The sequence below is a fragment of the Canis lupus genome, chromosome 5, assembly GCF_011100685.1.
Source record: "Canis lupus familiaris isolate Mischka breed German Shepherd chromosome 5, alternate assembly UU_Cfam_GSD_1.0, whole genome shotgun sequence".
Classification (NCBI taxonomy): Eukaryota; Metazoa; Chordata; class Mammalia; order Carnivora; family Canidae; genus Canis; species Canis lupus.
Window position 1 is genome coordinate 6,322,367 of NC_049226.1, and position 72,089 is coordinate 6,394,455.

Consider the following 72,089-nt stretch of genomic DNA (forward strand, 5'->3'; position numbering starts at 1 on the left):
GCTTCAGGGTTGGCCTTCCACCGTCTCTAACACACAGACTTGACATTTCTTCGGGGGTGTGTGGTCCCTTCATCCTCTCCCTCGGTGCCTTTATAAAAAGTAAGTGTTCTTCCCAGAACACTGCAAATACTGAAATTCTAGTCACATTTCTCTGATTCTCCTCTTCCTACCTATGGTTCGACTTTTGTCTTCTTTCGATTGGGAAAATATTTTTAGTTCATAATGCCTTCTTTTCTGTTTTCTTTTTTTCCCCTGCTTCTCACAACTTTGGTTTATGTATTTGAAAGCTTTGACTTTTGGTACCATTATCACTGATAGGAGATTTAAGGGCAGATTTTTCAAATTTGACCTCTTGAATTTGAGTCTTGGATTTTACCTGAATCAACTTCTCTCTACAGGATAATATATAAAGTTATTACTACTGGCAGAATTGAAGACAATGGCAGTTGGAGAGAGTCATGGGTATGAGGGACCAATGGCAAACAGCTTGTGGTAATAGCTCAAAATTTTCTCTTATTTTACAATCCACAGCATCTTTCTGGCTTCTATTTATTCCTATTTGATTTACTCCTATGTTAACCTGGATGTAGTCATTGGGAAGGGGAAAGGAGGAAAACAATTCTTCACAAATGGTTTTGCAATGGAAAAATAAAGAAGGTTGGAATGAATTCAGATCTGAACCGGGTAAATGACTTTACTAATAATCTAGATCCGGGAGTGCCTGGGTGGCTCGGTCAGTTAATAACTGCCTTCGGCTCAGGTCATGATCACGGTCAGGTTCCCTGCTCAGGGGGTAGGTCTGCTTCTCCTTCTCCTTCTGCCCCTCTCCTATCTCATAGTCTTTCTTTTGCTCTCTCTGCCTCTTAAGTAAATAAATAAATAAATAAATAAATAAATAAATAAATACATACATACATAAATAAATACATAAATAAATATTCTTTTAAAAAATAACCTACATCCTCTGTATTATGTGTATTGGTTTTCCCTCAAAAACATTTATTCCTTTGACTTCAGCTGAATTGATTGAAGAGAAGAAGAGGTGTATGCAGTTTTTTTCAGTATTCAATTGTCCGGAAAATTTTTTTGTTGTTGTTCAGAAGATGAATGCCTTTCATTGCCACAAATAACTTAAAAATAGAATGGACAAGAGGTTCCTAATTATACCTACTGCCCATTTTTTATTCCATGAACTTTTGTTGTTGTAGTTGAAAACCAGAGAGCACATGGTTGAGAGCTTATTTTCATGGGCTTTTCTATTTATTCCCGAACACTAAAACAGGATTGTACTTAAACTATGGGATTGTTATGATATTTAAAGGAATAAATGGATATGAAAATGCATCAAAAGCCCTAATGAACTATGTTAGTGGGAGAAAAAAAACTGCGATTATTTTTAATAAAACTGATAATAAAAATGACGTGAGGTGTACCTCCCTATATTAGGAGATCCCACAATGTTACCTACCGTTACCTAACTGATTCCAGCTCACACAGCAATTCAGTGTCTTGGTGTTGTTTTGCAAATTAATGTAAATTATTTTTGCTTCTGCATGAATATAAGCTTCCTTTATGGCCCATGATCATGCAATTTTTTTTATTTTGTTGAAAAATGACATACATCACCATGTAAGTTTAAGGTATACAACGCGATGGTTTGATTTACATATATTGTGAAATAAGTACCACAAAAGGTGTAGTTAAGATCCACCACCTCATATAAATACAATAAAATGAAAAGAAAAAAATAGTTCCCTCATGATGGAACTTAGGATCTACCTCTTAACACTTTCCCTATATATCTATAGCAATGTTAGCTAGAGTCGTCATGGTATATATTGTATCTCTAGTACTTAATTATCTTATAAATTTAATTTGTACCTTTTGACCACTGTCACCCAATCCCCCGTCCTCTCCTCATGTTGCCTTAGGATTACAGGAGCCATTCACACTTCTTCCTGCTATGGATATCCATTCACTTGAAATGCAGTTACCCAACACATGAAATGTTGCAGACAGTATGTATGTTTCAAGGAAGATATAGAGATACCTAAAATACAATTCTTATCTTCAAGTTTCTTACAAATCCAATGATAAGAAACAGACATAGAAAAAGCCAAATCCATTATAAGGTATAACCTAGAGTGCTTTGAAGCAGCATCCTGTATATGGTGCCACTTCTCTGAGAGAGTCAGGATTCACTCATTCAGGAACTGAAGAGTGGAAATAGAAAGGGTGCCATTTACTATTATCCTTAGTGAACTACTAGCCAAATGTTTGCTTCTTGTTCTTATGACTTTGTGCCCTGCTAGCCTAGAAGTCTTAACTCCAGAGGGCAGATTGCTTCCACTAGGAGATATAACAATGATTCCAGTGAACTGGAAGTTAAGGCTGCCACCTGGCCATTTAGGGTTCCTCGTGACTGAATCAACAGGCAAAAAAGGGAGTTACACTTTTGGCTGGGGTGACTGTTCCTGACTACCAAGGGAAAATTGGACTACAGTTCATTCCACAGTGGGGATAAGAAAGAGTATGTCTGGAATGCAAGAGATTTCTTAGGGCTTCACCATGCTCTGTGATTAAGGCCAATGGAAAATTACAGCAATCCAATCCAGGTAGGAATACTAATGGCCCAGACCCTTCAGAAATGAAGGTTTGGGTCACCCTACTAGTTAAGAACCACAACCAGCTGAGGTGCTTGCTAAAGGCAAAGAGAATACAGAATGGGTAGTAGAAGATAGTCATAAATACCAGCTATAAACAGGATATTAGTTAATGGAAATAAAGACTGTAATTGTCATGAATGTTTCCTTCTTATTTAGTTGTGAATATGTGTTTGTGTGTTTATATACACACATATTGAGCACATATCTTTGTTTTCTTTCCTCTTTTATTTCTCTATCATGTTACATAGGTGTATTGACTTTATAGTAGTATTTAAGTCCTGTTAATTTTACATCATGGTACTTAATTATGGAATATCAGGAAAGAGGTAAACACCATTCAAGAACTTTACCTCCTCATCTGAGAAAGGAATTAATGTGCCTTTGGTTGTACACAGGATAGTTGTGTCACCTTAGGCAGAACTGTGAACTTGTTATTGTCTTTATTTGGAGAGTAAGTATGATTTCAGGAGATGTCTATGGGTGCCAAGCTGACCAGGGTGGATTCATGATGGTTACTTTTGTGTCAACTTGAATGGGCCAAGGGATACCCAGATAGCTGGCAAAACACTATTTCTGGATGTGTCGATGAGGGGGTTGCCAGGAAAGTTTATCATTTAAAATGGTAGACTGTGTAAAGATCACCTTCACTAATGTAGGTGGCTATGAAACAGTCACTTTAGGGCCTGAATAGAGTAAAAAAGGTGAAGGAAAGAATAATTTTGTCTCTGCTTTAGTTGTTACATCTATCTTCTCCTACCCTTGAATATTGGTGTTCCTTATTCTTGGGTCTTTACACCCTGAGTGGGATTTATGCTACTGGCTACTCTGGTTCTCAGGCCTTTAAATTTGGATTGAATTATATCACTCACTTTCTAGCCTCTCCAGCCTGCATATGGCAGACTATGGGGCTTTTCAGCCTTCATAATTGTGTGATATTCCTATAATAAATATTTTATTTTTATTATTTATTTATTTGCTTGTTTATATTTTAATTCCAGTATAATTAACTTACAGTGTTATATTACTTAACAAGTGTACAATATAGTGATTCAACAATTAGCTACTCATTACTCAGTGCTCATCATTGTAAACATACTCTTAATTCCTTCACCTATTTCACCCATCCCTCCACCCATCTCATGAATGGTGGAAACTCAGCCCTGCTCCCAGTGATGCCACAGGAATAAAAGGGAACCATTATCTTGAACTCAAAGCACTCTCTATGGATCAAACACAAGAGGAAGTCAAAGAGCAGGTGAGCATTTGGTGTTGTGTGCATGGTTCAGCTTTCCAGGACACAGAATAGGATGGAGAAGGGTAAAGAGCACCTTTTAAAGGGAAAGAAAAAAATTGTCGATTCTCATTATGGCTGGGGATGGGGTTTCCTATCCTTGAAAAGTAGTTTGGCAGAGATATTTAGAGCTCCTTGAATTTCCATGTACTTCCCAAATTTTTCCATGTGCCAAGTGAGGCCATGTGACTACTTCGGAAAACTGGGTTGTTTTGCATAGTTAGAAATAAAACTCTACTATTTTTTGTTGTTGTGTTAGTGAGATTTTTAGAGTCAATTTCTTCCTACAGCATAACCTAATCATCCTGACTAATACAGCTAAGAAATGACCAGCTACAAGCATTAAACTCTTAAAAGTGTATTGACTATCATATTCCTGAAGACGAGTTTGCCACCCTAGGAGTCCATGTGATATCTTTAGGAATGAATACCAGCCACTGTCAGCTGGAGATCTTCTTTCTGTAAGACTGTGGTTAGAGGTTTACTGATCCTGGCATCCTTATTGCCCAATTTATTTGACTGTTTTATTTCTGAATGTATTTTTCCCCAAATTTCACCTCTCCACACTTCCCATCCAGATGTAACTGAATTAGCTACTTCTTCAGAATCACTGCCTCTTGAAAGATAGAGGCCAACTGAGTTTCTTAATGCGACTTGGGACAGAGGTTAACAATTTGGAATCATAGCTTCTCCCTATGAACTGTGAGAGAGCTTAAACTTTGCCGCAAAGGTTTCATTTCAGCTACTCATTTCAGTTGCTCTGTGACCTTGTGCCTATTACTTATCTAAGCTTCAATTTTTTCTCACCTATTAAATGGTAGTACATACTTTACAGGTTGTTGTAGGCATTTAAAAAAAGATATACGTTAGGGGCACCTGGGTGGTTCAGTCGGTTAAGCATCTGCCTTTGGCTCAGGTCCTGATCTTAGGGTCCTGGGATTTGCCCCTGGGCAAGCCTCCCTGCTCAGTGGGGAGTCTGCTTCTCCCTCTCCCTCTGCCTTTCCCCCCACTTGTGCTCACACTCTCTCTCTTCTCAAATAAATAAAATTAATTTAATAAAGACATACCTTAAGAAAATAGCACAGTGGCTTCCTGATGCATTTTAGGAACAAAGTGATTCATATCTTCCTTATTTTCAGCCTGTGAGAATTCAGGTAAGTGTGTGGCTAACAGTAGTTGAGTTAACCATAACAGTCTTGAGTCTTTATTTCATGTATGGTTATGTTGGCAGGGCCCTATTCTCATAGAGCTTTGTGGGCCTTTTGTGAAGGTAAACACAGATATTTTTGTTTGAAGAGCATTCTCTAAAGCATAATGTTCAATTAAAAATGTGGAATATTATTTCAGTGAGGCCGTTTGGAATGTTGGATCAGAAATGAGTCCAAGAATTAAAAACCATGGTTACTGGCCCTGTCTCTCATGATTTTTAGATATGCAGTCACTATTCAATCATTTACTCTCACCAGTTCCTAGTATCCTCATGACTGAGGTGGGAACAGGTATGTCTGACTTGCCTACACTCACAGTCTTATTGATAAGGCTCAAAGAAAATAGCACGTATGAGAGGCCATGGAGAATTATTAGTTGGCTACAAGTTACTACAGTAATTTCCATATCTATCATGGTACCTTGCATTTGACTGTATGTTTGCTGAGTGGAGATGACTGAATAAATAAAAAACAAATCAAAGGAAATGGAAGAGACACTTGGTTTCTTCCTGTTTCCCCTGAGTCTGGGGAAGTGAGACTGAATTTAAAATATTGGAAAATATTGGAACATGGAACATAGAATACTAGAGTCTTATTCATATGGCCAGACCTGGGGACTTCAAGCTACAAGAGTTCCATGTTAGAAAGAATTTTGAAAATTAACTAGTTTGATCTGCCCTAACCATAGGAAAGTGTGTACAGAAGGGGGAGATGGCTTGTGGAGAACAAGATTGAGAGTCCCAACCTTGTCTTCTGCATTCAAGACAAGTGCTATTTCTATCCTAACAGGCAGCATCCTGTCTGGCGGGCTGATGTCTCCCCCAGCCCTGACATTGTGTGGATTCTGGGGAGATAAGTCTGGCCCCTGTTATCACACACGTAGATGAGATCTGATTCATATGCTTTGCTTTAGATCCCCGAACTATATACTCATTAACTTATATACATTCTTTTCCCAAATAAGCCCTGAGGGTATTAATAGTTGTCTTCTGAGAATTCGAGAGTGACAGGTAGATTTTTCCATTCTCTCAGGCTCCACCCACACTTTCAAGGTTCTGAGGCTCCTCTTTGGTTGAGGCTTTTGCATGTTGAGGTAAACCTGTTCCATGTGGTCTGGTGTTTCCAGGCATAGGTAAAGGTTTAAGCACATGGGTGATGTCACATTCTGCCCCTGCTCTATCATAAATGCATTTTCCATGGTGAACTTTTCTTGCATTAAGAATCCTGAGATAACAATAGGGTGTGTTTCTGCCTCAGGCCAACTCTTGGTCTATAAGGCCCAAATGTCTGTGCTAATAAAAGTTGCTGAAGTCCTAAGAGCATCGTTCTTATTCACAGGTTGGCTGCAAAGTTATAGCTCCTGACTCACTCCTGAGAGTGAGAGTACATGTGGGTGGAGATATGTGATCATTTGTACTTTGACTGGAAGTGGAAAATGCATTGGGTAACCCTCTTTCTTGCCTTTTGCGGTTCCTTACCATAAACTGGAAGCAACCCAACATTGGATTTCAGGGTAGCTCTTGGGTATTTACCATGTAGGAATATAAGTTATGCCATGTGCATTCTTTATGTCTTTCCCTGAAGAACAATGGGAAGAACAATGGGAAAAATTCAAGTTTCTATTTATTTTAGGTTGGATCATTGATTGTGATCAAACAAGTTTTCATGACTCGATTATAGGAGGCTTCACTCCAAAGTATGGATTGAACCTGGGTCTCCAATGCAAAAATGCAGGTTGAAAGAATTTCAAACGTTCTTATGGAAAAACTTTCATTTACTCATAGGCATGGGTGTTGTGAATAAAACACGTCTTATGTTAAAAAAATAAGAGCAGTAAGTCTCAATTATATAATTATAATAACACTATAAATATATGAACTATCCCTTCTCTGAGTCAAAATTTCCCTTTAGTGAGAGTAGTTTTGACATGATAGATAGTTGGATAGATGGGTGTGTTTATGTGTGTGTGTATTTTCGAGGGAGCAAACGTAAAACATGAGTCCATTCTGATGAAAATTGGTCAGACATGAAGGACAGGGAATAGGGGCAAGCCATTCAGGCTGATTTCGTGCTCCTAATAAAGGAGGAGGAGTGGGTTTGTAAAAGTGTGGACATGTTGGTTAGACTGGTCCTTTATCCACCTGAATTCTGTGAAAACACAATAAACCCAATTTTACTTTTTCCATTTAGCCTAGTTTTAAAAATTCTCATTGTTATTATTTCTAACCCTTTAATTTAGTGCCTTACTGAAGCTGAGGATGATGAGGTGGTGGTCTTCTATTTTCTCATATTCCATGTTCCTGGGATTTAGTAGTTATGAATTTTACTTCCCACCATAGCTCTTCAGTTGCTGGGTGATCTTAGTTAAGACTTTTGATCTCACTTTGGATCTGAAAAATAAGACCAATGAAACTAATCTATATCTGCATGTTAGGTCCCAAGAAATAGCACATTTCAACATTTCCCCTGGCAGATAAGGCTGAGGTGAGGCATTTCATCATATGCTGGGAAACAGGAAATGTAAAGACAATAACAGAAAGAGGTAAAAAGATGAAATTAAATAGTGTGTTCAATTCTTTTTTAATAAATTTTTAAGTTTTCAGAAGTTTGATTTAGGATTAGGATTTAGAAGAATTAGGTGAGGGTGCAAGTTGATGCCTTTGCTGGGGACCGGCAAGAGATAAAAAGAACCAGTGTGTGGTGAATATCTTTTGATGAGAAAAAACAAATTCAGGTATCTGTGGTAACACTGTCTCCTTGTTTATCTCCTCAACCATCCCTCAATCTACACAGAACCACCAGAGAAAAACCACTGCAGAGTCATCATGTTGCCCCAAATATATCTTAGAGAGCTGACCTGAAAATTAAGATGGAAATTCCGTGAGTGGTGTGCCACATGGCGCAGAGTGTGCTCTTGGCCATTGTTGGATATCCACCAATCTCAAGTGTACACACAATCTTCCCACTTAATTATCTTTGACTTGGGGAAAGCTGGCTGCAATCCTAGCTCAGAATCCATCCTCTTTAGTCTGTAAAGTAGGCCAAGCAATTCTTAGAAATGATTCCTGAGATAAAAGGGATTTAAAGAATATTAAATGCATCATCTAATAATTATCCTGCCATTTAGAACAATATCTAAAATTCTTCTGTAAGGAGTCTGACAGGATGTTTCTTCGCAGTACTGAAGCTGAGAATTCTGTCCCTGCTTCATGGATAGAACATGGGGGTGGGGAGTGCAACTTCTCTACCAGGCTAAGAGGACTGACATTCCAGAGTTGAAAATTGCCAAGAACAAGAACTTAGAGGAGAAATATCCCTACGAAGACCATTGATATTCAGTTCTGAGGTTTTGTGGCCTGGAAGCTCTTGTAACTCTGACTTTGGAAGCCATCACCATACGAGGAGATTCTAGATCTAATTTGGGTACTCCCAGTACTCTTTCTGGAAAGAAAAAAAAACACATTAGCTTAGTTTATCTATTAATATTTTGTACAGGGCAGAAGTCAAAGTTTTTCAGCCATCTAAACAGAGCATTTTTTTTCTAAATTGCCCTAAGTCTTTGGAGATTTATTCCTCCCACAGATAACCTATTTTATGCTATTTTGTACCGAGTTGAGGTCTACACATTATATATACATCAGGGAAATGTGACACTTTCAGGGAGCTTAAACCTATATTATTTTCCCTTCTACAATAAAAAAATCTACTGAAAATTATGTATCCATTTTCATGTGAATTTTGTATTTGTCTCTATTGTAACTGCCCCTACTATGTGGATGATGCTTGACATGTTTCCTAAGCTGTGGTCTAAGACCGTCAACTTTGTACTTTACACTTATATGAGCTTATATGTGCCTCAAGCTCATACTCTCTGAGACTACTTAAATAAAACTTCCCCTTTTCTCCACCAACCATATCATCCTCATAACTTCTTTCCCTTAATGGCATGATATTTCTTCAGCCCCTAGTTGGGGACTGTCCCCCTTCAGGGGCCCCTATAAGCAACACATCAACAGATCCTTCAGTTCAACTTCTCCTATGCATTCCTCATCAGCTCTAACTCTCTATGCCCACTGCCATCTCATTCTGGTCTAATTTGCCATTATCTCCTGCTTGCTCTGTGACGGACCCACCCAAGCACCCCTCATTTCTTCTACTTCTTCTCCTTCAGCTTGGTCATCACACGCACTGTGGATTACTCTTTCCAAAGCCCAGTTCTGTTGCATCGTTCTATTGTTCAAATACATATCCTCATAACTCCCTTGTACCCACAAATAAACCCTAAACTAAGTAATATTCATTCTCTGTCCACAACCTACCAATTTCCTCTGTAACACCAATGATTCCCCTCATACGTGTGTCATTCTTATCAATCTAGAAAGTTGCTATCTACAAACACGCCTTCTGGTGTGCTTTGCTTGAACATGTTCCTGTCAGAAATACTTCCTCTTTTGGCTTTATTTTCCTCGAAGTTCCAGTTTAAGTGGTGGGTTCTTTGTAAAGCCTATAATGGACCTTCCGGGGCAACCACTACTTCTGATGTGGATCTCACCTCTCCTCACAGTATTCTTAGTTGGGAGTGTGTTATACATGCTTACCTGTTATGAGGACCTTGTGTACATGTTTCAGACTGTTTTGTGCCCATTTTCATTTCTCACACAGTGTCTAGTCAAGTATCTTCTTATCTTATTGGGTATTCCAGAATATTTGGTGAATTAAAAAATAAAAGAAAGAGGGGCACTGGGGTGGCTCAGTTGGTTATGTGTCCAGCTCTTGATTTCGGCTCAGGTCATGATCTCAGGGTTCTGAGATGGAGCCCTGCTTCAGGCTCTGCACTGAGTATGGATCCTACTTAAGATTCTCTCTCTTCCTCTCCCTCTGCGCCTCCCCCATAGCTCGCACATGCACAGGCACTTTCTATCAAGGAAATTTAAAAATAATTAATTAATGGGAGAGAGTCAGTGACGGGGGTAGATTAGGGCTTTGAAGTCAGATGTCTGGTTTCAAATCCAGGCTTTGCCTCATACTAGCTGTGCAATCTTTAGCCACATTACTTAATCTCTTCATACATTGATGTCATTATTGATAAAGCAAAGATAATATTAGTACCTGTCTCCTGAGCTGGTTGTGAGGAGGAATTATGGTAACATGGCATGCTTAGGGTAATGCCTGATATAGAGAGGCCACTCAGCATTAGTAATCACTACTACTCTTGCTGTGACAAATGCTGTTGAAATTCAGAGAAGAGAGTTCTGGGTAAGCAGGAGTAACTGAAGGAAGTTTCAGGCAGGTGGGGCAGGAGCTGGGATCATGAATAGAGGACAAGAGGAGAGGACATAGTATGTTTTATTTTCCTCGAGATCTCAGAGCCAATCATCCAAATGGTACCACTCATCCTTGGCCATAAAGGTGGTACTTCCTTCCCAGCTCTAAGTCCTTTTGTTAATTAAAACAACAACAACTTTTTAGGATCTTGTACTTCGGGGCATTTTTATCTCCCCTGCACCTGGCCCACATTTTTCAGGAGGGCCATCACAACTCAGAGTTCAGGGCCGCCTCCTGTTGCCTCCTGCTGCCAAAATCTCTGCTCTCAGCCTTGCTCAGGCTCAGCCCAGGAAACATCTGCAAGGGCGGCTTTGCAGTGACACATTGTCAGCATCAGACTGCCTGGCCTGAGCAGCCTGCTGGGCTCACCTCCTCCAGAACGTGCGTGGGGAGGCCCAGGAAAGAACTGGGGGCCGAGCATGTCACCTGGACATGGAGGCCTCAGATGACATGATCCTATTGTCTAAAGGACAGCCGTCTATTGTTTTGTTCTTTTTAGTAAAATAAATAAAACCTCCTGTTGCCATGGTAATGTCTGAGCCGCCTGCCCAAGCGTGGCCTAATGGTCCCACCTGGACTCATCACCTGGGCTCTTGGCCTAGCGGGGTTATGGAGCAAGTAGGAGACTAATTATTTGCACAGCCCCAGCCTAATTAATAGCTTTGGATAGGGAACTTCCTGGACTTGGCTGGGGACTACTCCACCCATGAAGCTTGATTATAGCGGCTATTTTGAAGTTCATTTTTGTGACTCCCAAAGGGAAAGGCCACTTGATGGATGCAGATTTTCCTTGGAGGCCAGGCATGGCTTACTCACCTTACACCTCAACACATGGTGGCTGAGCCAGTGCTTCCCTCACCCCCCCAACGCGTTCTCCCAAAGAGAGCAGTGGCCAAAAGAGGCTACACGAGGCGCTTTCAATGGTTCTATTTCCCTGCTTCTCTTCCAACTTGTGCCTTCCTACTGGGAATAGGTTCATCTCAAGTTGGAGATGAGGAAAGATTTCTGAAGATTTCTATGTTCAGGAAACAGATCTTTTCTCCATTTCCAACTTCCCATGTGTGTATGAACAGCAGAGGTAAGGCTCTCTCTTTCTGGTGGTCTCGGAAGCCACTTCGCCTTTGAGACCTGAAAGGTAAAATACATCGACATTTTCTGAGATGTTTTACTTTAGCTATGCTCATGGACTATGCCAAGCAGTTCTGAAATGTATTTCTTCAGAGGGTAAACACAAGGTTGGGATGGCTTGATGGGATGGTCAATAGATGATTCATCACTGGAGATGAGAAAAACAAAGACCGAGCTGCTCCAGCTTAAAGCTATTTCTAAATGTGAGCCCAACGTCACTTTCTTCTCAGTTTGGATCTCTCATTGAAGACCTCTGCAGTCAGTGTGTTTTCCTTTGATATGGAAATGCACGCATTGATCCTGGCTGGAGGACCTGCCTGCCTGCCTAGGGATCCCACAGCTCTGGGAGGCTGTCTCAGGTTGAAAGTGGGAGAGCAGAATTCATCTGGTCTCTGTTTCCACTTCCTTCCTCCACCCTGTGTCTGAAGTTTTGTTTCCCTTCTGGTGTTCTCTTTCCTATCTCAAATTCTTTCTAGTGCTTAGGGAAATCTCTTTCCATTTTCAAAAGCAAAATAAACGAAGCTGCAGGACAGGCGTGTCCTGCTCCTAAAAATACATAGTGGGGTACAATTGTATACATCTTAAAACTGAAGTGCGATTTGGGAGATGGGTGCACTAGGCCCTGTCTATGAATAATTCAAAGTGATAAGGAGATTCTGTTTGCTTACCAAGTGGTTTTTAAACGAACAGAAAGAAGACATAGGACCGGTTTTCGGGCAATAGAGCCAAGGCCGAGGATGCTCAACCAAGACAATCACAGACAGATTGCTGCATTTCCTCAGAGTATGAGATATCATGCATCTGCATTTTGAAGCTTATAAATGATGAGGCTAAAAGTTGTTTTTCAACGTACAATATTCATTTGGGGAGACCATGTAATTATTCCAACTGAGGGATCTTAAATCTTTCTGGGGTCCTCCCATGGACAGAACTAGAGAGGTAGGTATTGCCCTCATTGTTCCCCTATAGTCTACAGATTTTTCAAGGCCCTAAGATAATATTTGAGACTAGAAAAAAAGTAACTGCGTCAAATTCAAAAGGAAGCTATAATAAAAATTAATAAATTTGTTTGTTATTATGTCCAATGGTCTATAACCATTCAACAGAGAGATAATCCATATTTGTGTAAGATGTAGGTACAATGTCATATGTTTGATATATTATAATGTAGGCTTCCACCAGTTAGAATGCTTAAGTTGTAGGAGGGTTATTCAATGGTCCTGTGCAGGTCTACATCATAAGGCATCATTTTAATTCAGTAATTAATTAATTACTTAATTAAAAATATTTATTTATTTATTTGAGAGAGAGAGGGGGAGAAAGAGAGAGAGCAAGCATGTGAGTGAGGGGAGGGACAGTGGGAGAGAATCTTCAAGCAGAAGCTTGAAGCTTGGTCTCACAACCCAGGAGATCATGATCTGAGCTGAAACTGAGTTGGACATTCAATTGACTGAGCCACCCAGGCACCCCAAAAGGTTATTTTATTATTTTTATTTGTTTCAGGCTGAAAATTTAGTGATTCATCAGTTGCATAGAACACCTGTTGCTCATTACATCAAGTGCCCTCCTTAATGCCCATCACTCAGTTACCCTATCCCCCACCCGCCTCCCTTCCAGCAACTCTCAGGTTGTTCCCTATAGTTAAGAGTCTCTTATGGTTTGCCTCCCTCTCTGTTTTTATCTTATTTTTCCTTCCATTCCCCTATGTTCATCTGTTTTGTTTTTAAATTCTATATATTAGTGAAATCATATGGTATTTGTCTTTCTCTGACTGACTTATTTTGCTTAAAATAATACCCTCTAGTTTACACACATTGTTGCACATGGCAAGATTTCATTCTTTTTGATGGCTGAATAATATATCATTGTAAATAGAGACCACATCTTTTTATCTATTTATCTGTTGATAGACAGATGGGCTCTTTTCATATATTGGTTATTGTAGACATTGCTGCTATGAATATTGGGGTGCAAGTGCCCCCTTTGCATCACTATTTTTGTATCTTTTGGATAAATACCTACTAGTGCAATTGCTGAGTCACAGGGTAGTTCAATTTTTAACTTTTTAATTTTTATTTTTCAGTAATCTGTACACCTGATGTGGGGCTTGAACTTACAACCCTGAAATCAAGAGTTGCACGCTTCACTGACTGAGCCAGCCAGGTGCCCCTATAAGGCATCATTTTAGAGTCTCGTGTTGCTGAGGAAAAAAAATGTCATAGTTGTTAAGAACTCAGATGATGGGTTTAGGCCTCATTTCAGTTCAGAATCTTTACATGATCTGGGGCAAGTTCTTTATGTCTTACAGCTTTTTTCCTCCTCATTAATAAAGTAGGAATAAGAGTTCTGTATTTACTACATATTTTTTTAAGTGGGAAAGCCATTTTGTACAGTACCTGGCATATAGAAAGCCTTCAGCAAACTTTTGATTGCAATTATTGTTCTGTTGGCCAATATTGTCCTGCATTATTGCTTTTAGTATTCTTCATGCCAGGCTCTAACTGGGATGTAGGCTGTCTCCAGAAATCAAATTCACACCTAAAAGAATAAAAATGAACCCCTAGTAAGGACATCTGGAACAATGGGCTTCAGGTTTTGAGGGCAGCTCTAAATGATTAGGTGTGCTATGTCATGTGAACACCACTGAACTATGTACAGAATGCCTCTCAGAGTGGAACCTTCTCACTTGACTGATTTATTCTGGCATTTTGGGTTCAAAGAACAAAGATACATATAAAAAATAAGCTACATTTCTCTCTTCATGGAAATATCACTTGGGATGACAGCTATTTCCATAGAGTATAAATGTCTTCCTGAAATTTCCCAGCTCCACCATGCTTTCCCATATCTCTCTCTTTATGCACACATCACAGCCTTTCTGCCCTCTTCTTGGACTGCTTGCCATTTCTTTTTATCTGACTTACTCCTCCTCATTCTTCCAAACCCTGCTCAGATGTATCTCCAAAAGCATCCCCCAACTCCACCAGTTTGCATCAGGTTGCTTTTAAACTTCTTGGGATAATATCTAATTGCAATTACATTAGCTTGAATCTGAGGTTAGTGCCCAATCCTAATTTATAAATGATTAATTAAATGCCTGTAAAGTGTGATATTATTTAGGCCTAGTCTACATCAATTTTAACTCATTTGGTTGTATTTGTAAAATATTCAATGTATGCTTTCGGGGCATTTTGATATGAAATGTAAGATGAGGTCTACAAAAGTAAAAGTGCCTAAGACCTGTGAGGGCCTTAAAAGATAAAGCTGTTTAATGCAAGAATTTGAGAGTGTCCTCTGAATAATAGAATGGAGTAGTGAATATCTCTGTGAATCCAAGGATTAGACTGTCTGGGGTTGAATTAATTTTTTAATAGTTGGGATCCCTGGGTGGCGCAGCGGTTTGGCGCCTGCCTTTGGCCCGGGGCGTGATCCTGGAGACCCAGGATTGAATCCCATGTCGGGCTCCCGGTGCATGGAGCCTGCTTCTCCCTCTGCCTATGTCTCTGCCTCTCTCTCTCTCTCTGTGTGTGACTATCATAAATAAATAAAAACATTTTAAAAAAAAGAAAAGGTTTAAAATAATAATAATAATTTTCTAATAGTTACGATTTGTGTGAATTAGGCAAGTCATTTAACTTCTCTAAGCCCTGATTTTCCCATCAGGAAAATTGGAAAAATAATAGTAACAAACATAGAGGTTTCTTTTGAGATTGACTGCCAGGGTACCTGTCATGTTATCCATAATGTGCCCTTTGGACGTATGGCGAGCTCTCAGGAAGCACTCTGTTGGGAAGACTGTCAGTCTGGTTGTTCCACAGTGCCTGGAAACTAGTTGCTTCTCATTAATATTTGTTGACAGATGCTGATTAGACGGTGTAAAGTGATAAGTTCAGTTTCTGACACTGATCAGTGTCAACAAATGGAAGCACTCGTCTAGGCTGTTCCAGAGCCTTCTTGCTGCTTGTTGCACCTCCCTTCAATTCATTTTCCACTTGAGCACCAGAGGTTTTCCTTATTGAAAGCATCATTCTCTTAGTCATCGTATTCAGTTAATTAATGGATCTCTGGTATCCTCAGAATAAAGCCCATCCTCTTTGGCATGACATTCCGGGATCTGGGATCTCCTGGGATGTGGGCCCTGCCCAAAGAATCATGTCATTTCCTGCTCCACTTATTCTGCACTCTCTGTGGCTCTCTGAGCAGCCTCAAGCCTCTCTTCTCTCTGCCTCCTTTGACAGGCTATTGCCGCTCCTATGCTCTCCCCATCCCCAGCCTGCAACTTAGCTCTACTATTATCTCTCTGTGAATACAATTATGATGTTCTCCTCATCCATCCCAGGCAATTTTATACTCCTCACACACATCTCTATTGTATGTGTATGAAAGATAAATATATACATACATATGGTTATATATGAATAGTATATGTGTGTATATCTACATCTATGTATCCATACGTATCTTCACATCAGGCTATACTATTTTTAATGCCTCTATTATCCCCACCAAACTGTAGTCTCCAACGTATCATTCCTCAGAATTACTCTGCTGCTTGTTTAGTGTCTGGCATAAAATATATAATAAATAAATGAAGACTGATATATATTGCGACATATCTCTTTGCCGAGTGAACAAGTGAGAGAATGACTGAATCCGTGGTTGTCTGATTGACTGAAGAATCTTATATGTCAGGGGCTGTGTCTATCTAGTTTGAGTTGAGTGGTGTTGGCATGACCACACAAGTCTGTACATATTTGTGGATTGAACAAGTGTTATTTGGTGATGAAATGCCAAATGCTGTCTTTGTGTATGTGTGTGTGTCCTTTTTTTTTCTTTCTAGTATTCATTGCTATGGCTCTGTGACTTCAGCTTCACACAAAGTAGGTCAGAGCAAGGCAGTGGAGGGGAAACTGGTCCTCCAGGGCAGGAGGCCATAGTCTCTTCTGTCTCCCCGCTACCTGCAAGGAAGGATGTGTCTTGGGCTGGAGAATTCATTCCTGGCATTTCATTCTTTGTCTTCTTTTGAAGTTAACCTGAGAAATAAGGATATCCTCTTATCTGTAACTCATATTTCCAACCTCCCCTCTTAACCCTGGGGAGGACTTTTCCAGACATGGCGGCATAATGTAGCTGAAGAGGTCACTGGGCTGGACAGGGGAGTTGGGTGTGGATTACAGCAGGTTACTTGAGCCCTGTGGACCTCTGTGCCTTCATTTATTAAAGGGGACTTTGCCATGCTCCCTCCAGTTTTAACATTCTAGTGTTATATAATGACTATGGTGCTGATAAGGGTGATTATGCGGTACTAGTAGCCTTAGGAGAGGGTCAGTGGTGAGTTCAAGTCCTCCAGGCAAGCTCTTGCCCCCTGTGGCATAAAATCAAAGAGGGCACATTTTGCTAATGTGCTTTATCTTGCCCATCAGCTCTGGAAACTAATTCCATGGGGTGATCACAGTCAGCCATCCTCTTCATCTGAGGAGATGCAATCCCAGGAGCAACTGCCCTCTGACCTGCTGGCTGGCCTGTGCATTACTCACCCTGTCACCAGTCCAGAGACTGGCCCAATGCCTGCCGGGAGCTTCTCAGGCTGGAGCAGCAGCAGAGCCAAGGATGAAACAGGATGCTTATTGGGAGAGGCGGCAGGGTGGGAGGATGATGCAGCCCAGACCAATAACACATGTTCAGTTTGAGTGCCCGAGGAAATGTAGATGTACTATGATTAGAGAAAAACAGAGTGGCTACATGGGCCCCTGGGAGAAAAATATCTGGTTTTGGTACCTGGACACAAGGAAAGGGTCATGGTTTTGCCAAACCAAACAATTGAGGTATGAGAAACAGGCCTGGCTAATATGCTGGTGGCTAAGTCACCTTTGTCTGTCTTTCCCATTCAATCCAGAGCTCTGGCTACAATCATAAAAAAGATCAGTTAAAAGGTCAGTTCCTGACAGGATCCATAGTGCACCACAAAAAGCCAGTCTGGGTTGGAGTCTGGTTTAACAAGTTGCTCATCCTGTGAATGGAGCCTGGAAAGTTCTTCTCTAGCAACGGTGGTTCTGGAGGACTCCACAGAGAATCCTTCTAAACGGAGTTCCTGAGTTTTAGTGGACATTACATCAGGTATCCCACCACGATCCTGGAGAGGAAATAAAGATAGGGGGAGATGGGGAGATGGTGGAAACTGGAACCCTGAGGAAGGAAAGGAGTGGGGTAACATCAAGAATGAGTACAGGATGAAATGTCCAGGGGATGCAATCTGTTGAGCCACCCGCTCTTGGTTTTGGCACACGTCATGATCTTAGGATTTCGAGATTAAGCCCCAAGTTGGGCTCCACACTTAGTGAGAATCTGCTTGTGATTCTCTCTCTCCCTCTGGCCCTCCTCCACTTGTGTGCGGGTACACACTAAGTAAATTTTAAAATAAATAAATACACTTTTTAAAATAAATGACTACATGACCAAAGCTATCAACCATAGTGCTTTTAGGTAGAAGCTGGGCTCTGCAACAGTTCATGACCGTGAACAAATTTCTTACTCACATTGACTGAGCTTTGGTTCTCTCATCATGGACACAGGAAATGGAAGGAGCTCCTTATCAAATTAAGTTTGAAAACAGACTAGGAATTGGACACTTTGAAGTATTATAATCACAGATGCACCAAAGTACTGCTCTTTCCCTTCACCAACATACATGATGTAATGCACTCATCCCACCATGGTCTTTGATTTTGCTTAATCCAAAGACTGGAACACCTTTCAAGGTTCCAGTCCATTATGAGGAAGTCCTTCATCCTTTGGGCTGTTTGATTCTAGGCAAACTGCTAGACTGGAATAGGAATACAGCCCATGCTGGTATAAATCAGTGCTGCTGGCCTCTGAGGAGTGGCCAGAGAGATGCTTGCAAAACATAGTAAACAGGACATGGAGGAAGTCAGGAGTTGGACTCAGGCTGTTAACAAGCTCCCCCCTCATTGTCAGGAAATGTGGGGAGCTGAGGGCCACTGAGCACACAATGATGCAGCGGGAAGTGGCCTTTATAAATACCCAGGGGTCAGGGCCGGCCCGACAAACAATAGGGGAAATGATGATGGAGGGCAGTGGGTGTGCGGGGTGGAGAAGGCCAAGATGATTCCATCAATGACAATAGCTGAGCAGGCAGTTGGTGGGGGTGGAGGTTGCAGAGGGAGGCCTGGGGATTGTGAACCAAACAATGCAAATTGCCAGGCAACTCAGTAGCCATAACACAAGGCAGTGAATTCTGTAAATAGTCCATGGTATGTCCCACTGTTCCTTCGAGAACTTCTCTTTGGCTCCTATGTTTGAAAATCTGTGTTTTGCTCCATTTAGCGGAAGCTACTTCAGCATTCAGAGGACACCATTCCTCACCAGTGGTAAGGGTGGCCTATTTGGCCAGTTTCTGCCTTGCATTCATAGTTTGAAGCAAATAGCCACCAAAGGAAGCTTGAGAAGCCTGGTGTGGATGGGACAGAGGACAATAGACAGTGCTCCTAGATCTGCACTTTGATCTAGATCCATATGATGTGACGGATGGGGATAGATAGATTGAAATATCACCATCCTTTGCCATGTAAGAAGATGCATCTATGGAATATAGTCTGTAATGAAACAAAACATGTGAAGGGCTATAGTAAAAGCAATAAACGGATGTAGGAGTTTTTTTTGTTTTTTGTTTTTTTGTTTTTTTGTTTTTTTGTTTTTTTTTTTTGGTCACTTTCTCAGCATGAACTGTTACTGGCTGGTCAAGTAGGTTGAGTGAATGAATGGCTATTTGTAAAACCAATTAGCCCATTTCTTTCATAGGGAAGTTCCTAGTTCTTTCCATGATAAGCTATAAATGGGATCGATCATTTAAATTCTTTGAGCCTTAATTTTCTTTACTACATGGAGTTTGTCACTGAGGGTCTCTGAGATGCTATATTCATGGAAAGAAAAATTTTAGCTAAACTCACTTTTTTCCCTCCATCTTTGCCAAGCCATTATCTGTTGAGCATTGGAAGTTCATCTTCTATTCCAACATGTAGACTGTTGTAGGGAGACAGCACCTATTCTATCTGTTCAAGGAGCATGCATGATTTCATGAAACTCCAAGAAGTATAAAGGAAAGAAATTGTCATCAAATGGCATTTTCAATCTTCCTGTGTGTTTACAAATAATAGGGTGATTTCCAAGCACCAAAATAGTTGTGACATATGACTATACCTCAAGCAGTAATTGTAAATTCATCAGATTGAATGTTCTGTATATCTGCTAATATATTTTCCCACACTTCATTGTAAATATGATTAAAGATCTAATTCAGTAGCCAATTGTTTAATATCATTCCTTTCTCTAAATTGTAAGTGTTGCAAATGCACATGCTAGGTCTCTCCTGTTAATGTGGTTTTCCTGGTGCTCAACATAGTTCCTCTCGTGAAATTGGCTCTTAGCTCACATTTATTGAATAACTAAGGGAAAGAACACTTTCTTGCTGAGGGGTTCCTTTTCTATATACAGACTCTACAAGCAGCCTGCTGGAACCTGTGACCAGGGTCTTGCTTCTTGCAGGGGACTTCCCATAATCCTCTGGGTCTAGGGATGGCTTCAGCATGAGGATATCTTCAGGGTACCATCCAGAATGATAGCTGCAGCCTTGATGGCAGAGGAGCTACTCCTTATTATGGCAGTCATAATTAACTAAAGTTGTCTAAACTGGAGTGAAATAAAGTATGAAATTAACATGAGGATTAAGCCACTTCATATCTCTTTTAATAGTTATTGTTTATAATGTACATTTAAAAAACATAAATTTGTGGGCCAAGTGGGCTAGGTGTTGCATGTAAGCGATGGGTATTGTATGTAAGCAATGAATCACTGAATTCTACTCCTGAAACCAACATTACACTATATGTTAACTAACTAGAATTTAATAGAAATTTGAAAAAAAAACAAACAAAAACCTACATAGGCTTTGACTTTCAATGAGAAAAGATGAAACAAAACATAAACTTAGAACTTGCTAAGGGTAACCTAATTCTGACTTCTTTAACCTTCACATAACACTGGTGAAAGCATAAATTGGTATATACTTTCTGGCAAACAATTTTGTATTAAGTTATATCAAAGCCTTAAAATATTTATATTCTTCAACCCAACAATTTTGTTCGGGGAATCTTTCATGAATGCGGACAAAAATTTATAACCAAAGACGTTTTCCTATTTAAAAAGTAGGAAATAATTTATCTAATAATAGACGATATTTAATTAAATGGTTGATATGAAAATAATAGAATATGATAATGCCATTGAATTAAATTATTGAATTAAAGATATTAAAACTACTTTCATATATAGTTTGGATGAGTGACTATTATTTGACAAAATGGGAAAAGACAGGCTACAAAATATATGCAGAATATATTCTCAACTATGAAGAATAATATAAATCTAAAAAAGTCTGTAAGCATTTTTTAAAAAAGATTATTTATTTATTTGAAAGAGAGATAGAGAGAGAGAGAGCACAAGCAGAACAGAGGAGCAAGCTCCCCACTGACCAGGGACGCTGATACAGAGCTCAATCCCAGGACCCTGGGATCATGACCTGAGCCAAAGGCAGATGCTTAACTGACCGAGCCACCCAGGTGCCCCTGTAAGCATTGTTATAAAATATTAATAGTGAAGGTTTCAGGATGTTAGAATGATGGTTTTCTATTTTTCTTCTTGATACTTCTTTTTCTAGAATTGTTCATTGTAATTATAGACATATATTCTATAATAAGTTTTTAAAAACTTTTCTTTGGTTGGTTTATCTTTATAATTCCAGGTGTAATTAATGTACTTCTATCAATCTCTGGAAGGAATGAAAATGTAGGCAAGAGTCTCCTCAAAAAGAAAGAGGAGAAAGAGAGGCAGACAGAGGCTCAGTGTTGTTGGAGGAAATATTCTTTTGGTTTTGGAAACGAACATGAGGGAATCACAATGATAACATACAAAGACATTCTAAGTACCTGTATTCTTTTTATCTTCCCTTCTTAACAAGTCATTGAATGGAAGAGGAGATAATTTATAAAGGGTATTTTCAGCAGAAGCTACGAAAAGTGACAGCTGTATGTCAACTTGAGATGAAGCTCTCATAGTCATAAAAGTTAGATGTTGGAATGGTCTTTGACATTAGAAAGTTTTCAGGTAGAGGTCCGTTTTCATGAATGAATGAGCTAAACAAACTACAAACAAAGACGCCACAGGATGATAGTGGTAAACTATGGGTAGGTTAAGCAATGAGAGCTGACATTGATTGTGAGCTCACCAAGTGCCAGGCCCTGTTCTTAGTGTTTGGTTTGTGCTAATTCCTTTAATTTTTGTGGTAAACCCATGAGTGAGATGATATAACTATGTTCACTTTATAGATTAGTAAATTGAGGCATAAAATATTAAGTAACTTGTCTGCCGTCACAGAACTCCTGGAGAAATTGCTTAGAGCCTTTACTTTTTATCATGATATAACTCCTCATTGAAAAGAGTTCTGAACAATAGAAAGGCATTACATTATTCCCAGGTGTTTGTATTCCCATAGCCATGAGTCTCATTCAGTAGGACAAGAAATTGCACTTTAACAGAAAATAATATTGTAAAAGGAAATAGCTTTATTTCCCTTAAGACCTAACGTCCCATTCAATATTCATTCATTCAATAAATATTTATTGAGGGCAGGATGCCCTGGCAAGAGAGATAAAAGACTTACTCTAGAAAGACAGACAGATAGACAAGTAAGCAAATGATAGGCTGAAGGGCACTGCGAGCCTTTGATGGACTTACTCAGGATTGATGTAATTACATGGACATTTTTAAAAAGACACTCTGACAATCTGAACAATGGCAAAAAGACTATAGGGAGATAGCTTTGGAAGTAACAGCAATCAGCTCTGAAGGCTTAAAATACAGTCATCTGAACTGGATGAAAAAGCTAGAAATTGGTGACTATAATAGTTGCAGTCCCATCAGGAAAAAGATGGTATACACTAGCTTTAATAAGTTTAATATAGGGATTATTTACAGAGTGTGTCAGTGAGGCTTAAGAAATGAAGTGGGGATTGAGCAGTGCCCTGGGGTTGCTAGCATCAGGGAGCAGGAGCCTTTATCACCTCCAAGCCTGATGGGCAGTAGAAGGATTGCTGGAACCCCGGGAGGGCTTTGTGGAAAGGGATGTGCGATGGAGTCTGCCCTTATGTCTAGAAAACAGCCAGACCATGGAGACTCTGCAGGGTGGGTGGGAGGGAAGCATACTCACTCTCCTGCCTTATTCCAGTCTCCACCAGTGCTCACCAAATTCAGACCCAACTGGCAGCCAAAGAGCAAGGAAGCTCTACTGTTTATGTCCTGTAAGTCAGTCTCCTTGGGTTTGTGCTTGGGAAAGGAATATGGTTCTGGTGGGGCATGTGGAAGGGTCTAGCTCAGTAAACACATGCACGTGGTAATAAAAGAGGGGCTGGAATCTGCCATGAGTCCCAGGTTTGGGAATGGGGTCATTATTCCCAGGTTCTGAGATAGGCAACCAAGGAACATTGAGGAACACATTTTTGAAGTGCATGTGAAAAATTTATGTAAAACCTCTAAGATATAGTTATTATATGAAGAGATGGTGAGAGTTACAGAAGGCTGGTAGTTACAATGGATTTATATAGATGAGAGTCATAACCATGGTAGCAGAAGAGGTAAATCTGGAGAATATATAGGGCAATTTGAAAACATGAGTAAGGGCGGAAGGCGGGGGATCACTAGTCTTTAAAGATGTGATGAATATAATTAAGGCAGTCAGAAGAACCAGTGCAGGAATTTCAAAGCCATCTAAACCTGGTCTCTTCCTATGGACCAGGATTCTTGGGTTTGTATTTGCTTTATATGGACTCCCACGGATCCAAAGGGAAAATGCACATTGATTGGGATTTTAAGCTGAGAAGTTAAAGACCAGGCCTCAGAATAGAACCTCAAACGATGACCTTTCCTCTCAAAGCCTTCCTTACCTTTCTGGAATAGTATTCGTTGACCACATCCTACCTCACAGGGTGTTTTTAAGGATAAATGAGATAACGTCTGTAAAGCCCCAGGAGAGGAAGCCCCGATGTAGATAAGCACATGCTCGGGTATTTTTAGCTGAGTGTTGGGTGTTCAGGACGTGCCATTTAGCAATTCCTGGAGCCTTGAAAAGGAAAGAGAAAGGGGTGGGGAGACAGGGAATCAGCGGCATACAACAAATGTTGTTTTTCGAGAAATCCCTCCCACCCTGAGTGTAAGAATCCACGTCAAAGGAAGCAAACACCATGTGTAGATAAAACAGGAAAGTGACAGGTTTGCTTGCTTGCAACCAAGATGGGGTGATGCCAAAGGGTTAGTCCTGGCTGCTTGTTCTCTGTAGGGGGCAGAGGTCCAATCGCCGGCTACTCTACTGATAATGAAACCAGGGTTAACTAACTCTGTCCTGTGTAGAATGGCAGGAAACATCTTCATCACCCATGACTCCTGGAGAGAGTGGTGGCGGCTCAGGGGGGAGGTTGCATTTCCTGTCAAGATTCCAGAAAGGGTGCTCACTCTCTACGGAGGCATGAGCACTAGCATGCTGACCCAACACAAGCAAGGCTGCAGAGTGACCACAGGGCCTGGCCCATCCTCCTCAGCCCATATCTGCTTCATAAGCACAAAGCCTTTGAGAAAGTAATAACAGGAACCTTGGAAAGATAACTTACTTGGAGAAAGGTCTTGGAAGAGTTCATCCAACTGCACCACCAATGCTCTTTTTCCTTTTTCTCCCCCGTTCTGTCATAAAAAATGTTTATTTCTAAATCCCATAGTGCAGATCTGTGTCTTCTTATATATGAAAAGGCAATAAAGTTTGAGTGCCTCTCATGCCACATTTTGTATATATCATGTCATTTAACCCTCTCTACAAAACCATGATTTGTTGATCTGTTTTTGGTCAATATATATATCGATATATTATTGATCCATTTTTGCAGGCAAGTCAACTGAAGCAGATACCTAAGATTGAATATCAAGAGTTAGATCTGGGTTCAAATTCTATTGCACTGTATGTAAGCAGCATGGTATTCGGGGAACAGTTTAACCTTTCCAAGCTCGGTTTCTCTATCTATGAAGTGGAGGGCATAATTGCCATCATAAGATTATTATGAGAGTTAAGTGAGATAGAGCAGATAAAATTTGAATTTAGTTGTATATTATGTCTCTGTTCTTTCCAAGACTCCTCTGGCAAACACAGAAGCCAAAAGAGACATGGATTAAAACTAGAATGTTTTTCTAGGCTGCTTGACCCCAAGTATTCAAACTTATTTCAGAGGAGAATTCGTGGGAGAGAGTAATTTTATTTTGACCTTGGTAATCTTGTTAGTTTTGCTTTCTTAAAACAGAAGGAGTATGCCCTCTATAGATACCTGAAGAGATATCTAGATGCGCCTTTTTGATTGTGTAAGATTATCCCTTGGTTTGTGAAGCAACGAGGGACAGAACCTATTTTGAGGGGTGATGAAGCTCATCTCACATCCCCTGGCCTCTCATGGTGAGTGGTTTAGTATCAAGCCGGCAATCACCTGCAAGATAAAGAATTGGGAGAAATGCAATTTCCTTAGAAGATAGGAAGGTTTTAATTACGTGAAGCCGTAAAACATTAGCTTCGCCAAGGACCCAATTCTCTTAATTGAGAGTAAGGAAATTAGGAGCCTGTTCAGTCAAGCTTAAATTCTCAGAGCCAGCTAAGGGTAGGGGCAGGATTAGACCTCAGTACCCCTAAACCCAAGGCTCTTCCCACTGCATCAGATTCAAATTTTTACATTTCTTATCTTCCACACGTCCTCTCAGTTGAGTATCTCTTACCCCTTTGCTGAGTATTCTCCTCCTAAAACAATGGATAGGGTTTGTAATAGTGCCTTCCCATGGGAAATGTTCATAAAATATTTGTAACATGAATAAACCATGGCATACCTGGAAGCACTTTACTAAATGGTTTCTCGAATCTCTGACTGGCTCTTCCTGTTACTAAGACTTGGATTTGGATCAGTTAGTTCAGATCGTGTAGATAGCAATTCACCTGTAGCTGGAGAATGAAGAACAATTGTCTCCCCTCCCCTTTTTAAAAATGTGTCATCCTTTCCTCTATTCTTGAGATTGTCCCTCATTTGAGGAATATTAAGTATTGCAATTGCCTTCAAGTAATCACACCCCCAATGACAGGTCAGTCTCTGGCAGTGAATACTTCTTACCGGTAGAGAATTAGACAAAGTGACAGGGTTAATTCCCAGCAGGACACAAGGGTGTTGGTAGTGTGAAGCAATCGTGCTCGGGGAGGCACATCAATTACTTCCCTGACAGTCCGAAACGAGGGGGGAAGGGCTTCATCTGTGCCTAGAATATTACCTCTTCTCATCATTTATCAAGGCTTTTGATGTTCTTCATGATGTGAGTGGGAGGAAGTCAAGGTGCTTTCTTCAAACCCGGGTTTGGAAATTCCATTTGTGTGAGGTTTGAAAATGATTGGGTAGAAAAGAACTCCTAACATGAAAGGGGAAGACATGCATTAGCATGCCCTGTGCAGCTTGAATCTGTTCTTTGGGCAAACCTCGCCAAGACTCATCAGGCACAGAGGGAATTATCAGCCTATCAAGTGGAAAGGTGAAATGAGTTTTATCATCTTCTCACTAAAATGACGATTCTAGTGTCAAGTTTCATTTGGTTGATAAATGTCATGTGGGAAGGGACAGTAGCAGACCTACAGCCGCTCTTGGCCGGCCCGCCAAGAGCCTGCAAGATGGCAGAGTGCAAAAACTTGAGGGGGAGGCGCTATGAGTTGTAAAGAAAGGCAGGTTGCACTCCATGCTCACCTTGGAGGTACTGAGAGATCATTGAGCCTAAAGCACAGCCTTGTTGGGTTCCAGAGCTACCTGTGGCATATAAATTTATGTCCATGTCAACTTATGTCTTCCATTGCAGTGAAATCATTGACAAATCCCAAAGAGGTATTGAGACTTGATGCTGCCTTTGACATCTTGGTTGGTTCATCCCAACTCAATGTAAATTAAGTATTTACACCAGATATATGGTTACTTAGATTGCAAACAACTGTGTACTGTTCGATCTCTAGTGTATGAACACCTTTTTAAAAAAAAATAGGGAAGGGCTTGTTAATGCTTAATATAAGCCAACCCCAGTTGGTAATCAGGAAACTTACGTTGAGTGAAAGAATGCTGAGTGAACACAGTGTTAGAGAATTTGATTCCTTTCTTTAAAGCCTTGCTACCCACAAGGTGGTCCATAGAACCAGCATTCTCATCATCAGCAAAATCGTTACAAAAATGCCAAATATAACTGGGCTCACTACAGACCAACTGATTCAGAGTCTGTATTTTGTAAAACCCTCCAGTGATTTGTATGCACATTAAAGCTTGAGAAACTCTGCTCTAAGACACTATGCCCATGAGTTGGATGGTTTATACCAGGTAGACAGAAATATGCTTTATGCCTTTGAATCTTAGTTATAAAGAATCTCACAGACCTGCATAGCTGAAAGGTGCAAATGTGTGTGTGTATATAGCACAAAGCATAATCACACTGTTTTCTAGAAAAAAAAAACCTGTTGCTTTTAATATAAGTTAATGAAAAATCATTTCTCCTTTCAGCTATTATTATTGATGTATCAACATGCCTGAATTCTTGAAAGGGTTTTTGCACTCCTGGAAGGCTAGGATCACATTTCAGGCATTTCTACATATCACTACAATTATGCACATAATAATTGCTTTAAAATGCTTATTGAATAGGCTCAAACTTCTGGGTAAAAGTGTTCTTTCTCATAGCACCACACGTTCTTTGTTTAAAACACTAATTACAATTTATAATTATGTATTTCTGTGCTTGTTTTTTTTTTTTATGTCTGCTCCCTCTGCTAGATAATAAACCGTATCGGAACAACACTAGATTTGTCTCATCCACTTTCTACTGTGTTTGCCAAATCAAGGAATGCATGGTGGTCACTGTGCACAAATTTAGATGCATCAAAGACCTACTTAATCAGATCATGATTTATCTTTCTACTCGGAGGGAAAAAAAAACCTTCTTTATACACAATCTTTATATAAAAATCATACTTATAGAAGAGTAACGGTAGGAATTATCAACAGTTGTGGGTTCTTGCCCCCTGGATGCTTAGCAGATGGAAATGTCCATTGCTTCCTCGAAACCCCAAATTTGGACTTCCCTTGCTCCATCCACCATCACCTTGAGAAAGATATTGTCTGCAATTCTCCGAAGTAGAAATGTTCAGTTTCAAGCCCTGAGAACAGTCAAGGTGTTTTGCTTTGTTTTGTTTTGTTTTGTCTTTCCTCTCAGAACTGCCCCCTCAAAGAAAGCCAGGCAGCTTCCACACTCTGCAGTACCAGCCCCGTCCCTGCTGCCACCAAACCAATCTTTCCTTTCCAGTTTTGGCTTCTTTGTTGGTGCACAAGCACTTCCTCTAGCTCCGGGGACGTTGGGTTTGAACCTTGTTCTGGGTGATGTGTGTGTGTGTGTGTGTGTGTACGTTGCTCTGCGTTTGCGGTGTTTCTCTAGCAGCCTTTGCCATTCTGTGGGTGTTCGCTTGATCTGAAGTGGAACCACTGACTCTCAATAGCCACCGATGTTTGTGCAATTCTCTGCAAAAATGGCTTCAAGTGTTACCTTGGCTGCTCCACTTCGCGGCAACCACAATGATGAACAGGCACGAACCCCTTGACACATGCACTTCACCTCCCCGACAGACCCGATAAGATCAACGATCAGGCTGCAGGCGGTCTGGCATGTCAGTGTGCTCTGCACCCAGGTGGTGGGGGGCACTCCACACGCCTTTGCGGGAGCTTGCTTGGGCTGCCACTGCTCGCCCAGCACCCCACTTCCAGGAGGTGGTGGGAGGCACAGCTGAGTCTACAGAGGGGTCTCAAGGCACCTTTCAGACACACAAATGGGACTAGAAAGACGGGTTGCTTATTTCCACCCTTGGCTATTTCCCTACCACCGATCCCCCTAATAATCAAGAAGATTTCTAAGGGCATGAGCATTTACGTTGGGCCCCATCCTGCGCTACAGTGTTCACAAAATAAATGTATACACATGCTCTCTGAGCCACCTCTCTGCTCCAATAGTATCTCTGGCTCTGAGCTGACGGGCGGAGTCCCCCAGAAGTCAGCGAGAACCCACCCCTCCTGCAGCCTGGTTAGGTGGGTGGTACGTGTGGTGGTACTTCTGATAGGCTTTTCACATTTTTTTAAAGATTATTTATTTATTTATGAGAGAGAGAGAGATTGGCAGAGACACAGGCAGAGGGAGAAGCAAGCTCCATGCAGGGAGCCCGATGTGGGACTTGATCCCAGGACCCCGGGATCACACCCTGGGCCGAAGGCAGGCTCTAAACTGCTGAGCCACCCAGGCTTCCCAGGCTTTTCACATTTTTAATCTTTCATGTAATTAGGAAAAAAATAGAACTTGTTACTCAAGAGGGAAGAGTAACCCTTGGTTGGAACAGGAGGAGACAGTAATTGTGTAGTGGGGTAGGATTATCTGAGTCTCATCTTCGTTACAAAAGTCATGCTCAGTAAACTCTAACTGACATTGCCCAAGCATGGGACACTGAGTCTCAGGAACCTGACAACCCCTGACACAAGAAGCAGGTAAAAGGTGTTTGCATCTAGATGTGAGATCCAGGACTGGGTGGTGCGGGGGTGGTTCAAGGGACTTTTGTTCAGTTGAACTGAGGATGGTGGGAGGTGGGGATTTTTTTTTCACAGACCAGGAAATTGAAGCAAGGAGCAGAAGACTGGATCCAGGATACGTAGTGACTCAGCGACACAAGAAAGGTGCCATGGCAAGGGGATTATTTTTCCCCTAACTCTGCAAAAGGTGGCTAGTCATGAGAAGAAATTATTCATCTTAATTGTTTTTCCAGGAAGACAACTATTAAGGTTCACTCAGAAGAGATAAATGGACATGTGCAATGTTCCAGGTTCCCTAACTTAGAATGGGGTGTTTTGAACTTTGGCTCATTGATGGAGAATCTTAAGCTTTGAGAGGTTAGGCAACTTGACTGAGGTCACGAGGCAAATCTGTAGTGGGGTGGCAAGGAGAATGTTACTGTGTGTGACCGTCACCCACGACACTGCCCCATGTGTGAGTGCAAAGCAGGTGGGCAAGGCTTTAACTCTGTCTCACATTTTTATAGGGTTTCTGGCCTTCTGTTCCTGCCTGTGGGCTGAGCCTTTTTTCCTTAAGGTCTGCTTCTTTTGGGAATCTGTAGGAGTTTTCTGCAAAGGGGTGTGCTGAGGCCTTTCTTCCATTGGTCACCCTGCCTGCTTCTTTCCCCAGGCTCAGCCACTCTCTCTGGCCACAGATGGTTGGCCCAGTGTGCAGGTGCTCCTAAGAGTAGCCTATTAGTGACTGTGAAAGCATCCCCCGCCCATCCTCCAAGACCCAAAACAGTCCACCAACCATCATAGATGGCTCAGCAGCAATGAGAATGAAATTGGGAGTCCATATACCGGGCAGAATGATCTTACAATGCTAAAAAGAGAATGAAAGCAAAGGAGGGATGGTAAGCAAATTCTATACACCTGCGGTACTGCTGGTAAGCTTTCTGTACCCCAGAGCCCAGGAAGAAGGGGGTCTGGGAATACCTCAGGCAGTCACTATGCCTGGATGTTGTCAGGCTCACCCTGGGAAGGGTAACTCCAGCAAAAGGAGCCCCTCCTCCTGAGAATTTTGCACTGCTCTCTCGTCCCACTCTCCCTGGGCTTCTCTATCAGCTCACAGTTGGTGTGTTTCCCTCTTTCTACACTGAGCTAAAGGTGCTAACTCTGCTGCTCAGAATGGCTTGGGGACACTGTTTATCACAACTGGATTGATAGTTCCCAAACTTTATTAAATACTTATACTTCTGACCTTGGCGAGCAAGCATAACTGCCTGCAAATGTCACAAGGCTGTATTCCAAAGATAGGACCAGCTGAACCAGTCTGGAGAGTGTCCAGGGGGAGTTTTTGCTTGCAAAAAGAATCAGAAATTCCTGGGCAGGAGAAAAGTGAGGAGAGAACATGGGGATGTAAGCAAGCGTCCCCCCCACCCCACCCCTCCCGGCATCTTCTTTGAATACCTAACTTCTTGTCCCAGTTTCCTTTTCCCCAACGCATAGTCAGCAGTAGGACAGGAGCCATTCACACATATTTAAAAACAGAGTCACTTCTGACTGTCTCTCAGATGCCACCTTCCTCTCTCCTCTCAACACTCCTCCCTCCTGGACACCTGGGTGGCTCAGTCTGTTAAGCATCTGCCTCTGGCTCAGGTCATGATCCCAAGGTCCTGCGATCGAGGCCTGCATTGGGCTCTCTGCCCAGCGGGGAGTCTGCTTTTCCCTCTATCCCTCCCCCCTGCTTGTGCTCTCTCTCTCTCAAGTAAAATAAAAAATCTTTAAAAAAAAAAGAAAGAAAGAAAGAAAGAAAGAAAGAAAGAAAGAAAGAAAGAAAGAAAGGAAGGAAGGAAGGAAGGAAGGAAGGAAGGAAGGAAGGAAGGAAGGAAGGAAGAAAGAAAGAAAAGAAAAGAAAAGAAAAGAAAAGAAAAGAAAAGAAAAGAAAAGAAAAGAAAAGAAAAGAAAAGAAACACTCCTCCCTCCCAGAGGAACTGGAAAAGTTGACTAAGTTATATAATTTTTTTTTTTTCTTTCAGAAGCTTTAGTGTGAATCACCCCGGTGCCAAGTCTCTCTTCAAAAATTTTGGGTTGCAAAAAAATGCAAGTCTCATCCGTGAGGCGAGTGGCCATTCAAATACTTGAGGTCAGGATGGTTTTGCTTTGTTCAATCATAGAGTTTCAAAACTGCTAAAGCCCTTAGAGTTTCTCTCATCTGTCATTTTACAAGTGGTAAACTGAGGCATTGAGAAGTGAAGTGATGTGGCTTTTACAGAGGAAATTAGACCTGCTCTCTGGCCTTAGAGCTCTCTGCTGAACCCACTCATGACCATCATGGCAGCCTCGTTCTTTCTTTTTATTGAGTGCAGCATTGGAACAAGAAGGCTTTTAAAGCGGTCGGCATGACTTGATGCTCTTGTCACCTTTTCCTGCTTGTTGTTCTTGTATTCAGTTACAAATCTGGCTCTGACCCTTGTTGAAAGGGGTCACTGAAAGTGGTAAGGAAAGAGAGAGAGCAATAAGCTTGGTCATGACCCAATCAGTCCATGGTTACTAAGTTTCTCAGGAATGAAGCCCTTTTCACAAGGTTGAGAAGTGGAAGTGGAGGGAAAGCAGGAGTCATGGAGAAAAGGTCCAGGGAAGGGATAGACACCTGGCAACGCCGCTCGTTCTGGGCTTACGTACAATCCCAGTGGCCCATGTTGGGTCCGCAGACTCAAAGCACAGTGAGGAAGCAGCATCCACAGAAAACAGTGGTTGCTCCAGAATTCTAGTATAGAGTTGATTCCATCACTAACTACAAGAGGCAGAAAGAAAGAAGATAATTCTTAAAACATGTTAGGAATGTCTTAAAAAATAGTTGTTCTTAAATTGTAGAACTTTTAAAAAAGTGAGGCTTTTTACCAACCCCCAACTCCAGAGATTCTCATATAATTTAGTGCAGAGGCCAGAAATATCTTTTTCTTGTTGGTCGTGGTGTTCATATAGTCATCCAGTAGTGTTTTTATGGGTTTTTCTTAAATGTTTTTTTTAAATAAACTTTTTTTTGGGGTGGAAATGATTTTAGATTTACAAAATAGCTGCAAAGATAATATTGAAATTCAATATAAGCTTCATTCCATTTCCCCTAATGTCACTTTGATTGTTTATATTTTTTTAAAGATTTATTGATTTATTTGAGAGAAAGAGAGAGAGAGAAAACAGAGGGAGCTGGGGGAGAGAGAGAATCTCAAGCTGACTCCACACTGAGCATGGAGCTCCATCCCACGACCCCAAGATCATGACCTGAGCGGAAATCAAGAATTGGATGCCACCCACGCAAACTTGTTACTTACTTACTTACTTACTTTCTTTCTTCTTTTTTTAAGTTGTGGTAAAATATTCATAACATAAAATTTGCCACTTGACCGTTTTTGAGTGTATAATTCAGTGGCATCAAACACATTCCTAGGTTGTATAATCATCACCACCATCCGTCTCCTGAGCATTTCCATCTTCCCAGACTGAAACTCTGTGCCCCTTAAGCAACGACTCCCCACCCTGGACACCACCCTTCTGCTTCCTGCCTCTGTGAATTTGACTACTCTAGGTGCCTTATACGAGTGGAATCACACAATATTTGTTTTGTGACTGGCTTATTTCACTTATGTCTTCAAGGTTCATCCATGTTGTAACCTGTGACAGGATTTCCTTCCTTCTTAAGGCAGAATAATAATCTGTGATGCATATATATAGCACCTATATGAAAGGTAGTGTGTGTGTGTAAACATGGTACATGTTTAGTGGTGTTCACTAAGCTACAGATTTTATTCAGATTTTGCTGTTAAAATATAACCTTTTAATAAGCATCCCAGGTGATTCCGGTTTATTGAACCAAAGTTTTAGAAACATTGATTTTTTTTTTTTAATGATGGATTTAGTTTAAGAAGCAGTGCTGGCTATTGGACAGAGAGTCAGCCCCTATGCTGCACCCAGAATAGTTTCAGTGGCAGCCTGTTGCCTTTCACGGAGCCCAACTCCCCGACTTTCAAAGAAGAATGAGAGCACGGATGGCTTGAGAATTACCTGGAGAATTCTAGAGAGAAGAAGCTCTAAGATATAAAGTTGTTTTGTAGGTAAGAACTTCCCAGACAGCAGCTATCAAAGAAGAACTTGGCCAGTGTTTCTGAATCCTAGACGCGGGCTCAGGAACAGCAAAAAGCTTTGAAAGAAATGTGACTGGAGGTTTCCTAGAGCTCTTGTTTGTCTGGCATTGTCAGAATGCAGAGTCCAGACAGGTGACATCTGCCCTCTGTAGTCACTGAGGACAGAATCACAAGAAATGTACTTTGCCTGTAGTGGGTGGGATATGTTTCACTTGAGGAAGCATTTCCTGATATGACAGTGGGTGACCCAAATCTTTGGTGCTCTGGTTTTGCTTTCCCAAGTAAATGAATCTTTTGTAGTTTCTCAAGTGACTACTGCTAGTTTTATTGTTTCATTTACTCAATAGATATTTATTAACAACTAATAATATATCTGAACCTTACTAGGCCATGAAGAAGCAGGGACTGGTCAATGGAACTTCTACCCTTAAGACCCATGGAGGCTAGTGAAAGAAACAAGTACTTAAGTAAGTACACTTCAGAGTAATGATTATTTCAGCATTGCAAATTATTTTTACATGAATTATGTGTGGTTTTGACTACTTGTCAAGAGTCCTAGGATCCTTTCACAGCAGCATTGAGTCCTTACAAAGCAGCATGTGAGTATTTTTCTGTAAGAACCAGCTCGACATGGCCCTACAGAAGTGAGCTTCTGAAGGCAAACACTAAGCATAGGTTATCCCTGACTTATGATTGTTCCATGTATGATTTTTCAGCTTTACAGGGCTGTGAAAGCAACATGCGTTCAGTAGAAACTGTACTTCAAATTTTGAATTTGGATCTTTCCCTGGGCTAGTGAGTGATATGTGGTAGGATCTTCTCTCGGGATGTTGGGCAGGGGCAGAAAGCTGCAGCTCCCAGTCAGCCAGGTGATCATCAGAGTAAACAATCAATAAAATTACAACCATTCTGCACCCATACAACCATTCTGGCTTTCATTCCCATATACTATTCAATAAATTACATGAGATAGTCAATATTTTTTATATATATATAAAATAGGCTTTGTAGGTTTACGTAAGTTTTCTGATTGCCTATAAGGTAGGCTAGGCTAAGCTACGATGTTGGATAGGTTAGGTGTATTAAATGCATTTTTCACTTAAGGCATTTTCAACTTGCGATAGATTTGTTGGGACCTAACCTCATGGTAAATCGAGGAAGACCTGTCAGTGGAGAAGAGCTTAAAGGTCTATAAACAGCAACATCATTACTGCTTCCCCAGGCATATGGTATTCTTCAAGCATTCTTTCAACTCAATTTTTCATGAAAAGATGTGGGAGAAAATGCAAAATGAACCCAGGGGGCCATCTTTATGATGCAGCTTTAGGTATAGCACAGGGACTTGCATTTCATGGTAGAAGCATGTGAAACCAAAAACAGGCAACCCAAGATACTCCAAGGAAGTATTAAAACAGGGAAGTAAGGGAAATTCAGAGAAAGGGGAGGAACTAGGCTGAAATCTGGTTTGGCTTCTATTTATCTCAGTGACTTGGGAAAAGCCCTAGAGGGCCCTTAACAAAGGTAGAGGTGGTCATGACCTCAGCACTAACATCTTTACATCTTTTTGGAGAGGTGTCAATTCCTGGGGACCCCCTTGTGGCAGCCCTGACTCAGAAGGAAACTCATCAGCTACTATATCATATCATCACAGACCACTTCCTGAAGGGCTTTGGGTTTTCCCTAGAAGGCTCTTGTTCATATACAGATCCTGCCAGGAACAGAGAGGAGATCTTCTAGGCAGGCCAATTTGAAACTGAGACCTTCTCCGTAATAAATACACACTTCATAATACAGAAATGAAGAATATCTATAGAGCTAGAATAAAAGGAGCAGAGTAGAAGTTGGACCTTTTCATATGTGCGTATTGGCATATATACAGAGTTCAATATATAGAGAGACATACCCACACTCACAAATTATTTACGATTTATGCCTTTTAATGCATTTGTAAAAGATAGATGCAGAAGTAGGGGAAACAAACCCATCTCTAGAAGAGCGAGAGAAACAAAATCAGTGATGTAGGTCAGCCTTTTCCCACATTCGTGTGTTTCATGAGAAGTATTATGCAAAGACAGAATTGTGTAATCAACTACATTCAGCAGAGGTTGGATAAAATAAATTCAAACAATCATTGTTGGACCTCTTAGAATTGTTAATATGCTAATGGAATTGTAAATCTCATTTCTCACACTTGTGGCCATTAAACACATTTTTTTTTGGAAAAGCAGCTTGCAGTAGCGATCTACAGAGTACCCTTTGGGAAATGCTGACCTAGGCCGAATGCAGTTGCTTTGTTTGAACATTAGTTCTGCTTGGGCTTTCTGACAGGCAAGGCAATTAAAGAAACATAATGGGTTATAGTTTGATCATCCGATAAAAATCTATTTTTGCTTCAGATTCTAAGTTAAAATGAATTTTTGGATGCAAAGAAGATGGCCGAACTACATAAAGAATGATCTTTTTAGCAATGGGTTCGTGAAAAATGTAGAGTAATAATAATAATAATAGTAAGCCAAGGATATCACCTGAAAATTTAACTTAGGAAAAGAGATTTTGTGTTTTGATAAAAAAAAAAAACATATTTAGAATACCTTGAACCCCCATCTCCTTGAATGCTAATGCATTTATTTCTGATTTCGACAGGTGTTGGAATTCACTAATTTACATTTCAAGCCTATAGCTGGATCCAGAGCTGCTTCCTGATTGAAGGAATTTCCACAAGCTTTTGATGCTGGGTCTGCAGATGACAAAGTTTGGACATTTTATTAGGCACTTGAGGAGCCGAGCCTCTTCTTTCACCTAAATAAAAGGAATTCCAACCCCTCCAAAGACAGACTTTGCTGGATCCTGCAGCAAAGACCAGGACTTTCTCAGGAAGCCATCTTGGATTTGCTCAAATGCTCAGAGGGGTGCTGAAGTGGGTTGCACAGATGGACCAGGGTGGCTGGCTGAGTAATCATAACAAGTCATGCCATCAGAGTTTGGGAAGAAAGACACCATCCCTTTTTTATTGGCAGAGAGTTTCTAACTAAAGAAATGCAGTCAATCTTTGTAACAGCTGTCTTATCCCTTGATCTCATTACTCCTTGTTAGCACAAACTATTTGGGACAGTTATAGTGAAAGTCCTGATAAGGAGGAAGTGATCACTTTCAAACTAATCTAGTTTGTCTGTCATGAGATGATGATAAATAAGGACGGTCTAACTATTATGTAATCAGTAACATTGATTTGTAATTGGAGATATAGTTTTAGTTCCTCCTTGACTATCTCTCCCACTAGCCAGCACACAAACACACACACACACCTGCACACGCACATGTGCACACACACAGAGATATTAACTAAATTGAGTCTGGTTCTTTTCTTTCTTTCTTTCTTTCTTTCTTTCTTTCTTTCTTTCTTTTCTTTCTTTCTTTCTTTCTTTCTTTCTTCTTTCTTTCTTTCTTTCTTCTTTCTTTCTTTCTTTCTTTTTTTTCTGTACCAATTGCATCCAGTATTTCTCTTTATCAGAGCATTTACCACATGATGTTGAAATTAACTGTTCGTGTGTCATCTTCTTCACTAAACTATACACTCCTCAAAGATAGGGCCAACATATTATCCCCTTAGGGGCACCTAGGTGGGTCAGTCAGTTAAGCGGGCATCTCTTGATTTCAGCTCAGGTTGTGCTCTCAGGGTCCTGGGATCAAACTCAGCATGGAGTCTGCTAGAGATTCTCTCTCCCTCTCCCTCTGCTCTTCCCCCACTCTCATTCACTCTCTTTGAAATAAATAAATAAATAAATAAATCGATCTAAACAAACATATTATTCCCTTTAAGCCCCACTGACCAGCACGAAAATTTCCTCAAAATGGGGTGAGTATATCATGTTTAGACTAGTTCCATGGACACTCAATCATGCCACAATTACAGAAGAGTTTGGCTGGGTGTTTCCTTCTTTGATATAATCTACTCTTTTTAGATGAGTGGTCCATAAGAAAATAAGCTTTTTAGTCTAGACTATAAAATGGAGATACCATGTCTGAAGAACCTACATGCATCTTTTCATGAGTAATATAACTTTGAAACATAATTAGAACAAAACAAACCTGGGACAACCCAGGTCAGTCTCTCTTGTGAATTCTATCAAAACTGCCAGAAATGAACAAATAAATAATCCTTTTAGCATAACCCAAATTTAGGGTGCCCAATCCACTCTGAGTTTTACCAAAATTCCTTTGCTTCATGTCTGGAAAAGAAAAAAAGATTCACACCCCATATAAAAGGGAATTCACTTTCTAAAATCTTTATTCTTCACATCCAAACAATATGAACTGCTTCAAAAATGATTAAGAAATTGAACTCTTTACTCTTTGATTTGCATCCTAACATTTTTCCCCCAAACTGTTTTTAGATATTGGAATATTATATTCTAGAACAGCATTCTTCAATAGAAATATAATGTAAGCCATATTTGTAATTTTAAATTCTCTGGTAACCTAATTAAAAAATAAAAAGAAACAGGTGAACTTTATTATAATAATGTATTTTCTTTCACTCAGTATCCTCAAAATACTTTTATTTTATCATGTAATCAGTATAAAATTATTCTTGAGGTATTTTGCATTCTTTCCTTTGTACTAATTGTTTGAAATTCACTATGTATTTTATACTTACAGCACATCTTAATTTATACCAGTCACATTTCCGTGCTCAATAACACACGTGTCAGGTGCCTACTATATTAATAACACCATCTATGAAGGCCCTCACATCAGAAAAAGCCATCTGTTTTGTTGAGAAGATATTAGCACCAGAATTGAAGGGTCTTTATCAAGTTCTTAACATCTTCTTAGCTTTATTCTAGGCACTGGTAGTATAATTTTGAGCAAAAAAGTCAAAATTTCCTTCCAGAGCCAACACTCTGGTAGTGGGAGACAGACAATAATCTAGGCATCAGAACTTTTTAATGTCAACAAATAATAAGGAAAAAATTAAGGTTGGATGAAGAAGATACAAAATGTTGAGGTAGGAACTTAGGTTTTACAAACAATTGCCAAGGAAGATCTCACTGAGAAGGTCATCCTTTGATAAGGACTTTCACATTGGTAATATTCCAAGAAAATTATGGTCTTGGATAACTTTTATTTTCATTTTGGTAAAGAAGAGTAATGATGGAAGGTACAAATTAATATGATTTAACTTTTAAATTAAAATTTACATATGTATATTAAAAAGAATGAATCAAAATAAAAAGGCTTTCATTCAATTGTTTTTGAGGGCTGACCATGTGTTAAGCATCGTGGATGGAACAAAGAGTAAAACAAACAATCTCTGCTCTCCCGGGATTCGTATCCCAGAAAGAGAGAGAAAATATTAACCTATTAATTAAATACTTCGAATGATAAATAGGTAAGTAAATATTAGGATCAATCCTATGACTTCATATAAGTAAAGGACTCAAACCAGACTTGAGCTAGACAGGATGTCAGAACTTCCTGAGTCAAAAATGAAGGGGATAGTGGAAAGAACATTCTAGGAGGAAGGAGTAGCATGTATAACTATTCTTGGCAGTGTATTCAAGAAGCAAAAATATAGCTTGTCTGGCTGGCATAAGGGAAGAGCTCTATCAAAATGAAGCTGAGATTTAGGCTATTATCTATAGGGACTTGTTGCTCAGGTTAAAACTTTGTTTTTATCCTCATTAGGAGCAGTGGGACGCCACTTAAAGTGGTTTGTTTCTTTTATTTTTTTGAAGTTTGTATTTTATTCCAATTAGTTAACATACAGCATTATATTAGTTTCAGATGTACAATATAGTGATTCAACAATTCCATACATCACCCAGTGCTTGTCACAAAAAGTACACTTCTTAATCCCCATCACCTATTGTCTCCCACCGCAGAACCTCCCTTCTGGTAACCATCAGTCTGTTTTCTCTAGTTAAGGGTCTGTTGTTTAGTTTGTTTCTTTTTCCCCCTTTGTCAGTTTGTTTTGTTTCTTAAATTCCAGATATGAATGAAATCATACTCTATCTGTCTTTGTCTGACTGACTTATTCCACTTAGCATTATACTCTCTAGCTCCAGCCATGTTGCAAATGGCGAGACTTCATTCTTTTTTATGGCTGAATAATATTATATATACAAATCATATTATATGTATATATTATATATCACACAAAGTTGCTCATCATCACTTATCTTCAGGGAAATGCAAATCAAAACTACAATGAGATATCACCTCACATAAATGTCGGGATGGCTAAAATTAATAGTACAAGAAACAACAGGTGCTGGTGAGGATGTGGAGACAAAGGAACCAGCCCTTATGGACTGCTGGTGGGAATGCAAACTGGTACAGCCACTGTGGAAAACAGGACAGAGGCTACGATTCAGCATTCACACCACTGGGTAGTTACCTAAAGAATACAAAATCATGGGACCCCTGGGTGGCTCTGTGGTTGGGCATCTGCCTTTGGCACTCAGCGTGGTCCCAGAGTCCTGGGATTGAGTCCCACATCGGGCTCCCTGCAGGGAGCCTGTTCTCCCTCTGCCTATGTCTCTGGTCTCTGCCTCTCTCTGTGTGTCTCTCATGAATAAATAAATAAAATCTAAAAAAAAAAAAAGAATGCAAAAACACTAATTCCAAGGGATACATACACCCCTATGTTTAGAGCAGCATCATTTACGACAGCCAAGAGATGGAAGCAGCCTAAGAATCTATCAATTGATGAATGGATAAAGAAGTGGTGGCATATATAGGCAATGGCTTGTTTCTTTTAAACATTTAAAGTTTTACAGAAGGTAACTAGATAAGAATTTGTTTTGAAATAATCCCACTTGCTGCAGTATGGTGAATGGATTGGAGGGCTGGCCAGAGACCAGCAGGTAGTACCTGGAGCTGTCCTCAGTTCAGGAACAGAACGTACATCTTGTGAGCTTTGCCAACCAATTCCTTGTGAAGAGAAAATCAATGGGCCTTTAGATATTATGACTCTTCAAGTGAAGTGGGTGAGGGGCAGTCTAAGGACTCAGGTCCTCAGAAAAGAGTCTGTTAGTTGACTTTGCAGCATAGGGCCATTTGGAAAGGAAAATGTTAATAAGGTATGGATGGGACAGGGTTCTAATCAGGGAAAGTTTCAAGAGAATATGAAGAAGTTTGGGCTGCTCAGGGTCCTATTATATTAGATAATTTAGAATCTACACGTTAGCCTTATGTATTAATTAATTTGTTTTGCAGGTTTCAATTCTGCTTATGACAGCTCCCCCACCCCTTTAAAAAAAAATGAAAGTGAGTAGAGTACAAGAGGCAGTCATTAAACTGGTTTCCTTATTTTAAAATGATTTCTTTGGGTCCAAAGTGACCAAGATGTAAGGCCATTAAGGTTCTTGGAAAGTTGTCATTGATCAATGAAGTTTCTATATTATGCTTGCACAGGTCACATTGAGTGGCACAATGTAATCCATTCTAAAAACTTGATAAGAGATAATCTAATTTTTTCTTACAGCCTAATAGGACAGAGGATAGGGATTTAGAAGGCTTTTTATATTAAAAGAGTTCTCTTAAAGCTTTCTCTTGACTGAAAATAAGCAAAAAATGATGCAATGGAGTTCCAAATAACTCAATAATACAAAATCTCTCATATGATAAAATCTTGTTGGGATTATTAATAATAATGATAGCTAAGATTTATTGAATGCTAATTACATCTAAACTCCATGTCTCCATATGTCATCTTCACAATAAATTTATAATATAAGCCTTATTGTCTTTACATTTTACAAAGAGGCAAACTAAGATACAGAAACATCAAATTTGCCTCGAATCATTTGCCTCAATTATTATATGAGTTGGGTGTTACATGGAGCTGGTATATCAGCCATGTCAGTGTGTTATGGGAGCTCATGTGCTCCATTTCTCCTAGATTCATATTTTTCTCCCTTTACTCTGGCAAGCACAAGGTGAGTTACCCCACTGAGGCTCATAAGTGAGTGTTCTTTTGAACTGAAATAGTGTTGAGTAGACTTCCTGTATAACTATGGCCCCAGAAAGAGTTTTGGTGTATCCTTGAAGTTCTGCTTTCCAGGTTGTTTCTAAGCCAAGCAATCTCATGGCATTCTCTTGCTCATCAACGTGATACCATGCCTGAACCTCACGTAATGTACAAATATACACATGGGCAACAGATGAGCTCCAGCCATCAACCTGAGCTCTCAAAAACTTTCCTCAGGCAGCAAAGACAAATATCTCATATGGAACATTCCCCATTGAGAGACTAAAACTCTTTTTGCTTTATCCTCTTGTTGGTTTCTGGTGCAATGTGTACAGTTCACCTGCAGACTACCTATCTTCTAATTGAAATGATTCCAGGTTATCTATTTATTTGAACATTTAGACTGATATGATACTCATTTCAGTAACAAAAAAGGAAGAATCATTCTGAAAGTCACGTGAGTATGTGGTGATGGGAAGGAGAACACTGAGTTTAGTCAACCAGGACAATTAACTGAAAAAGAGACTTGGGGCAGAGAGAGACACTACCCATCGAAATGCGCGAGACTGTCAAGGACTTCAGTATACCTCCCTCTTCTTGGGAAGGAGTTTAATTAAATACCCCTACATAATTGAATTTTGGCTAAAAACATTTAAAAGTTACAAGAAAATCCCCAAAGATTTGGAAAGCCAAGACAGGCAAAGTTGTAGCCACGTTAAAAGCACCCTCATGGATTGAACTTCTAACATGAGTCCACCCAAGAGATGAAAGTCATAGCATCTTTTCCAAGGCCACAGCCGAGTGCAAGCTCTGAGCCCATTTGTGCTGGGGGCTGCTACCTCCTTCTCCTAATCATTCACTCAGTTAGCCTATTCATCCATCATTCTAGAGATCAAGCAAATGTCTATCAGAAGTTTGGTCTTTGTCCCAGGAGAGCCCTTTTATGCTCTCTTCTTTCCCTCCCCACCACCCTCCCTCAGCTCCCTAACCTTCATGGACCTCCATGAATATTTTCCCATATTTTATTCCCTGCCACCATCCATGATGAGCCAGTCTCCTTGGCACTCATTCCATTTGGACAAAGGGCACTGTGGCCTAAGACTACTCGGTGATACACATTCCAGGGCTCACCTTCAACGCCACATCCACTACTCTTGCCTGGCCTGCTGGGCTATACTGGGGAGGTTACCTTCAAGGTAGGGGACTTAAGAGGCTGCAGCTTTGGTTTCATGTTCACATTACTGCTACCCTCCTGTCTCTTCTTGTCCCAGTCTAAGTTTCATTTCTGTTTTCTTTCTTTGCCTCTGGTTGGGGAATTGCTCTATGTAGTCAAAGGCCGTTTTGGTTTCTCATAATGAAAAGATGTAGTGCTGGACAAAAGGTGGATAAACTTTCAGGGAACTGCTGAGACATTGGGACAAGTCTCTTCTAACTCTATCACTGCCCATCTCACTTATAGATGGAAAATTGCTCTGTAGAGGGATAGTATCATGAGATTCACTTTATTAACACAAGTCCATCTCAGGAGCCCTAGTTGATGGTGGAAGTGGCTAAAATAGATGCCCAGTTCTAAGGGACCAAAATCAGAAAAGCTGAGCATAAGTTATTGAGGAATCTGCTAAGGCAAAGGGAAGAAAGGGGAAAATTATTTATGTCAATAGCGTGGCAATGCATCGTGTTAGGACTTCATCTAAAACTAATTAATACTCAGTCTAACATACTTTATCCTGTCAGTTACCCTGTCTGCAGGCTTCTCTTCCATCAGCTAATGGCTTGGTGATCCAGTGACTCTCAGTCTGGGGTTGAGGGGTTTATGCCACAAAGAACAGTGGAAAGGAGCAAATCACTAGAAAGAGATAAAAATGGGGGCATTGGAAGCACAGGGACTTCCTAGAAACGACCCACAATTCCTTGACTCAAGAGAATTTTTATCGAATTCTTGAGCCAGGCCTATTGGAACTTTTATAGGATGTGTGTAACAGAAAGAGCCCAAAGCTCAGATCTGCAGCCACAGGCTGTGCCTCCAACTCTTTGGATCCCTAGGCAAAGACAAGTGATAATAGCTTGCTTTCAGGTGCTGAGCACTGCATTCCAGAGAGGTAAGCCGGATGTGTCTATTCCTGTCCCTGGTCTAAAGTGCAATTCCTTATTGATCCCCTTATAATCATTCATTTATTTACTTATTCATTCGACAAATATTTACTGATTACCTACTCTGTGCCAGACACTACTTTGGGTTCCACTGCTAGAATGGTAAATAAGACAAAGTCCCACCTCTTAAGAAGCATTTTGTGCTACACTGCTGCTGGCTTGACATTTATACAGCAACTTTCATATAGATTTGTCAACATCCATGTGGATGCCCTTGGCAGAATGGTTTTCCCCAAGCTCCAGCCACTCTTTCCTCACATTGGAAACTCTTTGTTGTCCAACTCTTCCCTGGTTCCCACTGCATAGCACCTAGCCTCTTTCCACAGCTGCTCCAACCAGTCATCTCTCTGACTGCTCTCCCCATCTGTTAGGCGGCTCTTGCTCTTCCTCTGTGCCATTGTTCCTGTCCAAGATTTATGTTTATAACCGACCAGTGCATCTCATCCATAGCATTCCACCTGCCCAGTTACACTGAAAACTTTCTGAATGCGGGGTCTAAGTCTTTTAATTCTTATGTATTGTTCTTGATCAACGAATCTAATAATGTAGCACAACTAATGTAGTCATAGAGGCAGGATCCCACTGCTACTCCCTTGCATTATGATATTTTCGCAGTCAGCTCTTCTGCTCATCAAGATCTGCCTAATAACTCCGTTTTGCTTCTTGCTTTCTCCTGGTAATTCTCAAATATCTGTACTTATTCACCACTGAATCCCCTGCATGCAGCAGAGTACCTGGCACTATAATGGGAACTTACTACATGTTTCTTGATTCCCAGTGGACTGACTGATTGGCTGAGACAGAAGTAGCAATCTGCCCCGTCTGATGTGTGGCCAGTGTTTAGGAATATTGTGCTACATACAAGAATTCTGGGGCCTGCTTACTGAGTTATGCAAATGCCTATTGACTTATTCAGAGAAGCTGATGTTGGAGAAAAGACAGCTACCGAGGTACAGAGTGATGCTCAACAGGAGAGTCAGATGGTACCTGGTGCCCTCTGGAATGATTTGCTTTGCCTGAAGGGCCCAGATTGTGAATTTTTACATTTGACTTATAAAAACCAGAGAGGTGGAGGATAGAGGAGGGGAGGGCGAGACAAACATGCTACACTGCTGGCTTGGAAGATTAAAGAAGAAACCACAAACAAAGGAATGCAAGTAACTTCTAAAATCTGGAAAAAGAAAGGAAACAGATTCTCCCTTAGAGCTTCCAGTGGGAATGAGGCCCTGCCAACACATTGGTTTTAGGACTTCTAATCTCCAGAATCATAAGATATTAAATTTGTTTTTGTTTGAATCACTAACTTTTGGTGATTTGTAATAGCAGCAATAGGAAATGAATATAAGGTAGCAGGGCCCAGGGAAGCCAGAGAGTTCTGAAACAATCTTAGGGTCTGGCAAAACACACATATAACCCAAAATGTCATATTAGAGTAGAAGAACTGGATTGTTTCAGAAGAGGAGGGGATCCCTGCTATATAAGGCACAAATCGAGGTGCCAATTTTTCTAAATATCTGTAGGAAAAAAATTACTCTTGAGACAGAAGAGTAGAGAGCTTAAAACCCCATGCTAATTTTGACCACATAGACCTTGTCCTAAAAACCCCAAAAAAGACTTGAATGTGGGAGGGAGATTGAGCACGTAGTTTATATTCTCAAAATGAAAATTAAAGGAGGTACACAGATTCAGACCTACAAATACAGAGAATGAACTGGTAGTTGTTAGAGGGAAAGGGGTTTGGGGTGAGCCAAATGAGTGAAGGGGAGTGGGAGACACAACTTCCAGTTGTAAAATGAATAAATCATGGGGTAAAAGGCACAGCACAGAAAATATAGTCAGTGGTATTGTAATAGCATTGTATGGGTTCAGGTGGTAGCTACCCTTGTGGTGAACATAGCATAATGTATAGAATTGTCATATCACTATGTTGTGCACCAAAAACAATGTAATGTGTATCATCTATCCTCAAATTTAAAAAAAACAATAAAAACGTAAAATTTTAAAAAGGAGGTAGAGTGGGATCTATAAACAACTCTTTATGGGATATGATATGATACGTTCTTTTTTTTTTAAATTTATTTGAGAGAGAGTGAGAGCAAGACCAGGAGGGGCAGAGGAAGAGGCCGAGATCATTCAAAGCAGAATCTGCACCGAGCGCAGAGCCCAACTCGGAGCTCAATCTCAAGACCCTGAGATCAAGACCTGAGCCGAAACCAAGAGTCTGGCACTCAACCGACTGTGCCACCTCATTGGTTCCTTAAATCTCTCTTCCGTGGCTGTTATGGTATCTGGGCTAAAGGATTCTCTCCAATCTCCATAGTTTTGATATTGTTTACAGTATATCCCTTCTATAAAAATGTACTGTATTCAAACATTCAAAGTGCATAGACATCCGTTAAATAATGGAGGGTGATTTTCTTTATTAAAATAAAATCATGTGGTTCCTATGACTAGGTCTCCAAAATGCTATTTGATTGATACAATATCCAGTAAATGAGTTCCCAGCAGGAGCTGCTTCATCTCAAGCCCAGTGGGAAGTCCCTGAACCTCACTTAAAAGGGATATAGCAAATAGAGCCCAGAGCCAACAGGTTTGTTTAATTGACCCTGTTTCTATATAGCTCACATTCTTCTTTCTTTCTTTCTTTCTTTCTTTCTTTCTTTCTTTCTTTCTTTCTTTCTTCTTTCTTTCTTTCTTCTTCTTTCTTTCTTTCTTTCTTTCTTTCTTCTTTCTTTTCTTTCTTTCTTCTTTCTTTCTTTCTTTCTTTCTTCTTTCTTTCTTTCTTCTTTCTTTTCTTTCTTTCTTTCTTTCTTTCTTTCTTTCTTTCTTTCTTCTTTCTTTCTTTCTTTCTTTCTTTCTTTCTTTCTTTCTTTCTTTCTTTCTTTCTTTCTTTCTTTCTTTCTTTCTTTTTCTTTTTTTTTTCAGCTCAGTTTCCTTTCTATCCTTCCAGCCTCCCTTCCGGCAGTCCTGACAGTCACTACCCAGGAGTCCTGAGCTAACTTTACTTACATGTTTTTCTAAACACTTTACTGTTTAGGAGAGTTTTCATTTCACAGCAAAATAGAGCAGAAGGTACAGAGATTTCCCCCCATAGGAGTAGCCTGGACCGTTATCAACATCCCCCACCAGAGGGGTTCATTTGTTAGAACTAATGAACCTACATTGACACATCATTATTACCCAAAGTTCCTAGTTTACATTAGTGTTCATTCTCAGTGTTGTACGTTCTACTGGCTTGGACATATAATAACATGTATCCATTGTGATGGTATCATATAGAGTATTTCCACTGCCCTAAAAATGTTCTGTGGCTCATCCCTCACTTCTCTTGGCCTCTGGTAACCACTGATCTTTTATTGTCTCCACTTCCAGGATTCCTATAGTTAGAATCATATAACACGTAGCCTTTACAAACTGACTTCTTTCATTTAGTCACATGCATTTGGGGCTCCTCCACGTTCTTTCCTAGCCTGATAGCTTTCTTTCTTGTGCTGAGTAATGTTTCATTGTCTAGATGTACTATGGTTTATTACCCATTCATCTACTGAAGTACAACTTGGTTGCATCCAGGTTTTGACAATTATGAACAATGCTGCTGAAAACATCCGTGTACGTATTTTTGTGTGAGCATGTTTCAACTCCTTTGGGTAAATACCAAGGAGCCTGATGGCGGCATCATATGGTAAGGGCACATTTAGTTTTGTAAGAGACTGCCAAACTGCATCCCAAAGTGGCTGTACCCTTTTATGTTCCCACCAGCAACGCATGAGAGTTCTTGTCGCATCAGGATTTGGTCTTGTCAGTGTTTTAGATTTTGGCCATTGTAACAGGTGTGCAGTGGTTTCCTATATGTTTTTGCCTTTACACCATAAACTTTTTAATGGTAGGGACTGTGTCTTGTCTTCTTTTGTATCCTAAATCATAAAGATAAGAAAAAATAAATCCTAAAGTCTGCTCAGCCTAATCTACTATGTTATTACCTGTGTGGTGATTTCCAAATTATTTTATATAGAAATTAATGCATTATGCACATAACCATTAACATGTAACCCCCTTGAGGGCAGGGACCTTCAAGTCATCTTTCTTAGAAGAAAGATGGAAGACCACTGTAGGCCCTTGGACATGGAGAGAGAGGGCTCCTCTGTCAAAGAGTGGCCTTCTCCTCATTGGAGGTGCACGTAGCTGCTATGCAGAGTATGCAGGCGCTGGGGGCAGGTGTTCCATGAGGTGGCCCCAAAACTCCATCCAACATTGTAATTCTATGACCTTTGTTATTCAAGTGGCACCCTCCGAGAAGTTCTATCCTGCCAGGTCTTTGTTTATAAATGATACCAAAAGAATGCGAGATCCAGTGTGATCTGGAGAAAACCTGCATGATTTTCTCCTTCAAATTCATCTCTTTCTGTTGCCCATCTTCGATGCTGTGTCTGGTCATAATAAAAAAACTCACTGTTCCTGTCATATAATCTGATCTCCTCCACCTTTAGGCTGGACTCATTGAGCAGAATGCAAACTTTTGGTCTGTCTTCACAGGCTGCCCCTCCCTGCTTTTTTCAGGACTCACCTTAGATACTATATCTTCTACGAAGCTCTTCCTGACCATACACGACCGTTCTAAGTTCCCATCATTTTCTGAGCTTCTCATGGTCACACCTTAATTTACTGTTCATTTGTGTTTGTCCAGGAGCCTGCAAGCTTCTGAAGGGCAGAGAGAGTCTTGTTCCTTCTCAATCCCCAGTCACCAGCATTACTACCTCGCCTATAGTAAATGTTCCATAAGCATTTATGGAACACATGCTTAAATACTTAAATTTAATGAATGAATGATTGAATGTGCAAATACATCAATTTAGTGCTCAACTTAAGCCCAGTTTTTAGCTCTACATCAATAATAGTTTAACAGATATGGAGAAAGAGAGAGAGAGAGAGAGAGAGAGAGAGAGAGAGAATTACGATTGAGAGCATTGTGTGCTGAGTTATAATTTCCTATTTTCATTCATAAAGGCCCACAGTTAAGCCTTCGGCTCACAGGCAGGAGGCCTGGGTGAAAGTGTCTGCACAGAAGCCTTGCCTTTTTCCTGAGTGAAGCTCCATAGCAGGAGCTTGGAAGAGTGTAAGAACCTCTCTGCTCCCCCAGCACTGACTCCATGCCTGGACAAGGTGGGCAGCTTTCTCTGCCTGGTCTGGTTTTACAGGTCCCAGAATTTTGCTGGCAATTAATCTCTTCTGTCAGCATGCCCTTAGGCATATTACCTCTGCAACTAAAATCCAGGCCTTTCCCCATAGTAAGACTGTGTCTCCAGAAGTTCACATTTTGAACACAAAGCAGGTACCTAAAATGTTGTCACAATCAAGGTTTAAGGAAAGTGGATTTGTCAGGCCTGGTTCCTATGGCCAGAGAACTGTGCCCTCCCAGAATGGATGACAGAGAGATTCTTGGGGAAGCATCTGATGTCAGGAGCTGTTTGAGCCTGAAGTATTGAAAACAGCTAGAGATGGAAGGTGCCTGTGTGAAACTCTGTGTTGTGTGAAGAAGCTCAAAGTCTCAGGTGTTCCCTGGGGAAGAAGGGAGAAAGTGAATGAGGACAAACCAACATCTCGGTTTTGTCATGGTGTGGTCCCGCTGACCCCCAAGATCGACTTTCCAAGTTGGGACACATTTTTCTTGGTATGTACAGGTTATGACAAAATATCTTGGTTTCTCTGTTTTCTTGTGAAGGTGTAAAGCTCTCTGTCTTCAGGGCGTGTCTCACCCCGTTGCCACAATTTAGAAGTGTAACATTCTGTCTGCACTTTTGAAAATAGAGTGAAGTTTTGTGGCTACATATTTTCTCCCAATTGTGTGTAAAGCAAACAAAAAAATACAGACTCAATGTTATGCAGGAAAGGCTTGAAGCAAACAAAAAAACTATTGACCCACAGAGATTACTAATACGATATGGACACACAGTTTATTTCTACCAAGATGGGAAAAGCTCTGCTAAATCCTGCTCTGTGAAATATTTCTCTCTTCTACCAGGAAGTTTCTTCCTGCTGCTTGGCATTGGAGGCACTGTCAATGGACATTTTTCTCTTAAAGCAGAAATGTTGATGAGATGTCAGGTCTTCATAATTAATAACCACAAATGATTGAAGCATCATTCTCCATAAACTCCATGGAATTTACATTCCCTGTGAATTTCTGGGTTTATTGCCTCAGTTGTTAGGCTTACTTAATCATCCCCAAGAGTCCCTGCTACCTGTCTGTTCACTCATCTATGCCAACCAGACTTGAGAATTTGAGGAAGACATAATTTTCCTGTTGCTGACCTCATGCTCTGTTTCACTTACAGGAGTAGACTCAAAGTGATGGTTCTCATCAATCATTTGCTCTCCCATGGAACTTACTGGAAGATCAAGAAATGTTGCCTCTAATGTCTACTACAGAGTGAAAAATGTGCTTTTTATATTCTACAGTAACTATAACATACAGATAAAAAAAGTGACTAACTCTAGCTAAATTTTGAAAAAGGCACTTCAAAGCCTTTCAAGTACGTTCACACGTACTTTCTCCTTTGATTCCTCTAAGTTTGTAAAACAGCGCTGACTCCATTTCAGATATGAGAAAATGGAGGCCCCCCAAAAGTGAAGCAGCATGCACAAGGCCACACAGCTCACAGGGACTGAGCTGAAACCAAAACTTGACTGTAGATGGTATGCTTTTCTCACTCTTACAAGTAAGGGAGATAAAAGTGGGTTGGCCACCCAAGTGTTTATTATGATGCATTTCAGAATACCAGGCCAAAAATCAAAGAAACAACCCGCCCCCCCCCCCCTAAAGATCAAAGCATCCCCAAACACAAACCCCCAGAAAGAAGGAATTTTTTTTTTTTTTCCTTCAAGGAGGCAAATAGAGATGGAGACCTGGCTGATTTCACATGGTAGTAGCACTCACCTCTGACTGGCCTCACGATCTCCCAGCTCTTCCTAAACCAAGGCTCTGGGGGCACTAATTAATCAGGCTTAAGGTCCTGGAATGTGTCTAGTCTCCTATACCCACTGATTGCTGATTTAAAGATGTGAATCCACTTGATTATCTAACAGTTAAGGAGAAGCAAATCTAAATTTCAATGACACAGAGACGAGAGCCCAAGGTGACACCTAAGACTATAAGTGGCAATTAATTAGACAGATAGCATCTTACATGTCTATGTCTTCCTCTGTGAGATTTCTGTTCATGTCTTTTGCCCATTTCATGATTGGATTGTTTGTTTCTTTGGTGTTGAGTTTAAGAAGTTCTTTATAGATCTTGGAAACTAGCCCTTTATCTGATATGTCATTTGCAAATATCTTCTCCCATTCTGTAGGTTGTCTTTGAGTTTTGTTGACTGTATCCTTTGCTGTGCAAAAGCTTCTTATCTTGATGAAGTCCCAATAGTTCATTTTTGCTTTTGTTTCTTTTGCCTTCGTGGATGTGTCTTGCACTGGGTGTTATTCTGTATGTTAGTAAATTGAACACCAAAAAAAAAAAAAAAAAAAGAAGTAAAAAAAAAAAAAAAAAGATAGCATCTTACATTTGGAAGGGACCTTGCAGGTCTAATCCAATCTGGCTCCTCATATAGTAATCCTCCCACAGCAAGACTTCGCTCTAGAGATTGGAATTTCTGTGTGTCTTGCGGCAGCCATTGCACTATTACTAACTGGGATCTTGTGAGTAGTAGGTCTTGCCTCCATGGGATTGAATTCTATCCCAGTTTTTGACCCAGTTCTGCTCTCTGGCACCATAATGAATATGGTTACTTATGCATTTACACCCTCTTCCCAATATGTGAATTCAGCCCTCATGGCTTTCTTGAAACATCTCCTCTCTAGCAAAATACACTCAGCTTCTCCCACACTTTCCAATTCACTATTTTTAGGCCCTTTCTAGTTTCTTGCTTGGAACAACCCCTACCTATCCACTCATCCATCCGCCTTTTTACTGACATGTCCACGGCTGGATGGTGTCTGTTTCCCTACTTATCCTGACCCAATATTAACATACTTTCAATACCTTTACTGGTCATAAGCTCCATAGCAATGGGGCTATATATATGGTGGTTGGAGATAGCATCGTTCCCTCAGCTCTGTAACCCACTGGAGTTTACCAAATGAGAACTGGTTTTCTTCATGTAATTTACCTCAGAAGCCACACCACCAGCAAGAGGGCCAGAACCAGTTGTCAATGTACAGGCCACAACTAGTACACAATTGTCTCTTTGAACCAATTTTTGCTTCAATAAGCTTTTTATCTATCTAGTATTGCATCTCTTAAAATACAGAGGAAAAAAAAACAGGTAAGAGACTAGTTCGCTAGCAACTTTGACAAATAGCCTTTGAGGCAGACTGAGTGACATTCGGAAAGTTGGTAAAAGCCACCAGAGTCAAAGCAACTTCTCAAAAAAAAAAAAAATTGTGGCTATGCTATGCTCAACCAGGCCACACCTGTTTTGAGAAACCACCAAGTGTTCTACAGATAAACAGAGATGCCAGTTCTGACAGTCTCTAAGGCAACCAGATACCGATCATCATCACACATGTGAGAGGCAGCAGTGACAAACATGAAGCCTCGTTCTCTCATCTACTCAATGGTGTGGCAGCAGATGGAGACAACTCTGCCTAGGGAGCCCATCACACATCCAAGTTCAGACTCTAAGGTCTAACTGTAGTGGGGAGAATCCTGCAGTTGGGGAAATAGCTGAAGGATCTGACCCCACCCCCTAAGCAGGCACCCTGTCACCTAAGGTGGACTTCAACATGGACTTCTGGGCAAAAAAGACAAAGAAGTAGCTCCTGTCAGTGTTCCCATTTGCTCACTTGCAAAATAAACAAAATGGGTATGTGGTTAGAATCTTGAGGGTGTAAGCTTGGTGAGAAGTCAGTGAATTTGGACACAAAGAGATCATTTATCTAATTTGGCTCCGTAGTGAATAGATTGGATTTTACTTAAGAAATCACCATCAAAATGCACCCAGGTCCCTCTTTTCTGAGCATTTATATCTATTAGAGATGTATGATATCACACTTTCTCATTTTGTGACATTTCCAACTTGTGATATTTTAACAAGAATGATGCAAATGAGCATTTTGCAAGAATTTGGCAGATGCAGGATAGATCCAGGAGTTGGCATGGGTGCTCATATGCTGCTTTCGAAATCATTTCATTGTGGTTACTTATGCCTGGGTTTTCTTGATCCCTAGACTTTGTGCTGCTCTGTCTTAATCGTTGGTGCCATTCCCACCCTTCCTGGTGTCATGTTCTGTACCTCGTTGGTACATAAGAAATAACTGTTGAACTGAATCACTATGTTGCTTTGAGGAGATAAGGCTCAAAGACAAGGTAAACTGAAATCTCATGGCTCAGGAAATGGGAAAACACACTGCAAAGATAGACTAATTAATGATTCAATGAACCTTGAAAAAAATAGAATCATAAATATCAATGACAAGTATTAGTTTATGAAGCCTAATTATAAACAGTGACAGAATAAATAAATTAATTGATCCAACTGGTCAGATAGCAACCATCTTTATTAAAAGGTCCTGAGCAGGGTAAGAATAGTTCAACAGAGATGGGTGGAGGGCAAAATGTCTAGAATTAATCATGGTGGTAAATATAACCAGTTTTATATCAACACCAAGATGTGCATAGTAGAGACATCAAAATAAAATTCTAAATGTCACCTAGTCAGTGTTTATTTTATATTTTACTGCCACAAACTTATGAATAAGCAAAGAGACAAAACCAAAATCACACCAAGTCCTATCACCAAGAAATAAAATAGCTGTTTGAGTATTCTTTCTATATACATCCTCTGAGTTTGTCATTCTCTGCAAATAACACAATACATACCACACATATACACACATGCATACCTTTTTTAAAAAATTGGGCTAACATACATGTTTTGTAACTTGCTATTTCACTTGACAGTATAGCAGATCATGTTTGCCTGTTATTTAAATATTCTCTATTTTCATGACCATATACTATTTCATTATAATTATGTATCATACATATTATGTATTAATGGACATTTAGGCTGAGTCTAAGGTTTTTTCCCATTGTTTCTCTGTTATGCCTATTGTTAAGTCTTCTGGCAAATTTAAGAAATTTATTTTCTTGCTAGCCGCATGTCAATGGGCCTTTTATCTTCTACTCTAGGAGGAAGTGTGAACATAGCTTAAAAATGACATGATACACATCTTTCTAATAATTTAGGAACACTTACTATTGAAAACTAAGAAGGATTTAAGGGAAGTGACTTATTCATCACATCTGTCTACATTGATTAAACCCCTAGAGTTGATCGTTATAACCCTGAAACATTTTTTTAAACATAAGGTTTAGAATTAGTTTAGAATAGTATTATCCCAAGATATTTTTACATTACTCAAGGTTAAGTGAATATTATTACTATGAGAAAAAAAATCCTCAAAATTATGAATTCTTATTTTTTAAAAGTGAAAATATGAGTAAAAATACTTATATTTGTAATTTCCATCAGGTTTTATCTCTGTTATCCTTCTCCAAAGATGTCCTATAAGCATCCTGGTTGTGCTTCATACCTGGGAGACTCTACTGGCTACTATTTCCAGTTTTGTCTTTTGCTTTTCTCCTTTGAAGCAGATGATGGTTCAGCTGATGAGAACACTAACAAGTGAGGTGAGGGCAAAGCTGTTCCCTTTGGGTTATCTAGTTTTGAGTAGAAGATCAGACTCTCCGCCACAGACCCAGGTCATCTGTTTCCCATCACCTAGTCAATGAAAGAAAAGATGGAGGTTGGATGGTTCAGGACAACTTGTCACCACAACTAGAAACAGTGCCTAGCTTAGAAGCTGAACTGACTTTGGGTCAGGAGTGTCATCCTGACATGCAAGATACAGCAGCTTTTTCACTCAACAGCTTCCTCATGGGTCTTTTACTCAAGTGCTTGGAAGTATGATAATCACGGCGTAGGCTTAGGGCTGGCAACCATATTGTGAAAACTAAGAAAAAGAAACTTTGTTTAGGATGGAGTCAGGAGGCCAGCAGGGGGAGCCCTACAACTCAATTGCAGACCCAACAGGAAGGGACCGATCTTGCAGGTGACTATTACTCTCTCAGTTGCAGGAAGGAAGGAATTTTTTCCTCCCCAGGCAACACCCCAACCAATAAGAGTCCGTCACAGCTCAGCCAATGAAAAGCAACTATACTTTGAAATCCTAGGTTACTCCAATGGACTTTTTGTTTTTAACAAATTTTTAAACAAGTTTTTAACAAACAACCTTCCCAATGTCCCCCTTTTTGTTTATAACAACATTCCCAATGTCCTCCCCTCTCTGTTCTTTGTTCCCTGGACTTGCTTATGGTTTTGCCAAAGTTTGTCTGTCCTAGATTGCAATTCTCTGCTATTTTTGAACAAAAGTATTTTTGCTGGTAAAATAACTGGCAGTTTTATTTTTAGGATTGACAATATTTAGATAGAAACAGCATAATTCTTACTTTAAAATGTCCTCGGGTGCCTGAATGACTTAGTCCCTTAAGCAGCCAACTCTCGATTTTGGATCAGGTGATGATCTTGGGGGTCCTGGGATTAAGTCTTGAGTTGGGCTCTGTGCTTCACTAGGGAGTCTGCTTGAGGATTCTCTCTCTCCCCCTCTGAATGCTACTTGCATTCTCTTTCTGTCTCCCTAAAATAAATAAATAAATCTTTAAAAATAAATAAAATGTCCTCATTTGTAAAAGACAGAGTACTTGTTTTTATTTAATGAATGCTTCACTTCTTGAATTAGTGATAACAAGTTTAATGTAAAATAATCACTCCTAACACTGCCTTTCTTCCATCTCAGCTTTCTGGAAAGAGGGAGAGTTTATAGATGCTTGGGTCTGACTGTGTAGGTCTGAATCCTACTTCCTCCACCTATGAGTTGTGTGACCTTGGCAAGTCTCATAACTGCTCTGTGCCTCAGTTTCCCCATTTATACAAAGTGGATAATGATTGCTAGCATGATTATGAAGATGAAGTCAGTGAATCCATGTCCAGTGATTAGAACAGTACTTGCCATGTGCTAAATGCTCAATAAATGCTAGCTGCTATTGTTTTTGTTATTTCTCAGTTCTGAGTAATGTTTGGATGCACAACTTTGTGAAGGATTGTCATGGCAAACTTGGTGCTCAATGGCAGCTCACGTTGAGAGCGAGTCTAAGAATATTTACTGAAAGCTGTAATTCTAAACCCTGCAGGACCCCAAGGCATTAGCAAAGACTGTGGGAAATTTGTAGAGGGCACCAGAGAGTCATTGCTTTCACTTAAATAATTATTGCTTCACCAGCCTTTTCCCACCCATCAATGCAAGACAAATCCACAGAATAATAAAAAACATGCATGGCAGTTGGGTCAAGAAAGCAGAGTAGAGCAGAAATCATCAACAGACCCGCCCACGCTATTCAGCCTTTACCGAGATACCCTGAGTTACTGTTCCATCCCCCTCCCTCCTGTGACTAAATGAGCAGGCCACAAGCATGTGAGCACATGTACACACAAAATTCCCATACAACCCCTTAAAGGAGACCCTGTGCCTGACCACAGTGAGCTGTTTCCTCATGTCAAAGGAATGATTTCCCTGGTTCCAGGCTCTGGAAGGAAGCATGAGAGAAGATGGCTTCAGGAGAGGGATCACAATGTGGTCTTTCCTGAAATACTTAAATCTAGCTCTCCTTCCCTTTGTTTTCTCCTCTCTTACAGCTTATGCTGTAAGCCAGGACAGTACAAAAGTTGGTTTACTAAATTAGGTTAACTTAACTTATCCCCTTGGGTGTGTATAATTCCCTTCTTAACCCACATGTCATATGTTAATACAACAATCAACCATTTCTATGTTGGTCATTCCAAATGTTTAAGAGTGATTGTTCCTAGATTTATGTGACTACAGTAAACCAGTTGGAAAGGATCCCATTACAAAGTCAGGAATTCAAATCTTTTTCCTTAAGCATTTGTCAGGAAGTTTCTCTTCTCACCTATGTCTAGCTTCCTTTTTGATAGTAAAATGAGACAAATTAATGCTTCATTTTCAGCCATACTGATTGCCAGAGTAGTCAGCAAGATGGTGAGCACTTGAGAAAGGCCAGCATCGACTTGGGGCTGGTTTGTCCAGAAGGAGGAGAAACAATAGCCCTGGAGCCCAATCTTAGAGTTCAGTGGAGCAAACCATTCTTCCCTGAGCCCAATTCCAATTTCTGAATTATAAATGAACAGAATGTTCATGTGCATTTAGGCTTAGAAAGCAGAAGTCTTGGGTTTGGGTTCTATCTCTATACTCACTTAACCATGTACTTGGACAGATCATGACCCCTGAGATTGTCTGCTCATCTTTAGAACAGGTGCTGAAAATACCCACCTCCAGGTTTGTGGGGCTTAGGTGACGTCATGGATGTGAACCATCTTGTTGCTGTAAAGTGTAAAACAAATATGAAGAGTGCTTACTGCTGATTAGGACATATAGATGCAAAACACTAATACATATGATTTCACTTATCTGTGGAATCTAAAGAAAAACAACTGAACGAACAAACCACAACAACAGCAAAACAGACTCGCAAATGCTGAGAGCAAATGAGTGGTTGCCAAAGCAGTGGGGGTGGGAGATGAGTGACATAGGTAGAGGGGATTAGGAGGTACAGACTTCTAGTTATAAAATAAGTAAGTCACAAGGATGAAAAGTACAGCATAGGGAATATAATCAATAATATTGTAATAACTTTGTATGGTGACAGATGGTGACTACACTTCTGGTACAGAGCACTGTGTAATGTCCAACACCTGACACTAACGTAACACTACGTGTCAACTATATGTCAACAAAAACTTTTAAAAATAAAACAAAACCAAACACGAAGGCCTAGAATTGAACACTGTTATCTCTTCTTGGAAAGTTCTGAAGGTGAAATCAGGCAATCTACAAATAGACTATGAACATTCTATTGCACTGAACATTGTAAGAGTACTGAGCTTAAGACCCAAATGGCACGTGGGAAATGAACACGTTGGGGAAAAGGGGGGAAATGCTCCTTTTCACAGCATTAAAAACATTCTCATTTGCCCTTTGTCAGTGGAGAACAATCCCAGTTTGATGCCTGTTAGCATCACAGCTGTCCCTCCTGATTGAAAAGTGTCCTGGCACATGCCTGCGGCCGTGCACACTCACTAGTAGACTTGGTTCTTTCCAAGGCCGCTTTACTAATCTCAGCAAACGTCCATGTTTTCTCAGGTTTCCAACTGGAGATGAAAAAGCTACTATATTTTTCTCTCTTTTATACTTTGAACTGCTTATAGGATTCCAATATCACCCTTTTCTGTTCCTTTGCTCTAAATAAAGAACTCAAGATTTTATCAGGTGCTAATCTTCATGACTCTCTGGAGAGGCCTAAGATTTGGAAAATGAGGCATGAATGTTTAAGTCTTTAGCAGAGAGACTTATCCAAGGTCACCAAGTGAGTAAAAGGAAAAAAATGGAACTCGTAGTGATCTGGTCTGGTCCTAAAGATCCCCCCAGGGGAAGCATCGCTGCATAAACACTTGCATGGCCAGTGTTTGAAAGAGCAGATGTTTTATCAAGCCTACTGTACAACGAGGCCCACCCTTGCCTATCTGTTCCTATCTGCTTTTATTATGCTTTGGGGCTCTAGAATGATAAGACCTCCCATATGGTACTTGTATTAACATTAAATAATGGCCATTGTATTGTGTATACTATCACCATAGAAATATTTACTTAGTTGAACACAGACACCGGTCAAGCATAGTGATTGAAAACAAGCTAATCATAAAAACCATTCATGCTCACATCTATTTATAAAATCTGTTTCACTTGTGCCAGTTAAGTATAGGCTTTGTTCTAAACAAACACACGCAAACCTTCTGCACATCCAGAGACATGAAAGGCACCCGCCTCCCCCTCTTCAGAAAGTCTGGCCATGGGGTGTGGCCTGTGTGTGAAATATCAGGCATGCATTCTGGGGCTCAGCAAGGCTCCTCTGAGGCTGGAGCTGCTGACCCTTGCTTTCAGGGTTCCTTTGTTTTCTCCCTTCTCTTGGGTCTCTCAGGCCATCGGTTCTCAAATTTGGGTGTGCTCAAAAGCAGCTGGGGTGTCTGTAATAACTTCAGTTTGTCTAGTTCCATACTAGAGATCCTCTCTGAGTTGCAGAGGAGATGAGGGTGTAGGAAATGGATTTTTAGGAAACACTCAGATGGTTCGTATTCCCTGCTTGAGAAATGGCCCTCTGGACTGGGTTCTCCTGGGACTCCTTTCCTCCTGCCCACCCCCTCCCCTACCCACAGCACTTGCCATGGGCTGGAGTTGGCATTACTGAGTGATACCTTTCCATGCCCTTGAATTTTATTTCAATCGGTACCAGCGATTTCCATAAATATATATTCCTTCAGTTGTGTACACCAAAACACGTGAGAACTTGGGTTTTGGAGTCAAGCAGTTTGAAATTGTCTCTGCAACTTACTAATCATATGGCCTTGTGCAAACTACAAAACCTCTCCAGGCCCCTCCACCATTTTTAATCCATAAAATTATAGGTTTACAGACACCTGGGTGGCTCAGTCAGTTAAGCAACTGCCTTTGGCTCAGGTCATGATCCCAGGGTCCTGGGATTGAGCCTGGTGTCGGGTTCCCTGCTCAGCAGGGAGTCTGCTTCTCCCTCTCCCACTGGCCTCTGCCCATACTCTCTTTCTTTTTCTCTCTCAAGTAAATAAATAATCTTAAAAATAAAAATACAATGGTAATAATAATAGCACCTGCTTCACTGAGTGGATGTGAGGACGATGGTCATAATGCGTGTGGAAATTAGTGCCTGGCACACAGTCTGTGCTGTTAGCATCTCTGTTTCAGAAATAAAGTTGAATCGAGCTGTCCTTTTGGATCAAAGTGTTTAGGAAAATGCCACCTGAGGGAATGTGGTATAGTGCAAAGGACAGAGAAGACCTGTGTTGATTCCTGGCACTGCTACCAAAGGCTTGAGTGACCTTGGGCTGGTCCTTCTTCTCTGGAAGAATCTATAAAATGTTATCTGTGAAATTATAGGTCTAGAGCAGTGATTTGCGAGCATCATGAGCAGGGAATTCCTTGTGAATATCAATAAAATAGTAAAATACCTGTTTGTGGGGCAGCCTGGGTGGTTCAGTGGCTTAGCGCCACCTTCGGGCCGGGGCGGGATCCTGGAGACCTGGGATCGAGTCCCACGTCGGGCTCCCTGCGTGGAGCCTGCTTCTCCCTCTGCCTGTGTCTCTGCCTCTCTCTCTCTGTGTCTCTCATGAATAAATAAATAAAATCTTAAAAAAAAAATACCTGTTTGTGTTTATATGCACAGCATTCATAGACCTACAGTGACAAAGCTTTCTGTATATTTTCTTAATTTAAAAAATGGATTTATATTAGTTAACCTCAGCTCATTTACATGTGTTTGGGGAATAGTCCTGCTTCTTTTGTATGAGAGATATTATGGCCTTGCTCCACATGGACTCACTCAAAGTCAAACCCCCTCCTATGGCTTCATTCCAAGTGGCACCAGCCCACGTGGACACAGTCAACCTGGCACCAACTCACATGGGCTGAGTCAAAGTGGCACCCACTCAAATAAACTCTGTCCAAGTGTCACCAGCCCACAAGGCCTTGGTCCAAATGGCTCCCACTCATGCAGCCTTGGGTTGCCTGGCTTGGTTCTCACAGTACCCTCTTGCTCCCTCTCAGACAACAGACAGTGTTTGGCAAGTCATGTAATAATACTGGGGTCCCAGTAGTCACAGTCTGTCAGAATGGGAGCCACTGGTCCAGATGGCTGTGTGTGTTTTGTTCACTTGTTTGTTGCTGTGTGTGTGTGTGTGTGGTTTTTTTTTTGTTTGTTTGTTTGTTTGTTTTTGTTTTTGTTTTTTATAAATTCCATTCGGTAAGAAGGTAGATCTGGAAGCTGCTCTGGATAAGCAGGGGTTGGGGTCTATTTAAGAGCTCCTCTTTCTCTCCCCCAACTCTTAATCTTCAGCCGGAAAGGATTTGCAAGGCAGCTCTGTTTACTCAGTAAATAGTTGCTGAGCACCTACTGCAGCAGGACTGTTCTAGATGCTTGGGGTATGTCAGGGAACAAAATTTCATGCCTTGCTGGGGAATGCATGCCTCTGAGGTCACAGTTTGGAGATCACTGGGTCTCTCAGTGATGACCTTAGTCTCTTGGGTTAGGATCCCTGGGAAGACCCAGGATAAAAAAGGGGAAGCTTGCTTTCGTCCACCTGTTTTTCTCCTTTACCTCCTCTCACCCCTTTCCAGTTGCTTCGTTCTGTACCCTGCACATTTTTACAGAGCCAGCAGCTGAGTTTGTGACTGTGGACAAGCCAGAGTTTAGTTTCCTCATTTGCAAGAAGAGGGGCTGGGACTCTAGAGCTCCAGTCCTCTTCCAGCTCTGTAATTGAGTCTAATTAACTCAACAGAAATAACACCACCCCATTTAGCCCAACTGTCTCCTCATCCTCCTCCCATATACGCAAATAAACACTTGGTGGTGTCTTAGAAACAAGCCAAGCAATGTTAGCATAACTTTGAAGCTATGTTGGTTAGCAGAGTTCAGTACGACTTCTCTCTTTAGATGCCAATCTTTCAGCAGACACTCAAGAACCTTTCTTTCCTTAGGCCTGGCCAAGGATCCATGGAGAGTGACAACTATGGAGGCCAAGGGAATAGCATCAGGAACTACTGGGATGCTTGGGTCTTTGATGCAGAGCGAACAGAGACAAAAAGTCCTCCCCAACCCGCAGCCCCCATGACGCTGTCTTTTACTAGTTTTGCTCATGTGGCATTCAAATGCGAGTGGGAACTGTGTTCCCGGCACATGGTAGACGCTCAAGGAATATTTGTTGGGTGAGTGAGTAGACTCTTATCTAGTCCTTTTTTCACATGGTTGTACCCACCCTTTACCAGCTGGCTCTGCTTTGGGAAGGAATACACACTATGTTGGGCAGAGTAACCTGCAAAAGAAGTTGAGAATAGACTAAAGTCAACCATGTCTCTGCGCCACATTGTACCATGTTCTTCTTCCTTTTTGCTGGTATTCGTACACTTACCCGCCTTCAACATCTGACAAAGCAGCCAAGGCCTTTCTGTTGTAGATGATCCTCTAAGGGAAAGAAATCTTCAGCAAGGACTTTGTGGAAAGTCAGCAGGAGAAGAGAAGTTCCAAAATGGTGGTAATATGCCTAATCCACCCTGCTGTGGCAAGTGGGAAGTTTGGGGGGACCACAGGCCAGCCTCCTACACTTGATGTTCACCTGCCACCAGGATTCAGCATCTGGGCTGCTTCCACCCCTCCTCTACCTGGCACTTCCAAGGGAGCCTTTCTTAAATGATCCTGTCTGGAAGAGGAATCTGATATATAAACCCATGGAGCAGGCCTTAGTGAATGCAAAGTGGTTACATTAAGGATTGGGGTTCTGTTTATTGACAGGGTCATGGCCTCTCCTGGTTATGACCCCCGAGGGACCCCCGGCATGGAAACGGGATTTGTAACGTAACACTAACAATAACACACTAGAGACAGCCGTGACAGGGCCCGTTTCTCCTACATGCTGCAGCTGGCTCCCCAGGATGAAGACAGAACAGGGAGCAGACAGGGCAAGCAAGGGGGCAGGAGACAAAGGGGCAGGCGTGGAGTCCGTGTGCCTGGAGGTCCCCAGCCGGAGGCCAGCAGGGGCTTCCATGATCCCTGCAGTTGGAGGTTTCGCCCAGCTCCTGACACCTGTATCACTCAGACCTCTCTGGATGGTGCTGTTGGCTCTGGATGCCCACTCCCTCTCAGCCAGCTCCCGGCCTCAACACGGAACCCTCTCCACAGACCACCCCCCCCCCCACCCCCAGCAAGCAAACCTGCTCTCAATCCACTACACCACGACTCCCTATCCTTTCTGAACATGTATTATTTTCTCTCAGGCCCTGGAGAGGTAATAAGGCGGAACACAAAAAAAGGAAGAATGGGGACCTTCGAAATCCCAGGGATTTTTTCAGTCCATGGAGAAGTGGGGAGAAAACTGGAAGAGGAATTCTTGCTTCTTGGGGCAGGGTTTGGGGGCCTGCAAATCCTTTCTGGTGAGGCAAAAGGGGTCCCTGAAATTGAATCATATCGGTAACCCTCCCCTCTAGTGTTTCATCGTTGGTTTCTTTTCTGGTCTGCATGACAGGAGAAATCCCTGTGACCTGTAGGGCCGGACACAGGACAATTTCCTGGTTGGCCACTGAGTGGAGGGTTTAGAAGAATAGCCATCATCTCTGCTCTTTTTCCCATCAGATCTGTACTTCAGCCCTCACCCATCCAACAGGCAAGAAGCACCGGTGAGTGGACATTCTAGAATAACCTGGCATTCATTCAGTGGTGGTTTCCAGAGGAAATAGTTGGGAGCCTTTTTGTCCATCGTGCACTCTGGGAGTGTCGATTTCCTTGAACTGAGGCGTCATGAACAAGAACAGCCTCGGCAGCAGCCTCTCAGTGGTCTCCCCACTGAGGCCTTCCCTTCCTGAAATCCTCCAGTATCTCAAGTTTCCAAGAGTTTTCCTTTCTGATGCCTGCATTTAACCAAGCCTGGTGTCCCAGAGGTCCCCCCCGCCCCCACCGGGGGCTAGCTCTTCTTTGACCACATGGTGTTGTCTGCTTAGTGGAGAAGCCAACCAACTCAATGCTGTGTGTGAAGAATTTTTAAAACCCCCCAGAGAATGTCGCCTTGAACTTGCATACTACACACTTAGCATCACATTCACATGATGAGGTGGTAATGATGGCCTGACCATTTGTCACTAGGAGCGGGGCACACCCAGGCTTCACAGACAAAGTGAGGGATCTTCCTGTGTCGCTCTTTTGCCATCTCACTGGCTTCCCATACTTGATGATCAGAATTTAAACTGAGTAAGTTTTCTCCTGGCCTTTTGGTTACTATGTGGAGATTTAGACCAGGGTACTACATTTTATGTCTCTGGTCAGCTCAATTTCTAGATGAGGAAGAGGTGGTCGATGACTGAATGTGACTTTAAATTCTTCCAAACCACCTTCCCTGGGTGGTTCAGTGGTTTAGCGCTGCCTTTGGCTCAGGGCGTGATCCTGGAGCCCTGGGATTGAGTCCCACATTGGGCTCCCTGCATGGGGCCTGCTTCTCCCTCTGCCTGTGTCTCTGCCTCTCTCTCTCTCTCTCTCTCTCTATCTCTCATGAATAAATAAATAAAATCTTTAAATAAATAAATAAATAAATAAATAAATAAACAAATAAATTCTTCCAAATGGATGTCTCAGTATGCAACAAACTCCCCCCTTACTCTTGAACACTTCCTAGTCCCCCATAGCTCACAGATGTGTTTTCTGTCTGTGTGTATTTGACCCATATAAAGTATCATCTTGGGCAGCCCCGGTGGCTCAGCGGTTTAGTGCTGCCATCAGCCCAGGGTGTGGTCCGGGAGACCAGGGATCGAGTCCCACGTCGGGCTCCCTGCATGGAACCTGCTTCTCCCTCTGCCTGTGTCTCTGCCTCTCTCTTTCTCTCTGTGTGTCTCTCTCTCATGAATAAATAAATAAAATCTTTAAAGAAAAAAGTATCGTCTTGCATCCTACTTTGCACTCTTGTATCTTATCATTGTTCATTAGTTCATGGCCATTTCTTATTTCCCTCAAACAATGGTACAGCCCCTGAGGGCAGAGGCTTTAGGAATGCTGGCACCGTGTTCCCCAGGTTGGGCCATTCATGCTTCTTCTCAGCACGTGCGTCATGGCCACATGGGAATATCATTGTGGCTTGAAATTCAGTGTTTGTTCAGAGCCAGGCATTCTCATAAAGGCAGCCAAAGAAGAGCGTCCTGGATCACTTACAAGTAATTTAGATATTATTTTCCTAATCTTTGCATGAAAACTCCATGATGTCTGTCTCATACTTGGGTCCATTTTTTTTTTTGTCCCCTCTCTCTCAACTCTTTCTGTCTGTCCCTTACCCTTTTCTCCCCCTTCCCTCTCTGTTTTACAAAAGTAGAGACAAAAGTTACCGGAAGTCTCAATTGTCAGACTTCAAAGTCTTTGCTAAACATTTGACATTTGATGGTGTGTCCCCCTCCCTTCCTCCTCACCCCCATCTCGCTTGCATGGGCACAAGTCTCAGAGAGATAACCATATCAGGCAGATTAAATGAAGCTTGTTTCCTTCTAAATTTGCGTCCTCCCACACAGTGTGGCTCTGTGCCCTGGGGTTGGTAGTGCACCTCGGTGCACCAAGACCTCTATTGACTTTCAGGTGGAGGCAGTGGGCTAGAAATGGTAGAAGAAGCTGGATTCTCCAGACAGAAATCATGGACCTTTTGCATCAGAAAGATCCTAACAGAAAGTCTTGTCTAACATTCCCGTTTTCTGGATGAGGAAACCATGGCCTGGAGAGCTCAACAAACTGTCTCAAATCAGAATTAGATAACCAATACATAGCGCAGCCACTAGAAGCCAGAAGTCCCCTAATATCCAGTCTGCTGTTCTTTCTACATCCACATAAAGGCTGAGAAACTACAAACTTCAGCAATAACACTGAAAGTTCAGGGTGGGCTTCTCCAGTATCCAAGTAGACAAAACTGTCCCATGAGTTCATCAGGGTGACACAGAGAATTTATCCTCTGGCAACCTACCCTGGAAGACACCTAGAATAGCTGCTTCCTACGTGGCTCGGGGTCTGCCAAAGGGGGAAGTGGCTGGTTCTCTCTCTGTAGAGGGCGTGTGCATGCCAGATTCTCCCACGTGTTGTGTGGTGTTGCCCAGGACATGAGTGACACCTACAGCCTGCTTCCAACCCACTGGAGATGGGTTGGGTTTAATGCTGAGGCATCATGACAATCCCAACCAGGAGAGGGAAGCTGGAGGCACCGGAAATAGGGCTGGGGTCCTAAGACAGAAGAGTACACAGCTCCCTACTGGGAAGTGCACAGTGTTGTCTCAAATGCCCTTCAGGAGGACAGAGATTCCACTTCTGGAATCTTTTACTTTAGTTCTATAGGGGATTTTAGAATGGACTCTATAGAGAAATAAGAATGACTCCAACAATGGCAACTCCTTACTAGAAATTGGAAGATTAGATAGGGGTAATAGTTGGAGGAGGGAAATGGAGAGACACCCACCCCCCTAAATCTTGGCTGTCTCCATTCTCTTCCTTCTAGCAGGTTTGTGAGCATACACATGCACGCGCGCGCACACACACACACACACACACACCTGTTTCCCCTCGTGCTGCCTGGAAGACAACCAGAGGTTGGCAAGCCCTCATTCATCTGCCACCAACTGGCTGAAGTAAATCTGTCATGCAGAGCTGCATGTTCCCTGTCACCTGTGTGGGCACCTAAAGAGCATTAGCTCAGTGGGGATGTCCATAGCTTCCAGCCAGCCTTCTGCTTTTATAAGGTTTGGTGAATCTCGCCCACCAGAGGCCTCATGGGCACCTGTAGCTCTCACATGTAAATTAGTTTTGTGCTTTTTAAAAGTCTGTTCATGTCCCATACTCCCAGCTTCCAGGGACCTTCTGAGGTAGGAGAACCTCCCACTTGATCACCACTCTGCCTGTGTGCTTCCCAGTCAGAGAGGACAATTTTTCAGAAAACTATTTTTAGAAATAGTAACCTCAGAATAAACACAGCACACCAGATGCTGGTGTTTTTCTGGGGCAACTGAGCTGAGGATCATTTGTTTAAAGAGAAAGGTAAAACAGTCAACATTGCAAGGGCGATGCTTTGCAGACTGCTGGGTTTTACTCCCTCTAGTGGCAAGATTTTAGAACACATGACTCCCCCTTGACCCAGACTATTAAGACTTCATTGTGGGCAGAAGTTTTACGTGAACTTGATTTTATATCTAGGCTTCTAGTTTGAAGAGTAAGGACAGATTGAGCCCTAATTTGATGGGTACAAAATGTGTTAAACATATCAGGGCAATCTGCCTATTTTCCTTATTTCTGGAAGGATTGATTGCTAAATAAAACTATATGCTGAAAATGAGGTTTTAGTAATACTGCTGGGTACTTCTGTTTAAACAAAATCTATTCCTTAAGCAGAATATGCATATAATAGAGGAAACTGATAAGGTAAATTGCATAGCATACACCTCTTTCCTAAGTGCAGGCCAGTGGTTCTGCTAGCTCCATAAAGTACAGGATAAAAAAGAACAAGTTAGAGGTGGGGATTGTCAGCCCAATATTGTAACAAGAACACAACAAAACAATAACAGAAAAACTCTCTGACTGTAAGATTTAAGAGGCTAGAGACAACTTACCTAAAGTCACCAAGGTTTTCCTTTTCAGGAAGCTTTAATTATATTTCTTACAATCATTTATTTTTTCTTGTTAAACTTGGTTCCAGCCTGCAAAAAGACAACAGAAGAAACTAAATGAGTTTTATAGACCTCAGGTCTAAGATTCAACAGTGCAGTGCTGTACGAGTTTTCTGGCTCAGAGAAAGCTGAGAGTGGAAAGGTCTTCGCTGGCCTGAAGCCCTTAGTCCTCAAATCAGAGCTGCTCCTCAGTGTGGAAAGAGCAGATGGACAGTTCTCTAGTTACATTATAAATGACTGGGTTTCTCCTACAACTTGGCTATGGCTTACTAGTATCTGGGTGACAGAGTAAAACCAACATGACTGTGGCTGACAGGAGGGAAAACATGTGCAGTAATTGATCAGTCAAATCATGTTCATATCTCAGCCCATTTTGAGTCACTTTTTGTAAATTATGGAACTGTATTCATTCATGCAACAGAAAGCATTCCATTCACAAACAGTTCAGCTGAGCTGACAATTGATTCATTATGAGTTCTTTGCTGAAAGGCGCACTAGTTTTCCAGAGTAACAGCCTCTTCTTTGACTGTCTTTTTCTCTCTATTCATGTTCACCATTTTTGCATATTTTTACTCATAAACTTATCTAACTTTTAGCAGCTACTGGTAGAGAAACCTGCAAATCCATTCCTCCATGGCCAGCAAGTTCCAAACGATGCATTTCTCCTCTGAAATGGATAGTCACAAAGAGAATGTTGGTGTCTGCTCTCCTACACACACTGCTGAGCTTCCCTTTGTTGCCGTAGAAAGGAAGAGATACACACCGTTTGACACTGGGAATCATCATCAGTTGAGAACTACTGACCTTAGAAGAGGTGTTGAGATTGGGAGAGATTTCTTTTTCTTTTTTTCTTTTTTATCATTCATTGTTTTTTCCCCATTTATATTTTTCAAGAACTAATTCTAGAAGACTTTTGCTATAGGGTAGCTTTTAAGGATCAGTAATGAACAAAAATCAAATTCCTGTCTTCAAGTAACTTATATTCTAGTACATGTGTGGGAAGGAGACAGAGTAAACACAAAGAATATACACCACAAGGTTCCTGATAGTGATAAACATCATGAAGGAAATAAAACAAGGTGGTGAGCAAGAGAGTGGCTAGATCAGGTTTGACAAGGGAGTGTGAGGCCCCTGGAGAGTCCTGAAAGCTGGATCTTGTGTTTAGCTCCATCATGAATCTAAGCAGATGAGAGAAATTGCCATGGTGGTGGTGCTCTGAGGAGGTGTTGAAAAGGAGAATGACTCTATCCAGGCCCTGTTTCCTGTGACAGTGGTCTCTGCGTAGAATATAGGGAAAGGAGAAAGACCACAGGAACCAATAAATTCATTTGGAGATTGTTGCAATTATCAAGAAAATAGATAATAGAAACCTGAGGTTGGTGGTGGCAGTGGGAATGGGAAGGACGGACTGCAAATGAGGAATTCAGAGAAGAATTTATTTGATTTGGGGTTTAACAGATGATAAAAAAATAAAACCTTGTATGATTTTTCCACGTGCAGATGTTGAAACAAATTAAACACTACTATTAACTCAACTCTATGAAAACAGGATTGCTTTAACACATGAAAAGGTAGAGAAAACATGGTTTCAGAATGAAGGGCAGGCAATCTTTTAGATTGATACACTTTAATTTTGTATATTACTAACTAGACTGTCTTATTTTTCTCATTGCATCACAGGCCAGGTCTAATATGGTTCTAAGACCAGTATTTTGTAAACTGTGGGTTTCAGGCTTACCTGAACATGTGATGGGCTATGAGACTGGAAGAAAAAAAAAGTGATGTAGAAGATCACTCCAAAATTTTGTACTTGGATGAACAAATATTTGAGGGAGTCATTAATAAGAATTAGGAAGAAGAGGAGGTAGGTTTGGATCAAGAGTAATAAGTCTGGATTGAAAGCTGATACTAAGATGTTGGAGGTGCCTCCCTGAGAAAAGGTTTAGTGAATAGTTGTAGCCATAGTATTGAGATGAAGGTTAAGAGTTAGGGCCACAAAAATAGATTTTTGTAATCGTTCAAATGAAAATAATTGAAGTCATTGGGGTGGGCACAATCTCTAAGGGAAAAATGAAGAAGAGGAGGGGACTAAACCCAGACCATTGGAGAAAATCACCAGGCAGACATTAGCCACAGCTCAAAGGACACTGGAACCCAAAGACTCGAGGGGATGAGGGAAGCAGAGAGCCAGATGACAAACAGTAAACTGGTTATAAGAAAATTGGGGTCCAGACTGTAGACATCACCTTTTTAAGTGTAAAAGGAAGGGCTGAACACATTTCATATGTGAGTAAGATAAAGGGAAGATACATTTTTTTTAGAATGGTGGATATCTGGACATATGTATAGGGAAGAGAAAATTCATGATACACGAGGAAAAAATTAAAAAATGGAAATGCCAAGAGAATCTTGGTGGGTATGTGGATAAATATATTCTGAAGGTAAAGGGGATCACCTTATTCCTTTGAGAAGGAAGATCTCATGGATGAAGATGCTGAGATATCAAAGCAACAATAAGAGTACAGTCACAGGGAAGAGAAAAGTGGGAAGTAAACCATAATAGATGATTTCATTCAAGTGCTATAAGAGGTGAGGAAGGACTAGGGTTTCAAAGGATGAAAACAGTTTACTATAGCCCTGTGGAAATTTGGTAAGTACTTAACAAGTTAAGCTGAAAAAGCATAACCAAGAAGGACTGAGGGATCAACTGTCTTTAAATAGCTTGTGTTTATTATGGACCCAATCAGCACCGTGTTATAATTTCTTGGGCTATGCTGGGCTGTTGAGGGGGGAGACAAAGAGAAAGCAAGAGACAGAAATTAGCACTAGAAGCAAGCAAAATGTCAAAAGAATTTGAAGTGTCCTGAATTTTAGAGAGAGAAACACTGATAGGGCGACATCTGGCCAGAGGTGGGTGGAAGAACTAGGAAATTAGAGAGATGTTGAGGGCCAACAGGTCACAATAACGGGAAGCCAAGTTCAAGGGATTTCAGCAAAGAGCCTTGTGGTGCTTTAGTGTAGTCAGAAAGGAGGAGGCCTAACATTAAGATTAATTCCACAAAAATACTTTGCTCATCATCTATGTGCCTAACTGTTGTGGTTGACAAGACATGTGAGGTCCCTGCCTTTATGGGTTTATATTCTTCTAGTAGTGAAAGCAGAAGGCAGGACAGGACGGAAATTAAAACAAACAAAAAAATGGGGAAAACATCAGGTGGTGGTGACTGGTGATTGCAAGTGGCTGTGGTTGCCATACACTGGGTGGGAAAAGAAGGTCTCTGGGAAAGCCATTTAAGAAAAGATCTGAAGGATTAGATGGAGGTGGCCACGTGATAAGAGTTCACAAGACATGGTTATGTTTATGGTGTGGAGAACACAAGGAAGAGAGGCATCAAGGATAACTCCTAAATGTCCTAAATAAATACAATCTTTAAAAAAAAATAATTCTCTGCCGCATAAAGCTTAGCATGTCAAATGGGCCATCCTGAAAATAAAGATGTTCTAAGCATGAAGAGATCATAGTGAAGGCCAACGAGGGTTGTGAAGGTCGAAGAATATTAAGAGTAAAAAACTTCAGGTTGCAAATATGCTCCTTACTCAATATCCTTGAAGTTGTTATAGATGACAGCAGGATATCAGTTGAAAAAAAGAACTTGGAGAAGGAAGAGAAATTTCAAGGAATAACTGCGACTTTTCCTTTCTTTTTTCTTTTTTTAAGTTTTATTTATTTATTCATGAGAGACACAGAGACAGAGGCAGAGACCCAGGCAGAGGGAAAGGCAGGCTCCGTGCAGGGAGCCCAACGTGGGACTCAATCTTGGGGACCCTAGGATCATGCCCCAGGCCAAAGGCAGGTGCTAAACTGCTGAGCCACCCAGGCATCCCTAACTGTGACTTTTCTTGATGACATCCTAAAAGGTAGTGGTTGGTGAGGAAAAGGATCTATAGATAGTTGATAAATAGATGATAGATAGATATAATATACGTGTATGTATACATGTATATATGTACGATATTTATATGTAAAGCAGTTGAAAATAGTAGTTGATGGAGACATAAATAACTCTACTTGATAATAATTACAATAAGATTTTAGCAATTGAGCAAAATGCTCATTAGCATAGAATGTATAAGAGAATAACTAAAATGTAGGCAGTGAGCAAACCTGTGATAGATGACAGCATTATTGTCTAATTAAATATAACCATCTTCTGAGTCAGAGTATTAAGAGATATAGCCAGGATACATTAGCAGTAGTCACAGTAGTAGCATTAAAGGATCTAAGAAGATCCAACGTTGCAATTCTTACAAGTTCAACCTAAGATTTCCTCCTTCCTGCATCTACTTGTGCGTGTGTGTGTTTGTGTGTGTGTTCTCAGCACGGTTTTTGGCTACTAGTTCCCTAAGTAAACATGTGAATCTAATGAAATTTGCTGAATTTCAAGCAGCCACACGTGTAGGAAAGCTGCCCAAGTTGGATATTTGTGGAATACTGATTTTCCATACATATCAACATTTGGTAATTATCATCAGAACTATTCATGCACATTTAAAAGTGGAAATAAAATTAAGAGAGATTCAACAGGGACCTCAGATGACCTATTGGGTAACACTTAGGAGTAATCAGTCCTTTCAATGAATGCATAGCCATTGAGCCCTGTGTGACTAGTCACTCTCTTTAGCTCACTTCTGGGAATATTCTTAAAAGAAACATCTGCTGTTTCTTCTTTAAAACCCCACACATAGGGTGGGATGGTACTTCTCTAACTAGTGAACTACAAGCGAATCATAATAAATATGTTTCAAAATTGACACTAAGTCTGTATCTGTCACCTTTCATAATTTTGTTAAGTTTCTCAAAACCTAATTCTTCATATTTTAAAAATCTCTTTCAAAGGCTTAGCATATAGGTTTTAAATAATACACACTGATCAAGAATATTAGTTATTGATTGCTGTGTGACAAATCCTAGCTCTGAAAACAATAAATACTTATTTTCTGTGGATTTATGTGAATCAGGAATCTGGAAAAGGCTTAGTTAGCCACATGGTTATGGCCCAGGGTCTATCTTAAGGCTAGAACCAAAGTGTTGGCAAGGGTGTAGATATCTCAAGGTTCAACC

At 40.9% G+C, this 72,089-nt stretch overlaps 2 long non-coding RNA genes across 2 annotated transcripts; one reads left to right on the top strand and one right to left on the bottom strand.

Annotated features, from left to right (window-relative positions):
- Nucleotides 1-14,030: 14,030 nt before the first annotated feature.
- On the bottom strand, nt 14,031-18,621 carry LOC119871990. The gene is made up of 4 exons (XR_005358826.1): nt 18,155-18,621; nt 17,156-17,751; nt 15,345-16,651; nt 14,031-14,156 (listed from the first exon to the last, which is right to left on the bottom strand). It is a non-coding gene; the product is annotated as an uncharacterized LOC119871990 (long non-coding RNA).
- A 248-nt stretch (nt 18,622-18,869) lies between these two features.
- Nucleotides 18,870-36,813, top strand: LOC102153240. The gene is made up of 4 exons (XR_005358827.1): nt 18,870-19,006; nt 33,238-33,432; nt 33,850-33,929; nt 36,106-36,813. It is a non-coding gene; the product is annotated as an uncharacterized LOC102153240 (long non-coding RNA).
- Nucleotides 36,814-72,089: the final 35,276 nt, after the last annotated feature.